Source organism: Pinus tabuliformis, chromosome 7 (genome assembly GCF_031772625.1).
Source record: "Pinus tabuliformis cultivar Carrire ecotype Pingquan chromosome 7, CPIR1, whole genome shotgun sequence".
NCBI lineage: Eukaryota > Viridiplantae > Streptophyta > Pinopsida > Pinales > Pinaceae > Pinus > Pinus tabuliformis.
In genome coordinates this window covers 1,594,187,952-1,594,260,040 of record NC_142293.1, presented here as the reverse complement: position 1 = coordinate 1,594,260,040, position 72,089 = coordinate 1,594,187,952, and positions in this window count along the sequence as shown.

The window sequence follows — 72,089 nt, the reverse complement described above, 5'->3', positions numbered from 1 at the left end:
GCATATGTTGTATTATATTCTATGTTATCTGGTTTACTCTAAATGATATATGTATTTGTTTTCTTACGCATGCATGTATGGAATTTTCTGTGTATGTATGTATGAATCTTTCTAAAACGTGTTGTTGGTTTAACCATCACTTTGGATTTCTAGCTAACTTGCCTTCCATGTTGTGATGCATCTTTGCTCGTGTGTTCCCTTCTTAACTCCATGCTATCAAAGGTTTCCAAGGGCACACTCATCTCAACCCCGTGTGTTTGAACTTCTCATGCACCTTCCTTGGCTTGCTGCAGCTGTCACACCCTTGCTACCAACAAAGACATCTTACTTGCCTCTGTGCGAAATCGCAGTCAAGGCATTTCGTACAATCCACTGTTGGGACTCCTACACCAAATGGTTTGAGGTCTAATTGGGACTTCTTACCAGGGAGATCCCCTTACATGTTGGTGGGTCCAGCGCCATCAACATTTTGGCGCTAGAAGGAGGGCCAGATGACAAGATGAGCCCTCATCATCTGTTTTGAATCTTTGCACATCTATCATGGAGTTTGTTATAGTTCGCCCTCTGAAATGTTTGTCCAACGGACATATCTTTCACGTCGAGAGGGAGTTCTGGGATCACTTGTCACAACTCATGTATGATGGTGAAGGCGAAGTGGCATGGCCTGAGCACTTAGATGACTTCCATGCACTCATGCAGGGCATGGAATATTTTAATGAAATAGAGGTCTATTCACTGCTCGCACACACACTTTACGACCACCCATCACAATGGTGTGGCACACTACCTCATAACTCTGTGCACTCATTCAAGCAGTTCAACGATCTAATCAGATCTATTTTCCACCATTTTGATCCTGAAGTGTTTGATAAAAAATTGTTAAAACAATGGAAGGCCCTGCACGAATCACCTATGGAGTTTTCGGAGCGCTTTGTCTATTCATGTTTGAAGCCCCAAAAAGTCAAATGAAATTTCAGTATCTCATGGACAGATTCAAATATTGCCTTGTCCAATCTGTCAATCCCAAGAAGAATTTCAATCTTAAACCCCACTCAGCATACTTTGGTGATGGATCTACGTAATCACAGACGAACATGGTCGCTGTCACAAGTGATTGTCCATCGTCCCCTCATCAAACAGCTCCACCATCATAGAGTGATGTGGGAGAGCATGCACACACATTTGTTCAACCATCACATCCTCCCAACATCGCTCCTTTCGATTTTTGCGCAGACTTGGTTGTGAGTCCCATACCTCGTCACATGTATTTTGTACCTCAACCTCCATCTTTGAACTGGGATAATCCTCCAGATGACATTGTCTTGTGTTCTTCCATTCTAGACTCTACACCTGTTTTGAATGAGGATCGATCTATCGACGGAGTTGGTGTTGCACAACCAACATGCACTGACATTCATGAAGAGCATGAATGGGAGCTTGAACATCCACCAGTAGCAGAGGACCATCCCTGTCTATCCGTACCTCCTCCATTTTTTTCCTGACCTCCTTGGTGATCCTACCATCCCTGATTTTTCATGTGTATCTTCGTCCACGAAAGCACCCATTGTTGATCATTCGCAGGACACACCGAATGTCAGTCCATCATCTGACAATGGAGAAGATCGATCATTCTTTGAACATCCACTTGAATTTTCATCTATCTTTTCTGGAAATGCATAGGATGAACATTCTTACTTCTCATCTACCCCTATGTGCGATTCATCAAATCATGAGGATGTCAACCAACATCCTACATTTTCTGATCTTAGTTGTCGTGATCTCTTCACCCCATCATCTGATCATGATGTTGATTCACACTTTGTTAATCTATCTAAGACACTTGTCTTTGATGATCCATTTGTCAATGAAGAAGAAACCCCCCAGATTGTCGAGGCACTTTAGCCCGAGCTGATGGTTATGTCAGGCCCTCTTTTTCCTGAGGTTGGTTTCACTTCTGATCAGGAAATTGTTGAAACATGCAAGGCTCCTCGTCACTCATTTGTATGCGTTGAAGATCAATCTAACACTTAGATTTCAGTTCCTCCACTCGAACTACACGATCCCATTGCTCATGCAATGTTGGAATCTTACTCAGAAAGCACACTTGCGCAACGTAGGTGGTCTACCTTCCTCATGTATGCTTTCACGTCACAATCAAGAGTCTGTGTATGCTTAACATCTGCACGTGGTGTCACACAACATCATGGTATGTCCATAGACTGCATGTCATGCACTTTCACTCATTTTTGTTTTGTGGACGCTTGTAAGCTTGGAGTGTGTTTGTCTTCATTGTTGTATCTTTTACAGCTGCTGGTCCACACAACCGTGTTGCTCACGGACCATGCCTTCACCAACCTAGGTCAACCAATGCATCGATGGCTACATGTGAAGTATCACTTCACGTGATCAAGCCCATGCACCATTAGATTAGGTGTAGGAGTAGCGTTTGCTTTCAGTTTGCTTGCTTGCATGCTTGTTTGATTTCTTTCTTTGCATGTTTGTTTGTATTCTTTCTTGTTTGCTTACTCACTTTGCTTTTGCATTTACTTATGCTTTTTCTTTGCTTTATTGTTTGTTTGCTTGTTTTCGTTCGTAGGTTAGTTTCGCATGAAACCATGCATGACTCTTGAAACAAGCTGGGTAAAGTACAATAGGCCTTGTGCGGCTATCACTACTTGGTTATCTCCCATCCTACCTTTGTATGAAGAAATTGTTACTTTTAGTCCATGATACGTTGACGGAAAATATGTATTGTTCGAAGTGAACCTTAGTGAAAACACAACGCTTGCGCGCTAACTAGTGGCACCTACTCTAGTGGGTTGTTTTGGGTTAACCCTTGTCAGCTCAGTCAAGTAGAGTAAGGTGAGGGGGGAAACCTTAACAAGCACATCAGAGGTATAATAAACTACTTCTCTGCAGGAAAAACCTCTTCTACTCTCAATAAGTCGGGATCCCTCTTCTGCCTCTGAAATGAATAAGTGTTATGCACAGTTATGAAAAAATGAAAATTTCAAGAAATGAAAAATGAATAAGGCGAAAGAAGAGAAAGTATTCCTACGCAGAGAGGTGATGCAAGTAACTCCGCTGGGGTATTGACCAGGATCGCTGGCAGTGGAGCCATGCTTGTGTTCCTATGTGAATCCGCTGGGGTACTGTCCAGGCCTGCTGGCAATGGAGCAACACCAGAGATGAAACTAAGACTCTGGCGACTATACTACTTATGCATCAATATACCCCTCAACCCCAATCGAAACAATTGTGTTTCCTTGGCTTGGAATGTGTGTCAATCGAATAAGTGCTTGGCAGATGCTACATCTTATAATCAAGCTAGTTTGGAAACCAAGACAAACTCAGAACTGAACAATACTTCCAAAGGTGTTAGACTTGCTTTTCATGAACAAGGTCCATTCAGAGAGTTGGAGTTCTACCAATGTGTCCCCAAGTGTTGTAGCGGCTATAACCACCCTCCAAAATTTTGCCTTAGCTTCCTTTTGGAGCCTCCCTACCAACCTTTCACAACAGCATGTCTTGCTTCGTCAAGTACACAAGCTTCAGTGTTTTTCTTGCAAAATGACAGCCTGTCAATCAAAGTTTGTTGTATTCCCCTCACGGGTTGTTCTTCCGGACTTGTTCTAGTTGCAGGCTGAGCAGCTCCCTCAAGAAATTATGCAATTCTGGAGGGAAACTAGACTTCCCTCCTGAAATTGCGCAATTCCTCCCAGTAGGGCTGCTCAGCCCAGAAATTGCGCAATTCCTCCTAGTATGGCTGCTCAGCCCAAAAATTGCGCAATTCTGGGAAGTAGTCAATTGTTCTGCCTAGAAATTGTGCAATCCCTCTAGGTAGCCAACCCAGCTTCCTCCTAGAAATGTGCATTTTTTCCTCCCAGCTGAAGAGACTGTTGCATGTGCAGTTGAGTTGACTGGTTCCCTTCAGGACCGAGAAAAACTAATTGTCATGCATGGCCTGCTCCTCCCAAGGTAGCATGCAAAGGCATCCCTTGTTTCAGGGATCTATTTTTAACAGCTGGAGGTTACATGCAAAGATCATTTCAGAAACCTCCCACCAAGTGTTGCTTTCCCTATATTTGTGGCATGTGCGTCACAACCTCGATTTTATCAAAACTCATCAACCAGACGCTACAAAGCTCATTCCTCACATCAATCTTACATCTGTGACATCCCACATTACATCTAGGAGTAGTCGGCACATTCAACTCAGTTGTTTTGGGGTAAGCCCGCTTTTCATGTTTCGCGCTGCGTTTTTGGCTTTTTTGTGTTTCGCTTTGTATGCTTGATTTTAGTGAGTGCTTGCTGATCTGAAAATGGGGCTCTTAGGCTTCTTGTCTAACTTACAAGAACCTCTCCCACTTCCAAAGCTTAAATTATTCCCAAGTCTTTATGATTAACCAATGCAGAATTAATAATGTGCTTGAAAATAAGGTGTATGTTGATCTGTTTTAAACTGTTTATGTGCTTTAAGTTAATGTGCTTCAGTTAATATATAAATACATATAACAGTAAATAATGCAGCCATAAAACAAACACATAAGACGGCAATATTAATTAGGAGTTCACCCAAAACTCTTGGGCTACGTCTCTGTGAGCTCTAGTCAACTCAACTAGGCTCTCTGGGATTATGGCAAAGTCCTTTTTACAAGCTCTACAGCTCAACTCCATTGGTTTACACAGAACATAATGTGTTTAGACACCATCTTATCCCTGGCTCTAAAGCTCTTGGCTTTCTGGCCCTCAGCTCTCGCTCTGGCTCTAAAGCTCTTGGCTCTAGCTCTCAGCTCTTGGCTCTTCTGGCTCTGGCTCTCTGCTCTGGCTCTTGGCTCTAGCTCTGGCTCTAGCTCTTCTCTTCTAGCTCTAGCTCTCACTCTTGGCTCTAGATCTTCGGCTCTGGCTCTGGCTTCGGCTCTTTGGCCCTGGCTTCTCTGAGCTCTTCAGTAGTCTGCTTGACCTCCAAGCGACTGTCTCAGCTACTCTGCACATTAGCTTTCACCCTCTCGCTTCTGCCCTGCTTCTCCTTGCTCTCAATTGAGCTCTCTGCCTCCTTTGAGGTACTTTTTGGCTTTTTGGCTACCCCAGTTGTTTCTCTACGATTCATTATCCCTCTGTGGCTTTGCGGCTTCTCTGCTCCCTATCAGTTAGGCTAGCCATCTGGCTCTACGGCTCTGTGGTTTCAAAATGCATCATTGCCTATAAAAATATTGGCTTGCAGCGTGGCATGATGATCAGAAGCGGTTACAGAGGTTTCAGGGATTTTCCTTGGGCAAAACCCGAAATTAGAGAAAAATCCATTACACAGGTGTTTTTCAGAAAATACACTATCAGGCGTGTATTTCGGACGTGAAATTACATTCAATCACCCCTAACTTCCCTATAGGGTCCGCCATTAGGCGTTATATCGCATTGCATAGGTATATTGGGCAAAATCCCAAATACACAGGAAATATGTGAAAAACTCGACAAAATCCTTTTTATCGTACTTGAAAATGTATCACATCCACCCTATAATCATTTCGGGTCTGCCTTTTGCCGCTAGTGCAAGCCCCACCGTTAATCTATGGGATCTCCGATCCAACGATCAATATGAAATTTCGGGCATCTTAATGGTAGGGAGGTTACCTGCCCAAAAAGGTGGTTTTCCTCTCTCCTCCACCAGCCATGCGTCATTCATTGTATGGGATCGAGTGAAGCCGGCCTAATACCATTTACTGCTCGAGGCCCGCCCGAAATCCCGCTTACGGAACTCAAATTTTATGAATCGTGCCTTTAATTCCCCTTCGGGTCCAACGTTATCGCTTTGGCAGCTTTTTCCTTTGTATTTCGGTTTTTATGCTGAAATGCGCCAATACATAGAAAATCCCTTTACGGCAGAACTCAAACATTATGAAGTCGGGTTTATAAAACACATCGGATCTGGCGATCGCATGTGCATGTATTATCAGCGCAATGCGATGATGCGATGCAATATATCGCAATCGCTCGTTGCATAGCCCCGAGGGTTCGTCCCTTGTCTTATGCCATCGTCGATGTCGATCCGTCGATCGACGATCGCAATGTCGCATCGGCCCGGTCCTTTCCTCATGTTATATGCACCAGCCTGCCTCCGACCTGATATGTCGGGGATCGGAAATTGGGGTCTCTTCCCCTTTCCACTTAAGTCTGCTCTTGGACCATCTCCGATGTGATTTCCCTTTATAAGGGTTTTTTGCCCATTTTAGGGGATTTTTCCTCTTTTTCTAAAGAACAGAGGGCATCTTCTTTCTGCGATAACTTCTGCATCCTAAGTCCATTTTTGCCCATTCAAGTTGCAGTAGATTCAGAATGAGACGATCTCTACAATGGGGCTATTTCCAGGAACTTCCTTGGACTTTCATTTTCCTCTGTGAGGAACACTTAGACTTAGGAGTCTATCCAAAATCCATTTTGGATCACGCCTTCCCACTAAAAGAATTTTTGGTCTCCAAAAGACTGATATACTGATCTGAACAGTACCTGAGAGTAACAACACCCTCTTCTTTCAACCTCCACACACTTGCCTTGCATAGTGCCTCTTAACCAAAGACTCTGACCACTTCCCTTCTTGGATGGGCTGGTCTTCCTGGGAAGAACTATCTTCCTCCTTGCCTTCTTGCAGAACTTCTGCTGAAATGGTCATAGAAGGTAGTTTGAACTTCTCTGCCTTAATCATTGATCCAAGGTGGCTCAAACAAATGTGAAGTACATCTGCTCCACAAAACTTTCATTTGTACCTATTTGACAAGATGTCAACAACAACTGTTAACAACAACTGGATGGCCTAACTCCTGCTTCAACAAAAGAAACAGATTTCACATCTTGTGAACACCTCCATGTCTTGCATCTGCATACAAATGATGGACTAGATAACAAATCCACAAAACATGCCTTTAAAACAAATGACCCTTCAAGTCAAGCATGTAGAAAAAGACTATTAGGACTCTTTTTCAAAAGATGAAACACTTCATCATTATCTCCATTTTGGAGACCACATCAACTTTTCTCAAGTTCATATTGCATCACATGCATGTCAAAGCAATCAACCCTACAAGTTAATTACACATACATGTTCAAATGCAAGGAAATCATCTACACCCCTGTGTTCATGCACAACACTCTCATGCATGCATTTCATCCTTCAAATTTCGCTTAAGCACACTGTACTTTTGAAGCTGAAATAAAATATAATGTTGCAGTAGCAAAGTGAGTCTCCTACTCAACCTTTTTCCATTCACCATCTTGGTAAAATCCTGCAACTTGCATTACAGTAACAAAGAAATGCAAATAGATGCATTAATAGACATGCAATCTTAATCGGATAAGAACTCTAACCGTTTCTTACCAATCCCTTTAAAAGGTACTACCTCTGTCTGCATATCAACATCAACATGTGAATCATCCTGAAACACATCATTGATGGAAACTTCCTTTTCACTTCTTCCATCTTCTCTTTCCACTTTCTTCAGCTTTGGTGGAAGTATTGTTGGATTCAGAGTCCAACACCTTTCAGCAAGATGCCCTTGCTTATAGCAGTAAGTGCACTGCATGTGCATCCTCTTGACAGCATGACTTGCCTTGTCCAATGTACCTTCGGCTTCTTCCTTATTTTCCTTAAAAATTTTCCTATATGTGGCCATTCTCTTCCAACATCTAGAAACATTATGGTCATCCAAACCACAAAAGGAACATGCAACTATTTTCCCATCTCTATGTGGAAATTTATCATGCTTTGCAAAATCAAAAGGAAGCTGATTAGAACTGGATTTATACCTTTCTCTTTCACCTTTATTGCCTTCTTGAGGAGGTGAAGCAAATGAAGAAGTGGCTCACTTTGGAACACCATCAATCTCTTCAAGGCTGTCAGAGTTTCCACAACTCTCTGGTTCAAGTGTGTGCTTCTGAACACCTACATCATGCAAATGGTGTTTCAAGCTATTGCATTCCTCCTGAATACAATCTTCACACTCTGCAATGCAACTCCTTCTTGGAGCTATTTTAATGGCCTTCATGGTAGCTTTTGAACTTTCTCCATAAGCTTGTCCATAGCCAAGACCCAAATACTTAGGCATTTCCTCAGTTATTATTGGTTCAACAATACCTTGTGCATGTCTACCCAAACCTTTTCCTTCATAGCCCATCTTGGACATTAGCTTGGAACCTATGCCTCTGGTATGTTTTTCAAAAGAACCAATATAAGAATTCTTAGAGGAAATTGAAGACACACTGGAATTATTTACCTCTTCTTCAAGTTGACACTTGACCAAGGCTTCTTGTGCAACAAAGAGCTATGCCTCCAACTCATGCATCCTTTCCAGGTTCATATTTGCAATATGAAGTTGCCTCTCCATTTCCTGAAATTTGTCAGAAAGCAATTGCTTCTCTTCCTCCATGGAATTCAACTACTCTCTAAGTATGCTGCTCTTCCTTTCATCCTCATACATTTCTCTCACCATATCCATCATGGTGGCCAAATCTTCCTTCATGTCCTCATCAAAGATTCTTGTGAAGAAAGAAGAATTTGAGGACTCACTTGTAGGAGTTGTCATTATACTAATGAACAAAAGAACTTCTAACAAGATTAATAAAGAGCTTATTCAGCAACCTTTTGCAACAAACCCCTTATGCTTCAAGGATTGCCTTGAGGTCCTTTGGGATAAGAAAAATGCCTTCAACCCTTCTTCCTTCTTGTCCTTCCTGGACTGAGCTATCAATAGCTTTCCCTTCACCTCTACAAACTTAGAAAATAGTCAATCTGCAACAAGCATACAATCAATCAGAAAATCAATTCTTGACTACCCAAACACCTTCCAGACAAGCAATCTTTGCTCTGTCAATCAAGCATTCTAATATAACCTTCTTTGAAGGTGGGGTTAATCAATCTCAAGCTTCGATACCACCTAATATGAAAATGGGGCTCTTAGGCTTCTTGTCTAACTTACAAGAACCTCTCCCACTTCCAAAGCTTAAATTATTCCCAAGTCTTTATGATTAACCAATGCAGAATTAATAATGTGCTTGAAAATAAGGTGTATGTTGGTCTGTTTTAAACTGTTTATGTGTTTTAAGTTAATGTGCTTTAGCTAATATATAAATACATATAATAGTAAATAATGCAGCCATAAAACAAACACATATGACGACGATATTAATTAGGAGTTCACCCAAAACTCTTGGGCCACGTCTCCGTGAGCTCTAGTCAACTCAACTAGGCTCTCTGGGATTATGGCAAAGTCCTTTTTACAAGCTCTACAACTCAACTCCATTGGTTTACACTTAACACAATGGGTTTAGGCACCATCTTATCCCTGGCTCTGAAGCTCTCGGCTTTTTGGCCCTCAACAGGCCAGGTTGGACTATGCATTGCGCAGTTCCAGCAGTCAATGAGCCTCCCAATAGCCCAGACTGTGCCTTGCGTAGTTTTGATAGTCAGTCTCCTGACCTCCCGTCGGAAATTGCGCAACCTTCATGATAAGTCACACAGGTATGTTGCAAGTCATTTCTCAAGTTGTTTAGTTTTCAACTAACAGATTGCTTGCCATGAGTGTTTATATGTATACAGACATCATAGGTATTCGTCTATCTCTCAGGAGCACAATCACGATGGCCTTCAGGAGAGCAGAGTCAAAGGACACCATTGAGAGCACAACGTGGGTTGCAGCCAAGCAAGTGTCTATGAGCTTGCCTACATATGAAGACTTCAAGTTGTTCGTGGATAAGGACATCAAGATAAGATGGCAGTAGCATCATAGCGAGCAACACCATCAAGAGCAGCAGAAGGCAGCACACCTGCATGCAACGAACGCAAAAGGAAGGATGTTGACAACACAGAGGTGGAACAAAGTTGCAATCTCAAGCAGATCCACTTGTGATAAAATCAACTTTGGAGATTTAGGCTATGAGGTGACACCGCGACATGAAGATCGTGCAAAGACAGAGAACGGAACATAGAAGGAGTTGCATGTGTTGAAGCAACAACTCAAGGAAGAACAGGAGCTGCATAGACGACATAATGAGTTGCAGCAGGAACAGGTACAATAGCAGGCGCAACATGCACTCACGAATGAAATTGCACCCGTACAAGTTATAGATCCATCCCGATAGCTGGCACAGAGTAGACATGATGTGTAGTGTTGTTGATCATGTGCAAGGGAATTAAGCAGCATGCATGTCATTATGCACAAGCATGCGATCCAACCCGTTTGGCACACTCACCAAGGCGAAGACAAGAAGCAAGTCCAACTGGAACTGAACATGTAGTTGACAATTGATGCGCATGACCACTAGCACACACTAGAAGATCAGCACAGAAACTATACATCTCTGTGTTTCTGGTTCGGTCACACCCAAGAAAGACCATGTGCATGCTAGCAGACGAGTTAGACGAAGGAGCCATACCAATGCACCTGGATGCAACAGAGGCAAGAGTTCTCTTCAGCAAGATGTCACCATTAATCATATTCACACCATCACGGATGACCAAGCTTGGCATCATCTCACCAACTTCACCATCACAAGCATGTCAAAGAGTTGGTCTCACCACAATGGACTGAGTGTCAATGATTTCTTGCATGACTTGCTCAAGCCATATTTCTCACATGGGCACATGTGCATTGTAATGTAACGTCTTGTCAAGTGGAAGTTCAAATGTCGATAGTTGGATGTAACAGTCATAGAGTAGATGAAGAGTCATGAGGGTAGATGAACTGTCACAAAGGGGAATGTCAAGGGTCACCCCACCCTTTGCTATAAATAGAACCTCATAACTCATTGTAAAGGCTTTTGGTTAGCCAAGGTTCCGATATGGCTATCATAGAGAGAGATTGGACAGTATTGTAATGATCCTTGGCTCCTCCACCGGTAGAGCTAGTATATCTCTTTGGAGGAGCAGGCGTTGTGGTTGTAACGTTCTGTTGTCGGAACTAGTGGTTAGACATGGATGTATTGTATAATTGGAACTTACACTTGTTAATATAACAGAGCCAACACGTTTCATGCATATGTTGTATTGTATTCTATGATATCTGGTTTACTCTAAATGATATATGTATTTGTTTGCTTACGCATGCATGTATGGACTTTTTTGTGTATGTATGTATGAATCTTTCTGAAACGTGTTGTTGGTTTAACCATCACTTTGGATTGCTAGCTAACTTGCCTTCCATGTTGTGATGCATCTTTGCTCGTGTGTTCCCTTCTTAACTTCGTGCTATCACAGGTTTCCAAGGGGCGCACTCATCTCAACCCCCGTGTGTTTGAACCTCTCATGCACCTTCCTTGGCTTGCTGTAGTTGTCACACCCTTGCTACCAACAGAGACATCTTACTTTCCTCTGTGTGAAATTGCAGTCAAGGCATTATTGTACGACCCACTACTGTGACTCCTACACCAAATGGTCTGAGGTCTAATTGGGACTTCTTACCAGGGAGATCCCCTTAAATGTTGCTGGGTCTAGCACCGTCAACACTCTCCTAGACAATTTTTCATAATACAACCAAGTTATGGTCTCCCCTACTGACCAATTGAAAATTGCCTTTAGAACTCCATGGGGACCCTTTGCCTACAAGAAAATTCCCTTTGGTTTGATCAATGTTGGGGAAACTTTATAATGGGAAATGGACATTGCTTTTATGGGTTTAATAAACTAATTTGTTGTCACATACCTATTGAGAAATCGAAAGCAACTAGATGATGGTGATTTCTCTTCCTTTGATAATTTCTTGTGATGTTATTTTACTTAACTTGATATACTTGTAGTTAACTTCATCTTATCTTGAATATTATAGTGTTCTTTAATCATTAAACAACTACCAAACAATGAAGATCAATGAGACAAGAGGACACAAAATGTAGGCTACTAGCTAGGGCCAAAACCTCTACTCTTGAGAGGAAAACCCACAAGAATGTTTTTCTTCTTATATAATCTTCAAATTACAAATTCCAAGACCTATGAACCAAGAACAAGACCCCTCCGAGACCAAGTCAAACGTCATTTTGATGATATTTTCTTCACAAAGTCAATTCCAACCAAACTTGATCAAATTCTTTAGATTTTGGCTTCTTTTCTAAATCTTAGCTTCTATTACAAGTCTGCAACTTTCAGCTTCCCTAAAATATCTACAGTTTCTCATGTGTGAGTAGTTTAGGGCAGAATTATGAGTCTTCTCTCCTTCGTTTGGCTTGACTCTCTTCCCTTGGTATAGCTTGCGAACTGATCCCTTTTTTACACTTAATTAGGCTCCTTGATATCACTTCAATTTGATCTTGCTGCAATAGTGGGATGCCCTAATATCCTTGCATGTGTGAGAAGATTCAGCCCTAAAAACAATCCCTTAACACTTCACTTTTTCTTCCTTGGTTTCCTCTTCTCACTGGCTATTTGGCTTCTTCTTCTTCTTGTCTTGATCAAACTTGATTGGTGCTCCTTAATGAGGTCGAGTACTTCTCTATATATAGGCTTCTTATGGAGGTTGAACAACCCTTTCATGAAGCTGACATGTCACTGTGTAGGCTGACTTGATGCAACTAGGATGACTTGATCTTGGAGGGTCTTTTTATGACTCAATTTGACTTACATAAATTTTCTTTACATGATACAAAGTGCACAATGGGGTATTTTATATATGACAATGACCCAATTGACTCATTGACTCTATGACACACCCTAGAAGCACTCAATGGGTGTTTGACCTATAAATAAAATGACCTTGAGCATGGAGCCCATGCTACAAAAATAATAATTTTCCTTTATTTTTACAATATACAAGAATCAAGAGTACATTTCATATTTATTAAGATCGAACCTAGTTACATACTTCAACGCTCCCTCTTAACTAGGGAGTTATTCAAAGAACATAAAAGGTACTTGGACATTCTCATACTGAAGAATTCTCATAAGAAGAGTCGGATTGGTAAGTCATCTCATAAGTTATCTTCTTAGGTTATATCAGTGCATTTCATCATATCAACCAACATTGTCACATAGCAAGGCCTTAACTAACAACTATATCTCTCCACGAGATTAGAGCACAATATTGGTGAGACAATGACTTATTAGCACCTTCATCGTTTTCTCTCAAGGCACATACCCCATCCGGATGTTGACAAGGTATGTCCTTATAGGATCATTCCTATCTTAGATTAACACATCCTCAAGGAATTTTCTCTTTGACTACTCTTACCTATTGGATGCCCTATCTCATCCTTAAAGAGTATCGAAAACCAAATGCTTACCCAATCCTCCATTCCTTCTTCATAAATAAGACAAGAATGATGTGTTTATCTCTCCCTCTTAACTAGAGAGGATCTACTCATTCCTATAAAAGCAATACCCAAGCTCCCTCTTAGCTAGGGACTTGTTACCAACAATAGTTATCTGCTCTTCGGTGGATATCATGATACTGTTTTCTGCTTGTAAGGCTTCTCCTCTCGGCATCATGTAATGGATGAACTTCAACTTCTTCATCATGGAGCCTTCTTCTTCTAGAACTTCTTAGTAGAGCATCGACCATCCTCTCCATCACTTCCATTCAACGAAACATATTGTTGAACCAATAGTCATGTCATCCTTCTCTTCATTGGGAAGTAACCTTCTAGTTCATATCTAACTATCCTTCATACAACTACCTTTTCCAAGTCATGTTTCTTTCAAGATCTTCCATCCAATCTCATGAGTACTAGTTGTAGGTGACTTCTACAACCCTCTTTTGGTAGCCTTGTTCCAAACCAACCAAATTCTTTCTCAAAAATCAAAATTAACATTAAATTAAAGTTACCTCTTTATGATGGCCTTTCATCATGACATCAGCTTCTAGCAGCATCAACATCCTACACATGTATATATCCATCTCCAAGATGCTCATTACCAGGGTTCTCTTTCTCCAACATACATAGCAAGGTATGCATACCTTCTCCATGGACATGCCATATCTAATCCTTCTTGTTATCAGATGTTGATCACTTATCTTATCTTACATGACTATAGATACATCTTTCACAAACTCTTATTTCACCTTCTTCGCATATGGCTTCCTCGGGATCTTCTATTCATATTTCCTTCATCATAGGAACCATAGTTGCCAACTTCCTCATATTCTTCATGAGGTCATATTATGTTTATTTCATCTTTGCCAATATGTAGAAGAGTTTAAGGCACATTGCCTACATGCCTTCACCTATCATTCTAATGGAAGAGTTTCTTCTTCATTCTCATGAGATAGATCATTCAATCATTCTATCTGTAATCATATGATGACATGACTTTATTTATCTATTACCAAATGTGTACATACCTCTTCCTTCAAGTGGTCATATAGACTTCATTTAGCAACTTCCTTTATTAGCATTATGGCTAATGTGTTGTCCTTGATGAAACCTGATTGATAAATATGTACTTGATATCAACATTATGATAATATGATGATTGTGGAACCCATGCAAATTGGTACAAATGCTACTAATGATTTGGACAGATAAATGGAAGTTCAGTGACAGATGGATGACTAAAGTAAATTTTGAGAAACTATGTGAGGGTCATGTAAAGAAGGATTGCATATATGCGTAGGTCCTATGGGTAAAAGTCACATACAGAATCTGAACCATGGTTATCTGGATACCAGGGTTCATTGGCCCATAGTAATTGGAGCGACAACATTTATTTGATCCCATCAAATAATACTAATGAAATTACCAAGGGATTTACCTAAGGTATTGACTAAGGCTAAAACTATATAAGGATATGGAGATCAAGGTGTTAGGTGTGTAAGTAAATGATCTATCTTTATGTGATTTGATTTGGAACAGGTGTGCACTAGGGAGCAAGGAGAAGACTCAGATCTAAAAGATCTGAAGTATGTTGACATATATGCTTGATTGATTTAATTATTGCAAATGTCTAAGTAACTAACAATGATAGATATGTGGTTATAATGATGTTATGATCTAAATGAATTATTCAGAAGTCTGTAGTTTTGACAGTAAAGGTTGCAAAGAGTGAAATGTTTGCAGCGAAAGTTTCTAGATGTGTATGCAGGTTTGTCTTTGGATAGTTGCGTACATACACGGATCCATTTCTAGGTAGTCACATGTATAATTTGAGATATGTTTTTCAATATGTTGAGACTTGTACATGGGTGTTATGCATGGTATTCGCGTACAACGTTGATATGCTTCATGGATGTAGCATATATGTTCTAGGGTTTGCAGTGCAGCTTGATGATGACATTTGATGAGTTTTGCTCTGTTTGTTGATGTATGTCAATGATGTCTCTATCTTGATGATCTATGTCTAATAGTGTTGATTAGGTTGAATGTGGAATGGAATATTGATTGGTAATGATGCTACAGTGTGGTATCAGTGATCTGTGATTGGTTCAATAATATATGTATGGTTCAATGGTTGATTCAGTGTTACGGTGATCCAATAATTTAATGTTTAGTATTATGAGATCCGTACATAGGTGTGATATAGAGGAAGCACATGTATACACGGGTACGCTTCAAAACTGTAGTGTATATATTCTAAAGTAAATATGATCAGGGTTTGTAGTGACAGTGCTTTGTTTCGGATGGTTAACAGGGTATGGCTTGATATATTTATGAGTGGGATTGCACTCATATGATCTAGTTGTGATGATATGGAATGGTTCAATAGGGTTATAATAGTTGGTTGAGGTTCATTTCAGTTATTGTTTTGCTGATTATATAATGATTCAGTTGGTTCTATGATTGTAGTTCAGTTTCAGTATTTAGTTTGGTAATTAGCATAATGTTCGGTGTGGGTCTAGTTTGAAAATATTATGCAAGGTGGCCTACAGGTTTTGATTTTTTGCGTCAGGTGGATCTCGTATGAAATATTATGAAAAGTGGTCCACGAAGGCTGTTGAGGGTTAGATCCTTCAGTGAGGGAGTTGAAGCTTCCTTCCGGTGATAGCTAGTAAATTTTTTGCGGGGTAGGAACTCCCTTCTAGTAGGAGTCGGTAAATGCGATCAGGGGTCGTAGCTCCCTTCCACTGGGTGTTGGAGAATGAGTGGAGATTGTAGCCTCCTGCAGGTGGTTGCCTACATGTTGGTAATAGTTTGCGCCAATATAATATTGTAAATAATATTTTCTTTATATAATAAGAAAGAAGACAGAGACAAAGGTAGCGGTGGTTTTCTCCCACATCGGGCTTCCACCTAAAAATCTTGGTGTTCTCGTGTGTTCTTGTGTTGCTTATGTGTGATGGTTTATTCTGCTTTTTATTACATACTATATGTCTAATGAAATTAATAATGCATCGGTTAAATATGCATTACGAAAAATTAAACTTATGAAAAATTGGTTAACTGGATATACATTGTTTGATTTACCTAAAGTCACGTACATATGTTGGCTTCATAAAGAATAGTATCATACATAATTCAGAAAAAGAAAATGAAAAGTTAAATCGAGTTAAAAATATTGATTCACCCCCCCCCCCCCCCCATGTATTTTTCCTAAAATCCTTTCCTTGCTTGAAGATGAAAATACTTCAACCAACCTATCATGTTGCACATCTTTTTCATCATACCATAATCCTTCCAAATTGTGGATCCCACACATGGTGGAATGTAGACTATCAATTGCTTTTTCTAAGTAGAGGTGAATCTTTTAACAAAGATTCCAATGGAGGATCTTGATGATCCTTATTCTACAAATGGTTCTTTCTAATGATAATGTTGTGTGACAACCTCTTATCTTCCTATCTTGCTAGATAATTTCTCCAACCATATAAATTACTTACTTCGGTTGTCCTACTATGCTTCTAATGAAGATGCCATGAGTTACTTTCCTTCTATCATGTACTATGAAGTTTCAACCATATGAACTTATACTTCAGCTATCCTTCCATGCCTTTATGATGATGTCATCTTTATCTCTTCTATAAAGCATCCTATCATGCTTGTGATGCTTTTCATCATGACTGTGAACTTCTATACACTTGAGAGTAGATTAACTGTGTGAAAGACCTTCTAATAGTGGAGGTTTATCACTTCTTCCTTCTTATTTTATTGTCCTTCCACTTCTTCGGTGATATGGGTTTAATTTCTTTCCTTTCTCTTCTTGTTGTCCTTCTTGAGTTTAGGACAATTCCTTTTGAAATTCCCATATTCATTACATTCATAGCATTGGATCTTTAACATGTCGATCTACTTTTGAAATCTTTTTCTAGACTTCCCTTTCTTCTTTACTGTAGTTGCAAATGCTTGAGTTTGTTCATTTTACCCAACATATTTCTTCGCCTTCAGTTTGGTTTCTTCAATCTTGCATAATGACCATAGATCATTGAATGGGGTAGTTTCCTTCTTTACATAAATACTAGATACAAAATTGCACCATTCATCAGGTAGTGCATTGAGCACAATGGTGGACATTTCATGATCAAACATTAATTCTCCTAGCTCATGTAGTTGATATCTTATTTGAGATACCCTCATAAGATATGAGGCCACCCCTTCTTCCTTTGATACCTTCCTCTTGTATAGTTCAATTTTGAATGATATAATCTCTCTTGTAGTGCTTGCGAAGAACAATTCTACCAGCTTTTCATAGATCTCTTTTGTTGTCTCCAACTTTGCTACATAAGGGATGAGAGAATCCTTGATTGAATCAATGAGAATCTTTTAAGCCCTTATTTCTCCTTTCATATAATTTTATAGTGCTTGAGATTTATCTTGTGATAGTTTGGAGATTGATCTCGAGACATACTCACTAACTTCATTTTCTATGAGGATCAAATTTATTCTCTTCTTCCATGCAAGGTAATTTGATGACCCAAAAAGTATTTTGTTTTCCTTGCAGAAATAAATCATTGTAGATTGAGACATTAAATATAAAATACTTACTTGTCAAGTGAAGATGCTCCTTTGATGATGATATCTTCAATCTTATGTCTTATTGAAGATGTGGACTTCCACTACTTCTTTGACAATTAAAGATGCCTCCTTGATGATGATGGCTTGATGATATTCTTCAAAGGATGTTTGAGATGTGATCATTTCTTCAATGTGAGTGAGATCACTTTGATGATGAAGTGCTCTTCCTTGCTTCCTTTGGTTGATGATTGTAGAATGAATAAGCTTCTGAAGAATACTTCAAGTGTAGAATCCTTCTTTGAATGGAGGTAGGGTCTTTGAGGTATTCTTCTTCTTTCAAGAGTTGAGATGATGTGATGGATAGTCCTCCTTAATGCTTCTTAGTTTCCTTAATACTCTTCTTGAGTTTGGACCTTTATTTAATGGAGTGATTTTCAAGTTGTCTCTTCTTCTTGTTGTCACCTTAGCTCTATTACCATGTTGAGAAATCGAGGACAGCTAGATGAGGGTGTTTTCTCTTTCTTTGATAACTTCTTGTGATGTCTTTTACTTAACTTAATATAATTATAGTTAACTTCTTCTTATCTTGATTATTATAGTGTTATTTAATTATAAAACAACTACCAAACAATCAAGATCAATGAGACAAGAGGACACAAAACGTAGGCTGCTAGCTAGGGCCAAAACCTCTCCTCTTGAGAGGAAAACCCACAAGAATTCTTCTTTTCTTATGAAATCTTCAAATGACGAATTCTAAGACTTATGACCCAAGACCAAGACCCTCCAAGACCAAGTAAAACCTCCTTTTGATGATCTTTTCTTCACAAATTCAACGCCAGTCAAACTTACTCGAATTCTTCAGATTCTAACTTCTCTTCTAAATCTCGAATTCTATTACAGGTATACAACCTTTGACCTGCCTGCAATCATTATAGTTTCGCACGTGTGAGTAGTTTAGGGAAGAATTATGATTCTTCTCTCCTTCGCTTGGCTTGATTCTCTTCCCTTGGTAACTAGACTTGAAAACTTATCCCTTTTTGACACTTAATTTGGCTCCTTGATGTGGCTTCAATTATATATTGTTGCAACAATAGGATGCCCTAATTTCCTCGTACATGTGAGAAGATTCAGCCCTAAAAACAGTCCCTTAACACTTCACTTTTTCTTCTTTGGTTTCCTCTTCTCACTAGCTATTAGGCTTATTCTTCTTGTCTTGATTGAACTTGATTGATGCTCCTTAATGAGGTTGAGTACTTCTCTATATATAAGCTTCTTATGGAGGTCGAACAACCCTTTCATGAGGTTGACTTGTCACTGTGTAGGCTAACTTGACCTTGGAGGGTCTTTTTATGACTCAATTTGACTTACATAAATTTTATTTACATGATACAAAGTGTCCAATGTGGTCTTTTATATATGAAAATGACTCAATTGTATTTTTGACTCTATGTAAAACCCTAGAATCACTCAATGGGTGCTTGACCTATAAATAAAATGACCTTAAGCATGAAACCCATGCTACAAAAAATAACAATTTTCCTTTATTTTTACAATATACAATAATCAAGAGTACATTTCATGTTTATGAAGACCGAACCTAGTTACATACTTCAACAATACCTAAATCATGTCTCTATTTACTCCAAACGGAGATCTAACAATGTTTCCCACCTTAGGAATGTATTAGAAAGGTGTAGATTTTCGTATTTAACTGAACTCTAAGAAGTATATTTTCGTAGTAACTGAAGGAAAACTACTTGGGTGTATTGTTTCCAAAAATATCATAATAATCGATTCTAAAATAAATTAAGCCCTATGTATCCTAGCACCACCTACCACTAAAAAGGCCATGCAATCCTTTCTTAGTAAAATCAACTTTTTTTTGTGGTTTATTCCTAGTTTTCCGGAAATTTTAAAACCACTTCAGGACTTTGAAGAAAAATTATATATTTAAATGCGTAGATCAATAAAAACAAGTTTTCTGCAAAATCAAATAAGTTATTTCTGAAGCCCCTTCTCTTATGAGCCAGACTTCTCTAAAGACTTTACACCCTATACTTTTTCCTTTGATACTACGTATGATGTTGTACTTACTCAGAAAAATGAGTTTGACCATGAAATCCCGATTTCTTTTCTGAGCTCTTCCTTTAAGGGAGCAAAACTGAATTACTTAATGGACAAGCAAGCATTCACTATCTTTAACGCAGTGAAACACTTTAGGTCCTATCTATTAAAATATAGCATTAAAATTATTGTTCCCTATCAAACAATTAGAAATTTGCTAGTACATGAGGAGTTAGGAGAGAAAAGGGCACATTGTATAACAACCCTTTGAGAGTATGACTTGGAAATAAAGCCTACGCAAATTTTCATGTGTCAAGGTCTCTGTAAGATTTATGTGGAATTTGTTAATCTACCTAATCAATATCCTTGTTCTAATGATGAAGTATGTTTAATGAAAAATGAAGTTTTTTATGTACCTGATAGCTTCAATTCATGGTATTCTGGCATTAGATTTTATATGTTGAAAGGTACATCTCCACCTCATCTTAAGGCATATGAAATAAGAGCATTATGGCTTAGGGAAGCTCCCTTTTAGCTAATAAACAACATTCTATTTCGTAGAAAATGATGATGATGATGATGATAGTGGTTAACGTCCACTGAGACCAAAATCGGACCTATAATTTTCTTAGTTTTAAATTGTCTGGCTCCTCGTCTTTCTTGGCGAGATTGATGTTGTAGCTTTCTTTTTTTTCTCTACGGTCTTCCAACTTCCTTCATCTTGCATCTCCTTCATCTCTTCTTTTTCTTGGGACACTGATGTCTTAGCTTCGTGATCTATTGTGTTCGTCCTTTTGAAGATAGTTGAAGAAGAAGTTTGATCTAGGAGATCTGCTTTGCTATTAAATTAAGATTTATGTTATGTGATATTCAAATCCTCATAATTATTGATGCTTGAGAGGACAGGGCTTTCTCCATGCTTGCCTTGAGAGTTGTTTCTTTCTTGCCCTATTTCTTGTGATTCAGAGTTTTCTCTAGAGAATTCTTCTTTGATGACAGTGACATAGTGTTCTTTTTGTGCTCCTTCCCACCATGTAGATCTGTGGTGGTTTTTTCTAGGAGGCTTTTGGGAAATTTTTGGCTAGATGGCCTGTCTCAAAGCAGGATCGGCATCTGAAGAGGACACTTTCATAATCGAGTTTCTAGTTCCACACATAGTCTTTACTTGTTAGGTTTATTTCAGCTGGGAATCTGACGGTGAAGTCCATTTCCACACAGATGCATGCATAGGTGGTTCTGGCATATTCCTCTGTTTCTAGGCACCTGCAGTAAAATTTCCCAATTGCACGTCCAGTGGCTTTTAGCGAGGAGAGATTCCAGAGATGCAAGGGTAGGCTTGGCAATCTCACCCAAACTGGTGTTGAGGTTATGACTGCTGTTGAGGGGTTGAATGATGGGTTCCATGGCTTCATGAATAGGCCTGAGTTTTCCCAAAACCAAGGGCTGGAATCTAGAATACATTATCTGCTTTCAGGATTTTCAAAATCTACTATAAAGAAACCCCTAGCACAGGGGTAGATATTAATTTCATCAGAAATGACAGGCTTCCATACCTCCGAGATCCAATTTTGGAGAGCTGTCAGCCATGGCCAAAAACCATGGAACCAGCAGATTAGGGCACTTTCGGAAAACTTCAAAGCCTCATCGAGTGAGGCCTGGACCACCTGGACAGTGGGAGCTGGGGCTTCACTGACGAAATGGGTAAGAGCATGCCTCCAGAAGCGGACGGAACTGAGCCAGCAGCTATTTTCACGAAGTTGGGAGCCATATTTTCCCATAGAAATAAAGAAAAAGATTAGATCCAGATCTAGCCACAGAAAATTAGATCTAGAACCCAGCCACAGAGAATAAGGCAGAAAATTAGATCTAGATCTAGATCTAGCCGCAGAAGATTAGATCTAGAACCCAGCCAAAATACTTCGTTGCTTGGAACAGGGGGATTCTCAAAAAATCTTACAATAACTCCATTTTTATAGGGATAACACTGCTCATAAAGTAATAAGAGTTGGGTACTATTGGCCCACTTTATTTAAGGATGCACATGCTCTAGTCTGAAAACGTGAAACCTGCCAAAAGGTTATTGGTAGGTTTAGAAAAGTTGTCTTTCCTCTTCGTCCCGTCACTATTGAAGCTCCTTTTCAACAATGGGGCTTAAACAAAATTGGTCCTGTGAACCTTACGTCGTATCAACAACATAAATCCATGATACAAGCTACAATTTATTTCAATAGATGGGTATAGGCAACCCCCTTACGAGTGGTAAACTCTAAATAAAATATATCCTTCCTAGATTCTAACATTATCACTCCAGAATCACCAGTTTTTGATAATGTGTTTTATTTTTCTTCTTATGATCTAAATGTTTTTTCCTTATAGAAATGAATTAAAATTAAGTACTCAACAAACTATTACCCTGAGGGTAACAATCTTGTTGAGTCTTCGAATAAAAATTAGTTAATTTTTTTTAAAAGAACAGTGTCTAATCATCATAAAAATTGGCATGTTGCTCCATTTAACACATTGTGGGTTCATAGGGTCACTCCGAAAGTTGAAATTGATAACTCTCCATTTTTCCTTGTGTACAATAGGGAAGAAATATTGCCTCCAAATATCTTTTTTCCTTCTTTACAACTATCTCAAAAGGTACAACAAGTTGAATGTTCATCTATTCAAAACAAGATTAATGCCTTACTTAAGTTAGAAGAAGAAAGATAGAAATCTAAAAATAAATTAAATCAACATCAACAAATTGTAAAATGTTTGTTCAATGGAAAAGCTTCTTCAAATTGAAACTTTGAAGTAGGTGACCTATTTCTTAAATGGGACAAAGCACACAAAGGGAAAGGGGAGCATACAAAGTTTACGAAGTTATGGCTTGGGCCTTCCATTGTTACAGAAAATATTGTCCCTAACACATTTCATGTGCAAACTCTGGAGGGATGGTCAGAGTCCCTTCCAATCAATGGGAAGCTCCTTAAAAAATATTTTTCCTGATTCCCTCCGAGGAAATTTGATTTTGTAAATATTGCTTTATTTTTTATGCATTCCTATTGAGTTTGATTTCCTGATTTTAGGTTTTACTGGTTTGTTTTGACAGGGCCACTGTTAAATCTAAATTTTTGGCTGAAAATATTTTCGAAAGAAACTTTTGAGCAGATATTCCTTTTGTCGGTGATGTTCCAACTCACTAAATTATTTGCTTCTGATTTTCACTGAATATAAAATGATTCATTATTCAAAATACCTAGAAATTTATATCCTCACTATGGAAATTGATTTTAATTTGTTTCATGTTTTATTGAAGGAATTCATTTTCTTTTATTCAACACACTTTAATAAACAGTCTAATCAGTGCAAAGTTAGTGATGGTTAACTTCTTACACCATCCGCTATTCTTAAGGAGTTTTTTGCTTAGGACTACTTCCCCACCTGTTAGAAGATCCCTTTAATGGTTACTAACCAACTATACCAAAATTTATGTTTCAGATTTGGCTAAAGGATAGGAGGTCTCATCACAAGCCAACCTATCATGATCATAGATCATTGGGTACTGACATCACCATATCTGGTCACCAAGCCAGAGTGAGGGTTTTCAATGCAAACACTGTAATACAAGAGGTTTCATCATGAGTCGATTTGTTCATTCCCTAATATTTTGTGAATGAAGGAGTTACCATCTGGCCACCAAACAGGGACATTGATCTTTATCTAAACCCTGAAAATGGAAAAGAAATTAAATAAATCTGCAAATCATCATTCCTAATAGTTGGGATAAAAGCATCTGAACTTAGCTTAAAAGGCATCCTCGTGAAGGCTATAGATGCATGTTGGCAGCAGAGGCAATGCTTATGGTATTGAAGTCATGTTTACACTACTTGCTTGGTAAAATATAATTCTTTCTAATCTGTTATTTATAAATTCCTTGAATTTCACAAATGATAATGTATTTTATTCCAATTTATGTTTAGTGATGAATGTTTCGTAAAGGTATTTATGAGTAGCACCTTTAATCGATTTCAGGTTGAATAAGGACAATCAATTATTAATCTGTTTGGCATTTTTTTTTATCCAACATTTGATTTTTATTTTCTTAATTTTATATGATCTTTCAATTAGAGACAACTAGTTCGTCCAGTAAGTCATCAATTGTTGCCCACCCGATAGACTCCCCTTACATTTTTCAAATGAAATGGGCCCCTCTTTTTATGTTCTTGTTTATTTTAGATTTGCATTCTTGTTTGAATGATCTAGAATGGTGGTTAAGATTCCAAATCAGAGATTGTATGCTAGACTTTGACATGGTTTTCTTTTCATTAGCATATGGTTTAATGAAGATCTCCAAAGAACCGAAAGCCAGATTCCAAATCCTAATGGTAATTGACTAATGTTTTTTTACTACATAGATAATGCTTCTTCATCTCTATGCAGGTATACATATCACATCCCTTGAGCAACCTCGTAACGTTGCAGACCTATTAAATCAAGTCTACATGTAAACATTGTGTTTGATTGTGTCCATACAAAGTTCCTTACCTTTGCTATAGATTGAAGTTTTACTCAAATTCATGGTGTTTTATGTAATATATAGTTCATTGATTTTGAATACTATGATTATTTTTAGATCTTGTCCATACTCCATGATGTATCAAATATTTCGGTCTCATGACTATGCAACATCACTGACATTATTAAACATTGTGACCTACATTTTGAAGGTTGTTGTTATAGTTTAGACACATCAAATTAAACATTGTGTCTTATGGTTATGTGTGTAATCAAACTATGGTAAGGAAAATATAGATACATCATGTGATGAGTTAATGCTTGACAGCAATGGGCGCATATGAGGGTATATGGTTTGATTAAATTATGTGTTTTCGTGATAACATGTCTTACTTGTCCAAGTTGGAAAAAACAGGTCTCAACACATGGTTTCACCGTTCATAATTGACATGTCTCAAACTCTATGGTTACATTACTACTCTGAAGTGTTATCGTTACCACTCGGTACATCGGTACTCCCCGCTAGTTAGTCATTTTGTAGCCTAGGATTGCATTCCTACATTCCTTCCATTCCAGTTTCGAGTCTTTGCCTTGCATTTCATTGTGTAACGGTTAGGGTTTGAAACCCATGTCTGGCTCGTTTTACCTCCCTTGCAAATGGAACCATAGCTAAATTTTATTAGATATTCATTCATGGCTCTTATGGCTCGAACAAAGCTAATTTAGGGTGAGATTGTAGAATCTTATGAGGAATACCTCTCTCTGTTTCGCGAAATTGATTAGTGGGATTCAAAGTTTCTAGGGTAACAATGATGGAGTGGTTAAAGCTTTCAGCTCCAATTTCAATGGTGGGAAAGCCAGGGTTGGTGATGTTGAGATACAGGTGGACATAGGCGTCATTGCTAAAGCGACTCAACTCTCCATGGATAGCGAGAATTGGTTGAAAATTTTTCTAGTGCATAACATTCCTTGGTGAGAGTTTCTAGCTTCAAATAACTACTCATATAATGTGAAAGGTATGCAAGTAATCTTCCTTAAAACCAAATGGCAAGACTTGTTGTATTTTGTTAGGCACTTTATCATTTGTGAAGGTAGATATGGGTTTGTATTTATGTACCATATACCCCTGTTAATGACATTTCTCGGTTTCAAGCTCAATATCCCATTTTATTTGCATAAGAGCCTTTCCAAAATGGTTAAGGCTTACCAAGGTGAGCACAAGAATCCTAAAAGGTATCTATTTCACCATTACTTAATTTGTATTCAGGTAAGACACCATTTGGTTAAATCTGGAGATGCTTGAGACTTGTTGCTTCTCCGAAATGGTTTTGAAAAACCCCATATTATCAACCAACAGGAAATCCCCCCTTGGGTTTCACCTAGTTTTCGACCAATCAATCTAGTGTTATCTAACTCTCATTATATTGACAATTTTGGCCTTGATGAGTTGTGCCACTCTGATGGATCAGAATTATCTAATGATGCTTGGGTTAAAACCCCTGATTCGACGCTTGTTCATTTAACACAAAGTATAAGAAGGAAATAAGGGTTTCACCACATTGAACTAGAACCTGAATCTAGGGATAATATCAAGTCAAATTTCTGGGACTAGAATCTCCATTCTTAAAATGCACAAGAAAAAAAATAGACAGCCAAACCCAAACCCTCAATCCTGAGTGAAGAGTAAATAATTAGCTTGAAAAATAGTTAGGGAAAGGCATAATAAGGGTAAAAATATCTCTATAAAAGAGGTTTGTGTGATCTTGAATCTCATGTCGAGCCTTTGTTGAAGAAGAATAAATCTCAGTCTAATGACAACTCTAGGATTTTGGATTACAATGTTCATACTCAGGATGGTGGTAATAATTATGATGAGAATTTCTAGTACAAGGTTGCTCCTAATAATTTTACACGGGACATGTACTGGTAGCAACAATATTTAATTATGTTTCCTCACCTCGAACAAAAAATTAATCAGTTTATAAAGAAAAATAATCAATTAAGAATGCCTAATTAGCTTAGAGAAAATTAGAATGATAAGAAGTCCTTAGGATGGGAAAATAAATCTCAATCACTTGACACTCATATAATTATTAATTTAGTTAATGTCAATGTCGTCATTTCACCATATTCACATGATCAACACTATGCTGAATAAAGATTTTGTTAATTGCCTATGTCCAGGTTTGAGAATTTTGAATGTATGTTAATATTTGATTTAGCTTGTTAATTTTAAAAGGAAACTACAAAATCTTAAATTCTACGACCACCTTATTTCAGTAATAATATTGATTATTGATTTCGTTTCCTTAATTTGTAAATAGGTATTACTTGTTCCACAATAAACAAGTGAAATGGATATGGTAGAGCTACTTTCAAATCTCTTGGTGCATCCTATCAATTATTTTCTCATTCTTCTTTTAGACAATCTTGATATGGCCAAGTAGCTCAGATAGGTTGTAATATGGATTCTTATGGAACACATTGTTATTTTAATCGTCAAGAAGATGAAACTATGCTTTGTGCAAGCAATTAACTAAATTACAAATGCAAATGAATACAGGTGAAAATACAAAGTTCTACAAACAATGCATTTATCCAACCTCCTGAAAATTTGTTGTTTGATCTAAATAGGCCCCCGATAGATGATCACTCTCCCTTTTGATCATGAATTCCCACTGCGAATTTATTTTTTTGTTAGGATAGTTTTTCAAATTGTATATTTATTGATCATTTATTACATGTCAGGAATCTGTAGTAGTAGACTTTTAGTTTGAAATTTTGGCACCACTTTCTAGTACTCTTGTGAAGAAACAAATGTATGGAAAATAAATATAATTATTTCCCAAATATCTTGTTGAGTTTAGGAATAGGCTTAATAGAATAATTACTATAGAAATCATTTTAACTAAATATTGAAAACAACATTCACCTTGCATTTAGAATACACCATAAATTGTTTTAAGTGAATCAAACATAATTTACAAATTCACATAGTGAATGACCATTTAAATGGTTTTAAGAAAATGGGAATTCAATTCAAAAGTAGCTCCATCATTGAAACTCACATATCTTAATTAATTATTTAGGTTTTTAATCATAGATTTTATCAAAGTAAATTGATATTTTTAAGCGAACTCACCCTAAGATTCATCATTGTAAGCCAATAGGATATTGTTGGTTGGTTATGGTCTTATGTGTTACAAGGGCTTATAGACCATTATGGCTTGCCGGTCCTATTTTTTCTTTGCTCCTCCGTGTACTTTAAGATTTGAATACCATGCAAGAAAATTGTCACTTATTTTTCTTCTTTACTTTAAGTTTTCAATCAATTGCATGCTTGTTTCGAAAATAGTGAAATTGGTTGTCACGTTTCTATTGTATTTTAGTCTTCTGTTCTATTTATGTTATATTATTATTACCAAAAAAGATAATTTTTTAAAGGAGAGGTTTAAAAACAAAACATCTTATTTGGTTGGATTTTTCTTAGTTTTTTAGTTTTTTATAATTTTTACAAATCATCTTAGTTTAAAGATTCGTATTAATCAACTGTTATATGTTATTTTTTATTTTTATCCCAAAAACATGTAGATCTTCATGATTATATGATCATTTTCCATGCAATTCCACAAGTATTGTGAATTTTTCGAGAGAGTCACAAATGAAATTACTTGAAACCCCTGCAAGTTTGGGTTTTCCCTGTATGCTTATACTTATTCTTTATCCACGTAGTTGCATGTTTTTATCTCATTTTCTGCACAAGTGTGTGTTTATCACATTGTGTTCGAAAAAAATACTAGGACTAAATGTGGATATTTTTAAATTCTTATGGCCCAAAATTAAAGAAAAAAGAGGAAAAGGAATTTCAATATTCCAGCACTTTTTCTTTCTTACAAATTTATTTTTTTTTTTGAAATATTTTTTTTCGCAATCACACCATCAAGCACATAAAGCATCACTTCAGTTAATATACTTACTTAAAAGGCACCCTCATATTAAAAAGGAATTAGACCAAAATTAGACCAGTCTATTTTGGATGTAGCATACTAGAGTCAAACTTAGGCTATGGCCTTAGTTTTAATTTTGGGTGGTGGTTTTAACTTCCTCAAGGTCACTAAATTTGGAAGTTTAGAAGTTGATTAATTATATTTCAACTCCTACTTATTCATCAAACTTTAATTGAGAATGTGGTGAAGAAAATTAAATCTCGTGCATTTTGTCTATAGACACCACTAAGTCATTAGGGTTCACCCTAGCCACCACTTACAATAATTCACCATTGCACAATCCATTTGTTGTAGTCAAAACCTATGATGGATACCACTAGTATCACTTGTTGGTCAGAGAACCACCAAATCAATAGATGCTCAGTGGTTTCTTGTTATGATTGTCAACCCTACACTTTTCTTGTCGTGTCTTCATCATGTGTGGAACTTCCATTCCAGAAAAATAAGCCTTTGTGTCTTTCATTAGATCTACCGAGTCACTGGTTATAAACATGTTGAGAAAATTAGGTTTGTTAGAAGGGTTGAATCCATCTGCAATTTGGACATGGGATCCTTTAGGAAAAATTGAACTTTCTTCTTCTACATGAGAGAGTTTTAGTAGGTAAGTTTATAGGCATTTGACCATTTCCTCAAATAGTTAAAGAATAAATTGCACAAAAAATGGGATGTTCTATGAAATATTAGTTCAATATATTGTGGCAAAGGCTTCTAAGTATGTATATTTGAAAGTAAAGAAGAGAGACATGTGATCTTTAGATCAAACCCATCCTTCATGGCCTCTAGGGGAATCTTCCTTTCCCACTAGACCCAAATATGGAAATTTCTTCTACTTTTCTATGGATTAGATTGTTGCATCTTCCCATTAGTTTATGGGTAAATGATTACTTTAATGCTTACATTGATCATGCTAAAATAAAAGGGAATATTTGCACCTGCAACATAATTTACATGAAAATAGATTTTGAAAATGGCTAACTGTAGGCAATTCAACTCAACTTAGAGGGATGGAGTGATATTTAAGCACTTGACAACAAGAAGACCCCTTTTAAGTGTAACACATGCCATGAATATGGTCACTTTGCTAAGCATTGTCTAAGAGCACAAGAAACTCAACCATGGTCTAATTAGACTCCTCAAAATAATATTGAGTAAGAACTATTCAAGCAAGATTCAAGATGACTCATGCAATAACAAGCCATGAGGATTGATCTTGTAAAATGGCCTTAGTCATGTCCTCCTAATCTCTCAAATAGTTTTTAAGTTTTGAAAGCTTAGGAGGATCAAGAAGGAGAACTAATGGAGGTTGGTTCTTTGAAATCCAACCCAAAACATAAATCTTGACCACTAGCAAAAGATCAACTGCAAATAGAAAACATAGCTTCACACAATAATGACGGGATCTTAATTGGTGTAATTCTAGAAAATCCAAAAGAAAATGAATCAAAATTAGAAAAGATGAATTAGAAGCAATAAAGGAGAAAAAGAGGGAGGGTGATAATGTATCCCCTTCTCCTTCCATCGTAAAAGTTTTAAAGAAAAGTTCATGTTCCTCCCATCCATTAACAAGAGCTAGGAAATCAAACTAAGATCACATAGAGAGACCTTCAAAAATATTAATTGATACTTAGCAAACTCTTAACTGCCTCAAGTTTAGTTGGGGAGGGCACTACTAAAACTTAAATATGTCTTGCTTTTGCATCATTTATTGCATGGAATTTGTATGAATCCATTAATGTACTTAGGAAGTAATAAGACTAAGTTATGGAAGCTTTAGAGTTGGATCTCTCCCTTTCATCCTTTTGATGGGAGAAGGATTGTTTTTTGTTTTGTTGATAATTATTATTGAAAATCTCTAAAGCAAACCTTTTCGGTATATCCATTGCACATGTTTGTTGCAACTTTTTAATTAATATCAATATCTACTAGATATTTGTTTAAAAAAAGAAAAATGTCTTAACTCCTTAATAACATCTATGTGTTTTTGGGAATATGGTTGTAAAGGTGTATAATCAAAGTAAAAACATTAAAAGGGGTACCATAAGCATTGGCCCACGTTCCATGCATGTGAAATCAAGAAGTGCTAAAGGAAATCTGATACTTGCACTTATTTGCCCTTACTTTTTAGGATTTCAACATCAAATGACTTAATGGGGCTTGATAACTATGTTCCCTTATTAAGGCCTCGACATCCCACAAGTCGCCCCCCTTAAATTTTGAAATCCAACCTTTTCGAAATTATGCTATATTTTCTTAGACCTTATTATTTTGAGATTGATGAATGTTTGCTAGATGATAACTATATTATTTTTTTATTGAATGTGGTATTAACCAGTTTTCCTACCTCACATTGATCTTTGACATTTGCATTATCAAGTCAGTTTGCAGCTTAGATACGTTGATTTTGCATTCATCACATTCCATGTATCATAAACTTTTAGCTCTTGCATCCCTTAGATATGAATGGATTTGCCTGTGTTGAAGAAATAGTAGCTCCATCCATGCTTATCAAATCATTTTTGCACCATTTGCTAACTTAGAACTATTTTTCTAAATCAATTGACCTTTTCACCGCGCGTTAGCTGTTAGGTGTTCCAAATCATAGTTAACAATTTTCATTGATTAAATTCTTTTAGTGGGTTAAGGATCACGCCAGTTTTAGATAACATCCTAAAATCATGTACAACAAAGACACATGATGAGCTAAAAATATCTAATTCAATTAAAACCTCTTTTTAAATGTGGCCTAGAATTTAATTTTAAAAAATATTGTTGCACATGATCTTTGGTACTAGCCAAGTTGAAGTTTAGAATCCCATAAAAGGTTATTTATAACTTTCTAGAGATTGCAATTCGAGAGCTAGAAGTTGATTTGGAGGTCCTGAAGGATGAAAACATGCAGTCAAGGTTCTCCCTACCAACAAGATAGTTAAAACATCACATGGTATAAAAGAGACAAAGTTACACCTAAACCTAAGTGTACAACCATTTATTGGAAATTGTGTCATCTCCTTTACACAACAAAAAAAATTGTTCACCAGTTAGAGATTGCATGGGAAAGTTATATGTTTGTAAGGTTTTCTAATTGAAGGTATCACACATGCTCCTTATGAACACCTTGATTTTTGGTCAACTTTTTCTCTTCATGGTAAGTGCATCTAAGGCTTTTCTTGTGGTGAAAGGGTTACAATACTCTGATTTTTTCATACTAAGCCAATTAGTTATGATTGCATGAGCTATTTGTTAATATTTTGAAAGTTTGCTTGTGTGAGGTCATCCTCTTGTAATGACTTCTCATATTCCAAACTCACTCAAGCATTCTTGAGATTAGATATTTTGAAATGATTATCTACAACCTTTGATTTTTTATGCCTTTTTCTAACTATGACGAACTCTAGTTTTTCACCTTTGTCTGTCTTAACATTTTGCATATTTCTAAGTTCACAAAGTTCCTCAAAGAATCATTTTTCTAAAACTTGTGAGCATTGCATAGGTTTCCCAAACATCGGTCTTTAAGAATTTTTTCAAAGTTGTGATAAGAAGTTTGTGTAAGTTGCAAAATGAACATTAGGAAACTTGCAATAAGAATTTTTGGCATGAAGTGACAAAATCCCTCAGAAGTTGCAAAAAGAACTTTGAAAATATTGTGACATGCAACATGCAACTTTGAAATTCTTCTCACATGTGATATGCCCAATTGAAAATCTTGTGACACGCAATATGCAACTTTGGAAAACATGCGACAAGTGATATGCAACTTTAAAAATATTATGACATGCAATATGATACTTTGAGAGTCACGTGACATGTAACAAGCATTTTTTTAACATGAAAATTTTGAACTTGCTGTGACATGCAACAAGCAAACTTTGAACTTGTTAGAAAATCAAAAAGGAAGAAAGATTTTCTTATATTGATTATTACTTGTGATATTCCTATTTTCTTATTAACTTTGTTTATGTTCTTATTTTATCTTCTTTTCATCAAGAAATCATCAAATCAAAACATGAAGATCAAGGACACCATATATAGGTGCTTAGTCATGGCTAAAACCCCTCTATAGGGGATAACACAATCAACTCTTCGGCTAGTAGATTCAAATCAAGATGAGACAATCCAAGACCTCTTCGACCTAGACAAAGACCTCACCCAACCACCAAGTTATCCCTTCCTTCCTGTAGATGATCCTTGCTAAAGTATCCAGGTACCAGCTTCACAATTGCAACTTCAATCCATAATTTCGGCCCCCAGCTTCAGAACTTCAGACTTGTAGTAGATTCAAAATTTCAGCCCCAACAACATCCCAGTAACTTCACACATCTGAGAGATAGAATGCCCAAAAACTCGATTTAGGTCTTCGCAACTAATCTTTTTCTTCTCCAAAAATTTCGCTTTATTTTTCTACTTTTGTTTCTTGTAGATCGAACTTCTTGAGTGTGTGTTCCAAATGGGTCGAATTACTTCTTATTTATAACCTTACCGTTGGGTTGAATAGCCCTAATTAAGGCTGACTTGTTGAGGATATGGCCAAGTTGGTGTGGAGGTGACAAATGATTTTTTTTACTTAAAAATAAGTCTTTTTACATGATACAAAAGCCCAAGAAGAGTCTGATAAAAATGACAATGACTTTATTGACTCATGACAAAACCTAGAAGCCTTCAATGGAGGATTTGACCTATAAATTGATGACCCAATCATGAAACCCATGCTTTAATAAGTCAAATTACTTTTATAATAATTTTTATTTATTTATTTTGACAAAACACTACATCATGACTCAATTACAATTATGAAGATTAACACTAGTTACATTTTTCAACAGAACTTTGTGCAACATGTGACATGCATCTTTTTGCAACTTGCAAAACACATATTTCAATATGCTTACACGAAATTCATTATGTGAAATCTTTATACCATCGGTAAGGTTTGCTGAGGTCTACAAATTTGTTATTATAAGCTTTATGAGATTCATAACCATTTGTTTCAAAGTGACCAACGTCATAACATGTGAATGAGACTTAACTCATGGAAGTAAACTCAAACACCTTATTAAGTTGTCAATTGACTTCTTTATGTTAGTTGCATTTTTTATTCAATTATGATTTAATTTTTTGTATATCTGCAACTTATATATATTATGGTGATGACACTATATACTGACACTGAAAAGGAGATTATATATTTTAATTTGAAGGCGTTAGTATGAAAGAGTGAAATATGGAAGCACAAATGCTAGACATGATGGTGAAGATGACCACTAATATAAAACAATGGCTTCAGAAAAGTTATCTAGAATAAGAGTGTTTAAATGGATATTTATGTAACAAGAATAAAAAGATGCAATATTTGTGCATGAACAACAATTATATGTGGATCCACAATGATAGGTGATGAAAACTTGTAGTGAAAAGCTAGAGTATGTGAGCACACGGAAGTTATACATGTCTATTAGCAAACCTAGGGAAAAGGATTTGTACTCATCATTACTCAAAAGGAAAAAAAATTGTTTTCTTATTATTCATTTGGGAATTCCCCTCAAGCACGTATCAAATGGTCAACTGGAGAAACAAGTGACACTAAAATTAATGTAAATTTAAATATAATAAAGTCCTCTTGGAGGAAAGTGACAAATATGTGGAAGGATAAATTATATAATTGAGAAAGATAAAAATATAAAAAAAAAAGAGAGAGGTGGTTTCCTGAATAAAACCAAAATTGCCACTTCACCACAAAGGAAAGAGAGGATAGTTATTTCATAAATGGCTATAAATGCTAGAAACTCAAAGTAGAAGATGATTTTAGCTCTATGTAATGCCCTCCTCCCACATTTACCCAAGTTATCGGCCTACCGAAGTAAACATGTGATGAATAGTTACTATGATATGATTCAACCTCCGATATCACATTAAGGAAGTGTAAGCAACAAACCAAAACCCTTAATGACTTCTCTATTAGGTGTTATAGGACCCCCTAGGGCTAAACCACCCTTTCGGGTGCCTAGACCCTGAATTAAACCTCTTTTTTCAGTGCCCTGATCTCCCAAATGTTGGCACAACACTACCTGATTTCGACTAAAACCCTCTGGTTGCATGCATGATGCCTACAAGGGAGCGACTGCAGTCTTTTTCACCCAGTTTTATGCCTGTGACTGCGGGATTCAAGCCACCTTTTCAGGTTAGGATCCAAACCTCTGCCCAAAACTTAATGAAACTTTTCAAAACCATGAATGACACAAGGACAAAGCCTTCCATACAAATATTAGGTAAGAACTTGACCTAACAAGGCCTAGCCATGACAGACATTTCGTCAAACACATCATGAGAATGTAATTTACAGGTCATAACAACATATCTGAGCATAGGGGTTTGATACTTATCTGAAAATCACCAATAAGGTCTAGTGCATTCTCATAATTGTTGTAATAACATCTATTAGTTCATGCATTCATCATTCATTCATTCATTAGTTAAAACATGATAAGTGTCATGACTAAGATCTGTCATAAAATCATGCTCAACCAGCATATAGCCAACATAAATAACAAGGATATAATAGACATAAAAACAACATATGAACCAATACATTTACACATGAAATACCAAAGAGAAGGAGCTCTTGTTAATGTATGCAAAATGAAACTAGGTCTAGGAATTCCATGTACTACCTGACCATAGATTGGGCTAAACCAAATATTTCTTTCAGCCAATCACGCCTGTGCCATATTCCAATCATGAATGTTGGACTCACAACAAAACCAACCAGCGCTTCCTCAGGCTTTACCGTATATCCCACCAAGGTATTCTTAGGCTCGAACCCTCATCAATATAACCAGGCTTTACTGGAATCGCCACCGGATCACTAAGCCCTAAACAAGCATGCATTCCTCTGGATCTCTCCACCTAAACCACGAGGAATTTGTTCATCTCAACCTATCGGATTTACCGTGTATCCTGCCATTACCAGTTAATGGATTCCTAGGCCTACGAGGTCACCACCCTCTGTGCTATACCATGTATCCCGCCATTACTGGTCAAGGTATTCCTAGGCCCAATCAGGGGTATTCACCTCTAAGCTTTACCATGTATCCTACCACTCACAGGTTAAGGATTCCTAGGCTCAATCGAGGTGCTCACAACCAGGCTTTACCATGTATCCCATCCCGAGATTCCTAGGCCTTGTGAATAATCCTGAGACCACCCTACTTAGCTTTGAGTCCATCCGGCAATCCAGCTCAACCAAATACAAGAGAACCCACCACACCATGGCTATCCGAAAATGGCAAGGCAAGGTTGAAGAACACTGTCACACCTAGAAAAGCCCATGCCAATGACATCAAGAGAAACAAAAACACACATGCATGTACCATGCATGCCACATCTAGCAAGGAAATCACACAAGAAAATTGATACCTGCAAGTAATTCTGTTGTAGTCGCTTTATCTGCTCTTCCTTGCTTGATATTTGCTTCCATTTTCCTTATTTTTCCTTCCTTTGCTTTTCTTGATCCAATGCTAGAATTCTCCAAGAATTCTCTAAGTGTCCAGGAGTGTGAAAGAGAGAGAGTAGAGAAAGAGAGAGCTCCAAAACTAAACTAACAAAAGGTTACCAATTGATCCTCATAAGCCTTTTTATTAATGAGGCCTCTAATTTCTTCATTTTCCATTATTTTCCTTCATTCACATGCAACTTGTGACCTTTTCACTTTCCTTTTCTCCTAATTTCCTTTATTTTCATAAATAAATTCCAATAAATGCCTCTTTCCTTTCCAAATCCTTTGCCATTGACTTTGCCAATTTCCTTTAGCCATAATAAACCAAATGAACACCCACTAGGATGTTTTTCCCACCATTCAACTTGGAATATGTGTCCCATGACCTTGGTCTTATATTTTTTTACATGAATTTTTTACCAGGGTTGTTATAGAACCCTCCCCCTTAGGGGAACACCGTCCTCGGTGTTCATTGACACCTATAACCAACAAGACTGTTGAAAACCAAAACATACTAACCATGGAGCTTTATAACATAGCTCGTTGCAATATTTACAATGACATCCTACTGAAAACATGACCATCATATTGTTTATTGCAGCTTTATAACACAACTCATTACGGTATTTACAATAGCAACCACATATACTTATGCACATTTGCTTCAACAGTAAAAAACCATATTGTTTATGGCAATTTATAATCCAGTTTGATATAGTATCTATAATACTATACATATATACACGTATGCACATTTTCTCAAACAGCAAATAAAAGGTTATGATGCTTGTATCAGCAATAAGGGAATCAAGAGGCTCACAAATCCACCCTCAAAAGTAGTACCAAGATTAGCCTTCTTCCCAAGAAATCCAGAATCCACTGCCAAAGTCAAACCTCCATACAATGTCCAGCCCTACAATCCTGCGCCACTTGTCCTCTCAGTGAAAAGTTATCGGCTCATTGTTCCAGGGCACACTCGCAATGTGGATCTGATTCCATTTAACAATGCTAATCACTACAAAAAATCCATCATTGGCCTTCCCTTCTCTACTACACAGTGCCTTGGGCAATCGAGTAACCCCCTTTCATGCAGTCACTCACCTTCAAAGTTCCCCAGCATCTCCTTTCCCAGGCGATCCATCCCTTGACAAGGTTTCCTCGCATCGGAAGGTGAAAAAGCCAAGGCATATCCCTACCTCAAAACCATCATACCGGTCATAGCATGCTCATGGAAATCAATGGAAACTATTGGGTACCAGTGTCCCACAATGGCCCTGCTCCTGAATGCTTTACCAACATATTGTTTCCTGTTCCAATTCCTTTTGTTGTTGCTGCTAATTCTTGCAATCAATTTCAACCACCCAACCTGGGCATTTTCCATGCTTTCTTGTACCAAGCACATAATTTCCATTAGACTCAAAATGAATAGAAATAAATTCAAATCATAACTCATTAGTAGCTCATCAGTAAGGTACACCTGCAACTCTATTTACTTCCTGTCACAACAAGTCAAACTAGCTCTTGACCAAATCATCATGGATAAATAAATATCATCAGGTTAGCTCAAAACACAACCATCATAGATCAAAATCATGAATCGCATGCAATCATCATAAAACAGAATCATAGATCACATGTAACCATCATAAATCAGAATCATAGATCGCATGCATAATAAAACTAAAATAAAATACTAATACGTATCCTTTAATTAGTCTTTTGTCCTTTTCATACCCACACTGAATTGGTTGCCACACCCAGTGCCTTTTCTTTTATTCGATCACGTACACATACATACAATGTACATCACACACATACACCCACACAAATCGTACAACATCACACAATAAATGCACCTACACCCGACATGCAACACAAAACATACAGCTACACCCGGTGTACAACACAATATATACACCTACATCTGGGATACGACACAACACATACACCTACATCAGGTGTACATCACAACACAATACATACACCTACACCCAATGTACAACACAACACATACAACTACACCTGGTGTACAACACAATACATACACCTACATCTAGCATACGACACAACACATACACCTACATCCAGTGTACAACATCACAATAGATATGCATACACATAGTACAACACAACGAATACACTTGTCATGATGCCACGACTACATAATGCACATGCGTAGTACCGCACGTACTCAAAACAACATGTACGACATGCACACAATACCACATGTGCACAGCACATCATGTACGACATGTACACAATACCATTTGTACACAGCACCACATATACACAACACCACCTGCACATCATGCACGCAGCACCACATGTAAACAACACCACCTGCACAACATGTACACAACACCACATGTACATAGCACCACCTGCACCACGTGTACATAGCACCACCTACACCACGTGTACACAACGCAACATGCACCACATGTACACAACGCCACCTGCGCACAACACCCCATGTACAACATGTACACAGCACCACATGCACACAACACCACATGTACAATCATACACGCAACACCACATGTACATAACACCATATGTACAACATGCACATCACGCCATATGTACACAGCACCACATATGCAGCATGCACAAAGCACCAAGTGCACACAACACCACATATCCAACATGCGCACAACATCATATGTACATAGCACCACATATCAACATGCACACAACATCATTTGTATACAACACCACATATCCAATATGCACACAACACCATTTGTACAGAACACTACATAAACAACATATACACAACACCATTTGATACCAACACTACCTAAACAGCATGTACACAACACTACATGTACACAACATCACATGTACAACATATATACAACAATAGTATTGCACATCCATAGACTGCACACTAACTCTACCAAGTGTAGAAATTCCCACTGTAGATCACCTGAAAATGCAATATACTAAAGAAAAATACAAGATCTACTTCTACAACAAACTTTGCGAAAGCTTAATCGAATATGAGCAAGATCAAATAGAACACATATAACTAAGAATGAAAAATCAATCACACATGAACACAGAAGAATACTCTAGGGAAAGCCTCAGCTAAAAACCCCGCTATCTGTATTATCATACAAGTGGAAATATGTTCATATTACAAAATGAATCAACTCACAAGCTATCCTGCTCTCTCTGCAATCCCTCTGCTGCTCATAGACAGTCAAAGGCCTCTCACAAACCTTCTCCTCTGCCCTCCAAGCCTCCTATTTCCTTGCGCAGTTTCTCTTGGGGTCCAATGCTGCCACTTGTTGAATTCACCTCTCACACAACTCACCAAACTCAGAAGTAACTTCTCAATCCTGAAGGAGATAATTCCTTCTGCATGGATGAGTTTCCTATATAGGAAAATTCCTCCAACTGGTAGTACATTGTCCCTTCCTTTAATCTCAACTGGGTCTTTCTCTGAACTGGCATGCATGAGTTATTTATGAGAGAATATTCAGTTATCTAGAGAACACTTGTTGCATGCATGCATGCATTAACTAACTAAACTCGCAATTAGTTCCTCCAACTGTTTGGAACTAATTTAACTGGAATTAACTTAGTTAACTGAGCTAACTACTTACAACTCAAATTACAACTCATCCTTATCTCTTTAACTAAGGGATAAATTCCTCAATCAATGGGATAACTGTTGCATGTCTTCACATAGACTTCATGTTTGATTTTCTCCAACTAATTAACTCAAGATGAATTAATTAATTATTTTTCAAATAGCTGGTGAGACTAAATTCGAATTTTAATTCAGGGACTAATTAAAATTGGATTCTATCCTGAAATGTTATTTATAGCAATGCTATTTTTAGCATTTCTATTTTTTGCTATTTCCAACAGAGTTGGAGTATATCCTGAAATTCTATTTATAGCAATGCTATTTTTAGCATTTTTTGTTGCCATTTTCAACATTCCCTCTCAACAAGAAAGGCATTCAACTTGAACCTGATCCTAAACCTTATGCAACACTTCTCTCAAGTGTTGTTGCTCTAGCAACTCCATAAAAAAATATCCAACCTGAATCAGAATGATGCCTCTGTCATCAAAGTCTCTTACTGTTATTGCCTCTGTCGACTGAAAACTTTGCACCTCTATGCTCTTCAGTATCTGACTGCTCTAGCCTCTGTCACTTTGATCTTTGACTGCATCAATCACACTAATTCCTCTTGCTGCATCTGTGTTGTTGTTGTTCCTATCTCCCATCACTGCATCCGCACTACATCTCCTCTCATCATGTTGCATCGTGCTACCCCCTGTTGCGCTGCAACTCAATTACTAAGAAGTAACTGATATCCCAACTAACCTCCCTGTTGGGCTAGAAACATCCTCTGATGTTGAAGCTCCCTCTGCCGCTGATAAGTGCTTCCTCTCTGACCTCTGCGTTGCTGCAACAACTCCCTGCATCTCGTACTGTTGCACACTTCTCTGTGCCATCCTACACTGGTGCAACACTCGTGTGCCTCTCACATTGTTGTAGCCTGTTAGCTCTCCGCTGTCTTGGGACTCCTACATTGTAGCTCTCTTTGCTGCTCCATCCGCATCCGTCTCTACCCACTCAGCCAGTCCTGCTACTCCTCATCGGGGCTCCCGTAGCAATGCCTAATCAAAGAGGTTGGGTACCTCAAGGATCCTGCCCCTATTTCAGCCTTCTTGAGACTATCACTTCACATCGCCCCACCTCACACCTAGAGGTATGGCTGCATGTGATCCCTCTACCCACTTGGCTCGAAATTTCCCCCTACTGGAGGTCTCTACATGAGTGGATGCCTCCACTCGGTCTCCTCTCGGCTTCTCTAATTGTGGTTGCTCCACAATTTCCTGAAGCTGCTTCTGAGGCTTCTTCTAGGGCTGCATGTTGAGAGGTAATTTACTCTCCCTCTCAACCACCAAGTATCTAACATTTGCCTTGCTCCTCAAGGCTTTGCATGCATCTTGAACCTCAAGTGCATACAGGTTCTTGGCTAGCACACCAATCTCTTTCATCTTTCCTGCCGTCACGAAATTTTTTGGAAAAAGAGCTGATTTTAAATCAGCGATATCTCCCTCATCCAAACTCCGATTCAGCCGATTTTTATTTTTTAATTTGGATATTTTTTCGCAAGGAATCCAGATCTGCTATTTGTTTCTGAAAATTTTGCACAAAAATTTTCAGATCTGCTCTGCAAACTCGCGGCCCAATTTTTTTTTTACTTTGAATTCTCTTCTTCGTATACTGTTCACTGCTCCAATAAACTTGGCTATGATACCATGTAGAAATTCCCACTGTAGATCACCTGATAATGATATACTAAAGCAAAATACAAGATCTACTTCTACAACAAACTTTGCGGAAGCTTAATCAAATATGAGCAAGATCAAATAGAACACATATAACTGAGAATGAGAAATCAATCACACATGAACACAGAAGAATACTCTAGGGAAAGCCTCAGCTAAAAATCTCGCTATCTGTATTATCATACAAGTGGAAATATGTTTAGATTACAAAAAGAATTAGCTCACAAGCTATCCTGCTCTCTCTGCAATCCCTCTGCTGCTCATAGACAGTCAAAGGCCTCTCACAAACCTTCTCCTCTGCCCTCCAAGCCTCCTATTTCCTTACACAGTTTCCCCTAGGGTCCAATGTTGCCACCTATGTGAATTCACCTCTCACACAACTCACCAAACTCAGAAGTAACTGCGCAATCCTGAAGGAGATAATTCCTTCTGCATGGATGAATTTCCTATACAGGAAAATTCCTCCCACTGATAGTACACTCTCCCTTCTTTTAATCTCAACTGGGTCTTTCTCTGAACTGACATGCATGAGTTATTTATGAGAGAATATTCAGTTATCTGGAGAACACTAGTTGCATGCGTGCATGCATTAACTAACTGAACTCGCAATTAGTTCCTCCAATTGTTTGGAACTAATTTAACTGGACTTAACTCAATTAACTGAGCTAACTAATTACAACTCATCCTTATCTCTTTAACTAAGGGATAAATTCCTTAATCAAAGGGATAACTGTTGCATGTCTTCACATAGACTTCATGTTTGATTTTCTCCAACCAATTAACTCAAGATGAATTAATTAATTATTTTTCAAAGAGCTGGTGAGACTAAATTCGAATTTTAATTCAGGGACTAACTAAAATTGGAATATATCCCGAAATGCTATTTATAGCAATACTATTTTTAGCATTTCTATTTTTTGCTATTTCCAACAGAGTTGGAGTATATCTTGAAATGTTATTTATAGCAATACTATTTTTAGCATTTATATTTTTAGCATTTCTTATTTCCATTTTCAACACCAAGAAACCATGCTTGTAGTGCCTTTCCACTAATCATGCATGTTCTAGCATGTTTTCGATCACACTACTTCCATTTCGATGATGTATCCCTCAGCATTACCCATCATAACATAAACATAGACATAGTATATTCGCATAATATCAACTCATATCCACATGATACTGACCTCATAGATTTTTCAGGGCTATTCTTCCCACTTGATTCCTCATAAACTAGGAACCTCTTCATGCCATTCACCTGCATAAGCAATCATTCCTCCACAAGCATGATCCCTGACAACCCTGTCAGACAATGACATACATACATACATATAAACATTAGCATAAAACAATCATGATACCTTATGACCCTGTCAAACAATGACATACATACATACATGTATACATATATAGGCATCAACATAATCATGATCACAACATAATTACCAGATATCATAAGGTCTAGGTTAAAATAACTCCCTTTATCCGTGCACAACACGCACAACATTGAGAACAACAATGCCCAACATAGCCAAGGTATCTGAAGCCTCAAATCCATTTACTCTACCTTTCCCCTTACCTTTCTCATGATTGTCCTGCCATAGTCCATTTACCCCATTGAACCCCACCAGTGCAACCGGCTATTATACTCTTGCCTTAGACTACCCTTATTCATGCACCGAGCTTCATTTGGGTCTTGCATTTCCTGCTAGGTATCATTCATCTCTCCCCGAGCCCCATTAACTTTCCTCTTTCCCCAACCAAATCTCAAGACCCTCAAAACATAGCAGGCAAGAACAAGAAAGCCAACAAGAAGAAAACCATTTAAACCAATAACAATACGACACCACAAACAAAACGGCATGATCATGCCCTAGACGTAACAAAACTACAAATCCAACGCAAACAAATCCCAAAACACTGAAAGCACAAAAATCCCAAAAAATACCATGACTAAATCACCATGGGTTCCCAATGCTTACAAGGGAAAGCTCAACCTGAGCCTTCTCCAAGATTCCATGGTAGCCTCTTTTTCCATGCAATCCCCTGCATCATACTACCATAAACACATAATTATAAGTGCATAAATAAACACAAAAATACATTGGTTACCATATCTTGTTGAGCCAAATATGTTGCCTTGCAATTGGACACATCCAAACCATCTCTTAAGGGACTCCAATCCTTTGACGAATCCAAATACAACTAGAAACTAGCTAATTTAAATTTCAAATACATGTTCATGAATGTAGCACATATCCACATAATGTCAAACAAAATCAAGGTTAAGAAGACTTCCTGTATGCAAAGCACTTACTCATTTGGAATTGTGGTTTCCAAACATAGCCAAAGGAATTCTCACCCAATTCCTTTATTTTACCTTTTAACTTGTTGCAATTGAGTCTTATTATGTATTGTCACATCAACCAAAGAATAGTTATATAAACAAATCAACTATTACCTTGTCATGCTAATACCAAGCATGTTGCCCTGCAACTGTTTACACATGTCAGCCATATGTTCCAAGGATCAAACATCATGTCTATTAATTGAAATCAACCTTTTCCAAGGCTAACAACCATGTCATAATCAACTAACAATCATTGTTGAAAATGCAACAAGATGATGGAGCTTAGTGAAAAGAAGTCGCCTTCACTAAGTGGGCCCGCAGGCTATTTTTGGCGCAAAGTCTATTTTTAGACTATGTCTATTTTTAGACATATGGATCATGATCTATGAGTTTCAGGATGTTATTTATGTATGATTGGTCATGTTGGTAAAAATAGATGGACCTCTATTTTTAGACATATGGGCGGAGTCTATTTTTAGACTGCCAGTCTAAAAATAGAACAGTCGAATATTATTAGCTCTTAATAATGTTTGGACTATAAACATTATCTTATCCTCTTGCAGCGCTTCAGTTCGAGCTATGGATGTGGCACATGCAACTGCCAAAAGGAAATACGCTTTTCCTATGGGTTAGTTGAGCTATTGCATGATGGACTTCAGTTAGAACTCAAGTGATTGAGTTTGGTGGAGTTGATTGAGGAGTTGATGGAGTTGTGTTCAGTTTGACTTAGTTGAACTAGTTGTATTTACTCTAACTGCCAAATACACTAGTGATGAGTGATGTGAATTAATTATTAATTAATTCACTAATTATTAACTCATAAATCAACTAAAGAATACATCAGTTAACTCAGTGCATGGACAGTTCAGTGGAGACAAGTGTTAGAGGTGGGTGAAAGGGTGAGACTACTATCAGTTGTGACTATAGATGTGCATGAGATTTGCACAATCACTGATTGAGATTTCCAATGAGGATTACGTAGTACAATCCAAGGGAATTCGAACTTGGATCTAATCTATTCTCAACTTGGATTGCGCAGTAGAGGCAGGCAAACAGTGGAGGAGATTTGAACCCGTGACTTGTTCAGATCTGAGCTAGTTTGTGTGTAGCAGGTGGAGATAGTATTGAGTACTTGTGAGGAGTATTGTACCATGTATTGTTACATTTTCTCTATCATTATAATATACAAATAGTTGGGGGTTTTCAGCTGTATGTTTTCCCCATTACATACTGTGTTGATATGTGTGATTGATGTTTCATTGTGCGCATGCGATTATTTCTTAATTTCGTGAATTGATGATCAATGGTAGAGGAGGTTATGTATTATGCATGCATTCTGCAAATAGTGTATAATCAGGATAATCTATGTGAATAAGTGTTATATTATTCAAAATTTCTACATGGTATCAGAGCGAAGTTGATCATCAGATCGATTATTCAGAAAGTGATTACATTTTATTTCTTCAGGCAGAGTCTATAATCGGGCCAGGTAGCCTCTGGATTCATCCTTCTTTTGGAAGGTGAGATATCCGGTAAATGCCCATACAGTCAATCTCTATACGAGAAATAATTTGTTCTCACAAATTTTAGATCAGAAGCAGTTGAGTTTTGAGCTGGTGGAATTCGAATTTGCAGCAGTGTTTTCTTGGTGTCTAAGTTGAAATGTCTTTCAATGGATTGCGATTGGAGTATGCCCTTAAAGGTAGCTCGAATTATATTGCATGGAAAGACAGGATGGAGGCAATGTTAGATGACAATGGGTTGAAGGAGTTCATAGATGCTGAGGTCCCAAAGCCTACTGATGTTGTTCACGTTGAGGCTTTGCAAATGAAGACAACAAAGTGTCAAAGGCTTCTGTTGGAGGGCTTGAAGGATCACATTGTATCCAGCCTGCATGGAAAGGCTTCTCCATACTTGATGTGGAAAGCGTTGACAGATTTATTCCAAAGCAAGAGCGACCAGAGGAAGTTGGTGCTCAAGGATAAACTCAGAAACATTAAGTGTGAGAAAGGAGACAGTATGCCCAAGTATCTCACGAAGTTCACCCAATGTCGGGATGAGCTGGGAAGTGTGGGGGTGACTGTCGATGATGAGGACTTGGTAAGCTTGGCTCTCCTTGGTCTTCCAAAGAGTTTGAATTCCTATCAGGACTCTGTCAATGGTCGGGAGAAATTGCGAGGATGGGAGAGACTTTGGTCTGATCTTGTGCAAGAGGAGATCAGGCGGAATACCAGGGACGAATCTTCATCAAAGGCATCTAATGAAGAAAATTGTGCTTTGGCTGCCAAAGCAAAGAAGGGGAAGAACAAGAAAGCTTCTCATTCCGGTGCAAAAGGCAAGAAGCAGGACATGTCCAAGGTGAAGTGCTTTCACTGTCACCAGCACGGACATTATGCCACAAATTGTCCGTAGAAGAAGAAAAATAAGCAAGCTGCTGGATCTGCAGCAGGAGAGGCCTTAGCCTCGCAGTTTGAGCTGGATTTTTCACTGATCGCATGCTTGGTATCAATTGTGATGGGATCGGTATGGTTCTTGGATAGTGGTGCGTCTTTTCACATGACAGGAGATCGAGATTTGTTTTTTGATCTGGATGAGAAATATCTTGGAGTGCACATCGAGATGGGCGATGATGGTAGATACAGTGCCATTGGTATAGGTACCATTTCCTTTGAGAGGGAGTCTGGTAAACCCTTCGTATTGAAGGAAGTGATGCATGTTCCAGGATTGAAGAAGAATCTTATCTCTGTGGCGATGTTAGAAGACAAGGGATATGATGTTGTCTTCAGCGAGGGAAAGGCTTTCCTGCGCAGTAAGACAACTGGAGAAACCCGGAAGATAGGGGTTCGAGTCAAGAACCTTTATCAATTGCATGTAGATGGCTGCGCAGCAATGGCATGCAAGGTAGAAGGATTGGTGAGCTGGGATGATGGCAAGCTATGGCACCGGAGATTGGGCCACCTTCACCATGGAGCCTTGAAGATACTGCAACAGATTTCTACTGGGCTTCCTAAAGGCACTCTTGCGCATTCAAATCAGTGCAAGGGGTGTACTTCGGGAAAATTTGTGAAATCCACCTTTCATGAGAAGGATAGTCGTGCCACGACGATCCTTGAGAGAATTCACACAGACGTGTGTGGACCTTTCTCAGTAGCTTCGACAGCAAAGCACAAGTACTATGTGATCTTTGTTGATGATTTCTCTAAAAAGTGTTGGATCTTCTTCATGCAGAAGAAGAGCGAGACATACTCAAAGTTCTATGAGTTCAAAGCACTGGTCGAGAAGGAATCGGAGAAGAAGGTGAAGGCTCTTAGGAGCGACAATGGTGGTGAATTCATCTCTGGCGAGTTCAAGGACTTCTGCAGCGCAGAAGGGATTCGAAGAGAGCTCATAGCTCCCCATAACCCACAGTAGAATGGGGTTGTTGAGTGGAAGAACAGAACGATCATGGGTGTTGCACGGGCGATGTTGCATGATCAAGGCCTACCCCTTCACTTGTGGGCGGAGGCATGCAATACTGCAGTATATGTGCAAAACCATTTTCCTCACAAGATACTTGGCATGAGTACACCCAAGGAGGCTTATTCTGGTAAGAGGCCTGATATTTCCCATTTGAGGATTTTTGGTTCTCATGTTTACATGCATGTGACGAAGGATGCCAGGAAGAAGCTGGAGCCGACCGCAGAGGTTGGGATATTTGTGGGGTACACTGATATGCCCCACAACTATCATGCGTATTTGCCAGATAGTCGCAAGACTGTTGTGCGACGGGATATCAAATTTCAGAAGGAGAAAGCCATGAAGTGTTCGCTTGAGAGGGAGCCACACTTGCATGCAGATGAGGAGCTATTAGTTCCTAAGGATGAGCTTCAGGATGTGGATCAGCCATAAGATGAAGTTCATGGAGTGGAAGAGACCACTCATGCAGTGCCAACCATCAGAGGGCGAAAGCGCACTACAGAAGCTGAGCGACTAGCTCAAGATGCAGAGAAGGTTGTAGGACCACCTACAGCACAACGTAGACAGAGACAGTCACCTGATCGGTACACTGGATACATGGCTCTTGTGAGCAAATGTGTCGTGACTGAGCCATCCTCTTTTGAGGAAGCTGTGGAGGATCTCGCATGGGTAGATGCCATGGTGGAAGAGTGTGATTCGATTGTCAGAAACAATGCATGGGAGATTGTCCCAAGACCGGAGGGGAAATCAGTGGTGGGTTCGAGATGGATCTATAAAGTGAAGCAGGCAGCTGACGGGAGTGTGGAGAAGTACAAGGCAAGATTTGTTGCCCGAGGCTTCTCACAGATAGAGGGGATCGATTATGAGGAGACCTTTGCACCTGTTGCAAGGTATTCTTCCATACGGACAATTCTTGCTCTCTCAGCGTAAATGGGGTGGCACATCCATCAGATGGATGTGAAGACTACGTTCCTCAACAGAGTCATTGAGGAGGAGGTGTAGATAGAGCAGCCCGAAGGTTTCGAGATCTTTAGCAGCGAGTCGCATGTGTGCATGCTCAAGAGAGCGTTGTATGGGTTGAAACAAGCACCTCGTGCTTGGTACACACGGATAGACAGTTATTTCACCGGACTTGAATTCTCCAAGAGTGAGGTGGATCCTAACCTATACCAGATTGTGGTGGAGGGTAAGTTGCTAATCATTGTACTTTATGTAGATGATTCGATTTTGACGGGAGATGAGCGTTGATACTTTCATGCAAGGAGGATATTGCTAGAGAGTTTGAGATGAAGGACTTGGGCCTCCTTCATTATTTCCTGGGATTGGAAATTTGGCAGCGCAGTGATGGACTATTTGTTTCTCAGGGTAAGTATGCCCGGGAGATACTGGAGAAGTTCAACATGCATGGCTGCAAGCCTGTTGATACTCCTCTTCCTGGAGGTTGGAGGAAGAAGGATGCTACTTCAGCGGAGGTAGTGGATGCCACTGTTTACCGACAGTTGGTGGGGTCGCTTATGTATCTGGTCAATACACGACCCGATATATGCTATGCTGTTAACCAGCTTTCACAAGCTATGGTTAAGCCAACCAAGCTCTTCTGGAATCAAGCAAGCATGTATTGCGTTATCTCAGAGGCACATCGGGATATGGATTGTGGTACAGATAGGAGGATGAGGTGAAGCTATGTGGCTTCACGGATGCAGATTGGGCAGGGAGCCCAACGGACAGAAAGAGCACATATAGAGGGATCTTCAGTATCGGGTCGACAGCAGTTTCTTGGTAGAGCAGGAAGCAGAGATCCGTGGCACTCAGTTCAGCAGAGGCCAAGTATATGGCAGCAAGTTTGGCTGCATGCGAGGCTATATGGATGAGGAAGATCCTGGTCGGGTTGTTCGGGTCACACTTGGAGCCTACTGTGATTTATTGTGATAACCAGAGTTGCATTAAACTCTCAGCTAATCCAGTATTTCATGATAGATCCAAGCACATCGACATCAGGTACCATCATATCAGAGATTGTGTGCAGCGGAGAATCATGTTACTTTCATACATTCCCACGGAGGATCAGGATGTTGATATCTTAACAAAGGCGCTCACGAGGAGCAAATTTGAATACCGCAGAGGCAAGATAGGGGTTGCAGATAATCCATATCTTGTTGAGAGGGAGTGTTGAAAATGCAACAAGATGATGGAGCTTAGTGAAAAGAAGTCGCCTTCACTAAGTGGGCCCGTAGGCTATTTTTGGCGCAAAGTCTATTTTTAGACTATGTCTATTTTTAGACATATGGATCATGGTCTATGAGTTGCAAGATGCTATTTATGGATGATTGGTCATGTTGGCAAAAATAGATGGACCTCTATTTTTAGACATATGGGCGGAGTCTATTTTTAGACTGCCAGTCTAAAAACAGAACAGTCGAATATTATTAGCTCTTAATAATATTTGGACTATAAACATTATCTTATCCTCTTGCAGCACTTCAGTTCGAGCTACGGATGTGGTACATGCAACTGCCAGAAGGAAATACACTTTTCCTATGGGTTAGTTGAGCTATTGCATGATGGACTTCAGTTAGAACTCAAGTGATTGAGTTTGGTGGAGTTGATTGAGTAGTTGATGGAGTTGTGTTCAGTTTGACTTAGTTCAACTAGTTGTATTTAGTCTAACTGCCAAATACACTAGTGATGAGTGATGTGAATTAATTATTAATTAATTCACTAATTATTAACTCATAAATCAACTAAAGAATACATCAGTTAACTCAGTGCATGGACAGTTCAGTGGAAACAAGTGTTAGAGGTGGGTGAAAGGGTGAGACTACTATCAATTGTGACTATAGTTGTGCATGAGATTTGCACAATCATTGATTGATATTTCCAATGAGGATTGCGCAGTACAAGCCAAGGGAATTCAAACTTGGATCTGATCTATTCTCAACTTTGATTGCGCAGTAGAGGCAGGCAAACAGTGGAGGAGATTTGAACCCGTGACTTGTTCAGATCTGAGCTAGTTTGTGTGTAGTAGGTGGAGATAGTACTGAGTACTTGTGAGGAGTATTGTACTATGTATTGCTACATGTTCTCTATCATTATAATATACAGATAATTGGGGGTTTTCAGCTGTATGCTTTCCCCATTACATACTGTGTTGATATGTGTGATTGATGTTTCAATGTGCGCATGCGATTGTTTCTTAATTCCGCAAATTGATGATCAATGGTAGAGGAGGTTACGTATTATGCATGCATTCCACAAATAGTGTATAATCAGGATAATCTCTATGAATAAGTGATATATTATTCAAAATTTCTATAATCATTACTCATACTAATACAACTGGAACCTACTTACACTCAAGCATATATCAGTTGTCTCAGTACATATGTGTTAGTACAACTTTCTTAAAACAAGATCATTCATTCATGCAATCTTATAGACACATAATCATATCATGCAATTAATCAAACATTCAAATAGCAGATAGACGACATAATAGACACCAAACATTCAAACACTAGATATATGACATAATCAAACATTCAAGCACCAATTCGACAACATAATCAGACTCATACCTCAATGTATATCAAGGGAGGCTATCTTGTTTACACAATCAATCTAGATTAGCACGATATAAATTCACAATGTATCAACTCAAACATAAATAAGGTCATGATGTCCATAATAGTAACTAGCTAACATGTTAACATCATAAACTCGTAAACAGTTGTCATCCATGCATAACAATCACATATGCACAATCAGTCTAGATTAGTACAACATAATATCACAAATAGGTCTACTCATACCTGAATGTTGGGTCCCTATAATACTAGTGATTACCCCATTACTATTGTAGTTATACCCCTTATTTATATTGTTGTGCCCCTATTACCCCCATATTGTTATTTCTGTGCCCCATAGAATCCCTCTATTGTTATTTTTGTGGCTTTATATTATTATTGTTAGGTCGGCTGGATTATATTGTGACTCCTTAGACTCCTATATATAGAAAGGAGGTTTTGTCATTTGTATCATCCAAGAATTGTTCATTTATGTAATGTAAAGGAGGTTTCCCCCTCGAAGAGGCTGAATTCTAAGGCGTGGATTTATCTTTTCTATCTTTTCTTGAGCTGGTTTCATAACATTTGGTAGCAGAGATTTGGATTCTAGGGTTTCGCTGCTCCAAACAGGTCATCGTCGAATTTTCGCTATAACTTTTTTTCTGTGACGTTTCAGAAGACGCAAAAAAAACCCATTTGAGAAGAAATCGCGCTGAATCTTGGGTCTGAATTTCAGATCTTTTTGCGTGATATTTGCGGAGATATTCTCTGAGGAAATTGGTCTTTTTGCAGACTCCTGAATTACATTCAAAACAGGTGATCTAGGGAAAATCGTCATAACTTTCTCTCTAGGGATCGGATTGAAATTTTGTAAGAAGGTACAGAAAGAGGACGGACTTTAGTTTCTTTTATATCTGTTTCAGAACCAAAGGTCGAAAATTGTACACGTGGAACTTCATACAAGTTCACTCTTCTAGAAAGGTCTATAAATCAGGTCATCTTGGGAGATTGTGCATAACTCTTTCTTGGAGAATCCAATTTGGATCAAACTGGTGGCATTGGAAAGAGGACACAGAGGGCTACTACAGGTCACAATTTCAGAACTAGATGATTGGAAAGTACAGAGATACATCAGAGGCAATATCAAGCTCCTACAAAGTTAAAAAAGGTGTGTAGATTTTTTTAAATTTTTTCTTAAGCTTGGTTTGAAAATTTATTTTGAAGGAATTCAAAGGGCATAGTAGAGCATTATTATCGGTAACTGATGTCCCGAGGAAAGAAAATGAAAACACCTAGTAAGGAACCTGAAAGCTCTAGCATGACTCATGAAGAAGAGGAAGAAATACAACATGATATATCAAAATTACAAGACCAAGTGCAACAACTGTCCCTTGCACAAAAAGGAACAGAATCTAAGATGGATGGTTTAAAGAAAGATGTAGAAGCTAAGATGGATGGTTTAAAGAAAGGTGTAGAAGCTAAGATGGACTTTTTAAAGAAATGCGTAGAAGCTAAGATGGATGGCATGGAAGCTAAGGTGAATGGCATGGACGCTAAAATTGATGGCATGGATGATAAGATGGAAGAATTGAAGATAAATATGAATAAGTTGCTACAAGAAATGGTCACTAAGGGTGAAAGAGTACTAAAGGAAACTCATGATGAGAACAAAAGAAATGTTAATCATGATTCCATAGACTCTAATGTTGGTTCGAAGACTCACCATGTTCCAAAAATCGATATGAGGAAGTTTGATGGCAAGGATCCCGCCACATGGATATTACAGATGGAGCAATTCTTCGATCTCAATAATGTGCAAAACACACAAAAGGTACGTATGGCAACTTTATATTTGGAAGCAAATCAATTTGTATGGTATCAATGGCTTTGTTCTCGTAAACAATTTATCACTAGGGCAATTTTTACGGAAGAATTGATAGCACATTATGAGGATACAAAAAGCAACACTTTTTTAGCCAATTGATAAGTCTCAAACAAAAGGGTTCAATAATGGAGCACATTGAGGAGTTCCAAAAATTGAACATAAGGGTAAAAGATATTCCAGAGGAGCATAGGATTGATGTGTTCATAGGGTCTTTAAAGGATAATATCCAACATGATGTGCGCCTTTGGGAACCTGATTCATTAGAGAAGGCATTCAGGTTAGAAAGAAAAATGGAAAGCAAAATTATGGCAACTAGGAAGCATACCATTCACAACTATAAAGACGGAAGTGTTGTTGCCCATAGTCTTCCACAACCTACAAGGTTGACACCACAACAATTGGAAGAGAAAAGATCAAAAGGGCTTTGTTACAATTGTGATAGCAAATACACAAAAGGTCATAAGTGTGCTGAGAAGAAATTATTCTACATAGATTGTGAAGAGGAAGAAGAAAAGGAGCAAGAAAGGTCAAAAGAAGAGGATATATTCCAGGAACAAAGCCTAGATGAAGAACAAATAAATCCGACCATATCTTGTAATGCATTGGCAGGAATTACCACTCCTCAAACCATCAAGATAGAAGGACAAATCAAGAAGAAAAAGGTAATAGTGTTGATTGATTCAGGAAGCACCCACAATTTTATTCATTGTAGGGTAGCAAAAGAATTGAATTGCTTCCTATATCCAGCACCAGAGTGTCAAGTGATGATTGCAAATGGAGGAACAATAAATTGTTCTGGAAAGTGCCATAATATCAAGCTATCCATGGGAGAATATGTATTGACTAGCCTAATGCTTTCCATTCCAATGGGAGGTGCTGATGTTGTACTAGGAGTCCAATGGCTACAATCCTTGGGTACAATAGCTTTTAATTTTCAAGAACTTTTCATGAAATTTTCTGTGGAAGGGAAGGAAGTTGAATTAAGGGGTATTACAGGGAAACCAGGAAAGATAATCATATCTAATGGCATGACAAAGCTTCTAAAAAAGGAGCAAAGAGGTGTAATTGCACAATTATGTTCGCTAGATGTTTCACATTGGAATCATCTATTTCTCCAGATCTCCAAAAAGTCCTAGACAATCATTCCAAGGTATTTGAGACTCCCAAAGGTCTCCCACCTATGTGTGATCATGATCATGCTATTCATCTGATTCCAGGAAGTGTTCCTCCAAACATCAGGCCGTACAGATATCCCTATGTCCAAAAAAGTGAAATTGAACGTATGGTTGCAGAAATGCTAGAGGCTGGTATAATTCAACCGAGTCAAAGTTCTTTCTCAGCTCCAGTAGTATTGGTGCACAAGAAGGATGGATCATGGCGCATGTGTCCAGATTATAGGGAGCTCAACAAGCTCACTATTAAAGATAAGTTCCCCATTCCTGTCATTGATGAATTACTGGATGAATTGCATGGATCAATTTACTTCACCAAGTTGGATCTTCGTTCGGGATATCATCAAATCAGAATGAAGATTGAAGACATTCTGAAAACAGTATTTAGAACTCATGAGGGTCATTATGAATTTTTGGTCATGCCTTTTGGCCTTATTAATGCACCTTCAACATTTCAAGGTTTGATGAACTCAATTTTCAAACCATTCCTTAGAAAATTTGTGTTAGTATTTTTTGATGATATACTAATCTACAGCAAGTCTTGGAAGGATCATGTTGAACATGTTGACAGGGTGCTACAACTATTGGAGGAGAAACAATTATATGCAAAAAGATCCAAATGTTTCTTTGGAGTCCAGGAGGTGGAATATTTGGGTCATATTGTATCTCATGAAGGAGTTAAGGTAGACCCTAACAAAATTAAAGCCATTAAGGAATGGAAAATCTCCACATCCATAAATCATCTGCGAGGATTTCTTGGGTTGACAGGGTATTATCGCAAGTTCGTTAAGAATTATGGGAGAATAGCAGCACCTCTAACAACATTATTGAAGAAAGATTCATTTTCATGGACTCCGGAAGCAACAAAGGCCTTTAAACATCTTAAAGAGGCAATGTGCCAAGCACCGGTCTTAGCTACACCGGACTTCACAAAAACCTTTATTGTGGAATGTGATGCTTCAGGAAATGGAATTGGTGCTGTTCTAATGCAAGATGAAAGACCCATTGCTTTTGAAAGTCGTCCAATCAAGGGAAAGTTTTTAAGCAAAGCTATTTATGAGAAGGAAATGTTGGCAATACTCCATGCACTTAAGAAATGGCGACCCTACCTAATGGGAAGACACTTCAAGGTAAAAACAGATCATGATAGCCTTAAATACTTTTTAGAACAAAGATTATCCTCTGAAGAGCAACAAAAGTGGGTCACAAAGATGTTGGGTTATGACTTTGAAATCATCTACAAAAAAGGGAAGCAAAATGTGGTGGCAGATGCACTCTCAAGAAAGGATGAGGATATGGAAGCATTGTTGTGTGCCATTTCTATTATCCAACCAAATTGGATAAACGAAGCAAAGGAGGAATGGAAGAATGACGAAGAAGTGTGGGCACTTATTCGAAAGCTACAACAAGATTCCAGTACTTCTTATACATTTAGCTGGAAAAATGATTCTTTTTGGTACAAAGATCGCTTATACCTCTGTAAGAATTCCCAGCTAAAACAAAAGATTCTTATGGAATTGCACACTTCTCCCTTAGGAGGGCACTCAGGATTTTTAAAAAATTACCACAGGGTTAAGAAGGAATTTTTTTGGGATGGTCTTAAATCAGATATTCAAAAGTTTGTGGCGGAATGTTTGGTTTGCCAACAAAATAAAGTTGAAACAATTAAGACACCGGGTCTATTACAACCTTTATCCATTCCAAGCCAACGTTGGGAGGAGGTTTCAATGGATTTTATCACAGGTTTACCCAAGTCTGAGGGAAAGAGTGTCACCATGGTGGTAGTTGACAGACTTACCAAGTATGCACACTTTTGTGCATTATCACATCCATTTAAAGCCAGTACAGTTTCTACTGCATTTATGGAAACAGTTCAAAAGCTACATGGAAACCCAAAGATTATTGTAAGTGACAGAGATCCCATTTTCACTGGAAAGTTTTGGACAAAATTATTTTCTTGTCTTGGTACTCAGTTAGCTCATAGCTCATCTTATCATCCTCAATCTGATGGGCAAACTGAGATAGTAAACAAATGTTTGGAAGGATATCTTCGTTGCTTTGTATCTGATAAACAGACACAATGGGTCAAATGGTTGCCTCTGGCTGAATGGTGGTATAACACTTCCTTCCATACAACAACAAAAATGACCCCATTTATGGCACTTTATGGGTACCAACCACCATCCATCACACCATATTTAAGAGAAAATTCTAAGGTTCAGGCAGTGGAACATCACATCGAACATCAACAACAAGTCCTCCAACTCTTAAAGGATAACCTCGTGTTGGCACAAAACAGAATGAAGCAACAGGCAGATCAACATCGCAGTGAAAGAAGTTTTGATGTAGGTGATTGGGTATTCCTACGGCTACAACCATATAAGCAAATGTCCCTAAAGCAAGCTAAGAAGGATAATAAATTATCACCAAAGTATTATGGTCCGTACAAGGTGTTGCAAAAGATTGGTACTATGGCATACAAATTGGAGCTTCTTGCAGCTTCTCGATTGCACCCAGTTTTCCATGTTTCATGTTTAAAGAAGGTTATAGGCGACAAGATCCCAGTTCAAACAATATTGCCAGAACTTGACGAGGAAGGAAAAATTATATTGGAACCGGAAGCAGTCACAGAAACAAGAACTCGACAGCTACGAAATCGATCAATTTCAGAGTATCTTATCAAGTGGAAGAACTTATCTGCTGAAGATTCCACATGGGAGGATGAAAATTTTATGCAGAAGTATCCAGAACTACTCAAGCGTTGAGGACAACACTTTTTTGAAGGAGAGGGGCATGTTGGGTCCCTATAATACTAGTGATTACCCCATTGCTATTGTAGTTATACCCCTTATTTATATTGTTGTGCCCCTATTACCCCCATATTGTTATTTCTGTGCCCCATAGAATCCCTCTATTGTTATTTTTGTGGCTTTATATTATTATTGTTAGGTCGGCTGGATTATATTGTGACTCCTTAGACTCCTATATATAGAAAGGAGCCTTTGTCATTTGTATCATCCAAGAATTGTTCATTTATGTAATGTAAAGGAGGTTGCCCCCTCGAAGAGGCTGAATTCTAAGGCGTGGATTTATCTTTTCTATCTTTTCTTGAGCTGGTTTCATAACACTGAATGTCATAACCCTAACCATCTGCATAGGCCAATCCAAGTTAGCATGATACCTATAACATCAAGATCTTATTTGCAATGGCCATAACCATCATGCATAGGCCAATCTAAATTAGCACGATACATATAACATCAGGATCTTAGCTTCAATGACCATAATCATCAGGCATATGACCACAATGCATACAACAACATGTTACTATCATTCATGACTATTTGACATATGTGCATATGACTACATTGATTAACTAGCATTTATCATACATGTAACTGCCACAACCATAGACTAACAAACATGTACATGACCCTAATGCTTATAAAAAACATTAACCAGCATACTTGCATACCCACCATACAAACATGTATAACGATCTGCTCTTACCCCAAGGTCCAGTGTCGCAACCTTGCTTTGATGATCTGCATCTCTTGCTCTATCTCAGCCAACACATTAGCATCATAACAACCAACAACATCATGATGACACAAAATACATACAATGACCTCACAATGCATGTTTGACCTATTATACATGCATAACTATAACCATGACAATGCATGCATAAAAACATATAGACACTGACATGCATAACAAATGCATATACAATTGGCACGCATTCATGAAAAACGCATCCCAACAACAACAACATCATGACAACACAACTATAACAATGACCATCACCATGCATACACATCAAGCATATATACAACCTACATGTATGCATGAAAAACACATTATGCCCATCCAGTCCAAGTGTTGAACCATGCTCTAATACCACTTTGTAACGTCCTCCTCCCACATTTACCCAAGTTACTAGCCTAGTGGGGTAAACATGTGACGAAGAGTTACTATGATATGATTCAACCTCCTAGATCACAATAAGGCAGTGGAATCGACAAACTAAAAGCCTTAATGACTTCCTTATTAGGTGTTATAGGACCCCCAACGGCTAAACCACCCTTCCGGATGCCTAGACCCTGAATTAAACCTCTTTTTTCAGTGCCTTGATCTCCTATATGTTGGCACAACACTGCCTAATGTTGACTGAAACCATCCAATCGCATGCATGATGCCTACAAGGGAGAGACTGCAGTGTTTTTCACCCAGTTCTATGCCTGTGACCTCGAGATTTAAGCTACTTTTTCAGGCTAGGATCTAGAACTCTGCCCATAACTTAATGAGACCTTCTAGAACCATGAATGACACAAGTAAAAATCCTTCCATACAAATCTTAGACAAGAACTTGACCTAACAAGGCCTAGCCATGACAGACATTTCGTCAAACACATCATGAGAATGTAATCTACAGGTCATAACAACATATCTGAGCATAGGGGTCTGATTTTTATCTGAAAATCACCAAGAAGGTCTATTTCCTTCTCATAATAGTTGAAATAACATCTATTAGGCCATACATTCATCATTCATGCATTCATTAATCAAAACATGATAAGAGCCATGGCAAAGATTTGTCATAAAACCATGCTCATAACCAACATATAGCCAACATAAATAACAAGGATATAACAACCATAAAAACCACATATGAACCAGTACATTTACACATGAAATACCAAGGAGAAGGATCTCTTATTGCATATGCAAAATGCAACCAGGTCTAGGACTTCCACTTACCACCAGACCATAGATTGGGTTGAACCAATTCTTTATTTCAGCCAATCACCCTCATGCCATATATTTCAAGCATGAATTTTGGACTCACAACAAAACCAACCAGAGCTTCCTCCGGATTTACCGTATATCCCACCAAGGGATTCCTAGGCCTGAACCCTCATCAATACAACCAAGCTTTACCACAATCCCCACCGGATCACTAGGCCCTAAACAAGCATGGATGACTCTAGATTTGTCCACCTAAACTGTGAGGAATTTGTCCGCCTCAACCTCTCGGCTTTACCGTGTATCCAATCATTACTAGTCAAGGGATTTCTAAGCCTACGAGGTCACCACCCTCTGGGATTTACTGTCTATCCAACCATTACCAGTTAATGGATTCCTAGGCCCAATCAAGGTTATTCACCTCTAATATTTACCGTGTATCTTTCCATTCAACAATCAAGGATTCCTAGCCTCAATCGAGGTGCTCACAACCAAGATTTACCGTGTATTCCATCCCAAGATTCCTAGGCCTTGTGAATAATCCTGAGACCACCCTACTCAGGTTCGAATCCTTCTAGAAATCTAGCTCAACCAAATACAAGAGAATCCACCACACCATAGCTATCTAGAAATGGCAAGGCAAGGCTAAAGAACATTGTCACACCTGGAAAAACCCATGCCGATGACAACAAGAGAACCAAAAACACACATGCATGTACCATGCATGCCACATCTAGAAAGGAAATCACACATGCAAATCGATACCCACAAGTAATCCCGATATAGATGCTTGATCTTGCTCTTCCTTGCTTGATCTTTACTTCCCTTTGCCTTCTTTGTCCTGCCTTTGCTTTTCTTGATCCAATGCTAGAATGCTCTAAGTGTCCAAGAGTGAGAGTGATAGAGAGTAGAGAAAGAAAGAGCTCCAAAACTTAATTGAAAAAAGTTTACCAACTGACCCTCATAAGCCTTTTTATTAATGAGGCCTCTAATTTCTTCATTTTCCTTCATTTTCCTCCTCACGTGCAACCTGTGACTTTTCACCTTCCTTTTCTCCTAATTTCTTTTATTTTCATAAATATAAGCCAAGAAATGTCTCTTGCCTTTCCAAAGCCTTTGCCATTGCCTTTGCCAATTTCCTTTAACCATAATAAAACAAATGAACACCCACTAGGATGTTTTTTCCACATTTCAGTTTGGAATACGTGTCCCATGACCTTGGTCTTATATTTTTTTACATGAATTTTTGACCAGGGTTGATACACTCTAGTTGCTTTCATGTACCTATGATATACATTTTAAAGATGATAAGCCACCCTTGGCCAAGAATTTTCTGAATAATTTCAATTCCTATGTTGCATATGTTGTGAATATTTCCTATGTATATGTTTGAGCCTATTAGGGTTATTGTAAGCACACCATTTACACCATAGACAATATCATGTTTAAACTTTGCATTCGTATTTTTGTTTCTAGAAATAATTTTCTAAACCTATGGGCACAAAGTGATAATTAGTTGCTTAATATCGTGTTATTCTAGGTTTTGAAGTTATTTACTCATATTCATGCTTTACTTTTCATAGTCAACTTTTCTTGGGTACCTTCTAACAATGTAAACTTTGAAACAGGAATTATAAACTCAAAACGGGAACTCTAGCTGAAAAACCCCAAAAAAACATGAAAAACAGTGCTAAAAACTAAAAGCGTGTATATTGGAACGATGTTTTTTTTAGAGTTAATTTTCAACATATTTAAAAAATGCCAGTAAAACCAATTTTTGTTGTGCAAAAAACAATTGTTTTTTAGGAAAAAAACACACTAATGTTTTTGGTAGAATAACATTTTTCTTTCCAAGGTATAATTTCAACATTTTTTAGTAATGAAAATAAAGATAAGATAATGGGATCCGAAATACAATAAAATTCCATCAATTTTCATCCATGTTGTTAAACATATAATAACTTAACACTAAAGGTCGCTAAAAAAAAAAAATTGGAAAATTTTCAACCATAAAATTAAAAAACTCTAAGTTTTCAACACATTTAAACAATGACATTATGAACAAATTACATGACTAATGTCAATACTTGTAGATTGAATGAAACATAAATTATATCTCCAAGTTATTGTTGCATTGTAGATATTCTAAACAATAAAAATCATCATAATTAAAACATATAAACCAACAAACATAAAAATAACTCATAACTTCATTTAACACCATATGGAAATAAAAAAAATTAGTTCAAGATACGATGCAAACATCATTTATATAAACTTTCTTAGACAATTATTCAAAATCACTCATATTTTCTTGCACACCATCAGAATTCACATCTTCAGATGAATGACTAGATGCAGATGAAGATGTTCCATATTCTTCTCTTTCATCAACTAGTGCCCCATTTGAGTCCACATGCATGCCCACCATTTTAGGTTTCAAAATACCTCTGTATCTACGACTGGTTTCAGCAGACTCTCATCTCAACATTGTTTCTCTTGGTAACAACCTCTTCAGAATCTCTATCATCTTGAAGCGAAGAGTTCCTCTCTTTGTTAAATTGAAGTCATAAACAAGTATGTCAACATCCTCCAATTTTAAGAGGTTTGTGCGGCGACGATTTATATTTGTACCCTTTATTTTTCTCTTTCCACCAAATTTTTTATCAACTACTTATGGGTGTGTATTTGTGGCATACCAATGTACTTCAACACCTGCAACATCTTCATTTTTTGTAATGACCTTTATAACCTTAGCAACCCAGAATGGATAGCCATTGGGATCTCCATCTGTTAGCATTGTGATCATGCAACCCTCCTTAATATCCTATACTGAACCCCTGTAAAGGTCTTCCATGGCTTCATGTTGTGCATGAGATCTTCTGGAACCAATATACATTTCTGTTTTCTCTACCTGTGAAGAATTAATAATACCTTGAGATTGTTGTTGTTCAACAATGTTTCTTTCCTCATGTTCATTTGACACATTTTGTGGCCAAATAAATGAATTTTTCAAAGGTATATCTTCATTTGTTGTTCTTGACATGATATCACTTTCATTATTGAAAAAATAATCCCACCAAACTGAATTAGCAATATCAAAGTACTCATATGTATATCTAATACATTTTTTAATTTCTTCCAGGCAATCAGAATAATTTATATCTCTATTCTGCCTGCGTGCATTATGAACTTCAGCAACTTATTGTAATAACAATATATTTGATGCAAATATTGGATGATCTGGAATGAACTTCAAAAATACCAAACCTGATGATGGCGCCCATTCTGCAGTAGTTGAATACTTCTTGCCCCATATTAGTGTTTTCCCATGAATTTTTTTGATACGAAATTGATGTTGGAAGCTAATGTCATTAAATTGTTCAATGCATTTCTCCTCACCATGCGATCCCAGAATAAACCTTTGCATGTCAATAGTTTCTTCCAACACATCAAAAATAGGCTTTGTCATGTATGATTTCTTAATACATTCAATTAATCATGGCAAGGTCACAACTTCCTTCCTCCTCAATGTGACCGGAAAATGATTGAACATCTGATTAATATGGTCATGAGTGTGCCCAACAAGAAGGAAACCAACCTTTACCTTCTGAAAAATTCTCAATTCAACAAGCATGTTTAGATATCCAAAAATAATCTAATTTTTGTTTTCACGACAAGTGTTGTCCAATTGTAGATGCAAAACTTCAGGAAGATTACCAGACCAATGAGAAAGCACATCATGAATTATGGTTATTGTCATATTTGCATCATTATGAATATTTAGAGTTGTGAAGTATACCCTTGGCAACATTTTCCCATTGAAGACCATACAACCAACCAAGTGATACTGAATAAAATTTTCCTCCTGTAAATTTTTGGGTGTGCGAACAAAATGTGGTAGAAGTGTTTTCTTTTGGTCCATACCATCAATTATCAAACCCAAATATTTATTTGGATTATCATAACACTTCTTTCGATGCTTGTACAACTTTTTTCTTTCACTTGTTTGTTGTTCGCGATGCTCTTGAAGCACTTTGACAATGGAATCTACACAACATAAAAGAAAGTCATTAATAAATATGTTTTCATAGTTGATGACTTTACAATTTTAAAAATTAATCTTATGAATGCTCACCTCTTTCTGGCCCTTCACATTTATCCCTTTTTTACTTAATAGAAGCACAGGTACTGCAAATCCCTGTCCTTTTCTTCTTAGGAATATAGACATTGTTGATTTCTTTCTTCCATATCTTCACAAAACATTGATATGCAATAAATCGACCATTTCCTTAGGCACCTTTGGCATATTCTTTGTATGATTTCTCGTCTTGATAAATTATCTAGAATATGTATTGTCTCTCTATTTGGCATACACTCTCCATGCTTTGAAAAGAATTCTTTCATCCATGACATTGTAGTATTTGGTAATGGCCCAAACTGTCGTTTATGACGTATTTCTAAATAAAATGTGGGATCTTTTTCCAGATTTTCTTGGATTCTTAACAGACGAAAATTACCCATTGAATGAAACATTTTGAAATCCATTCTACAGATAAATAAAGATCCAATATGATAATCATAACCTGACAATGTAGATTGCATGCACCCCACTAAATATGAATTTTGCATGCTTTCATTCATTGAAAAATATCTCTTCCTTTTCTCCAATGAAAACTTGGAATCCATATGTTTCAAGCAACCTTTTTGACAACATTCACTTGAAATGAGAGCACTGATGGAACTTCTTCTTGTTAGATATTCTGCTCTACTAGAACATCTTGGATTGATACGAAAAGGTCTGCTCTTACTCCTCGATACAATATTTGTTGGCAACATCTCCATCATTGGATCATCATCTGTATAAGCATTTTCATCATCATTATGAGGAATATTATCCTCACTTTGATCATCTACGATTTTGAAATACTGACTTGGAGGATATTCTTCATATTTCCCTTCTTCGATGCTACCCTCATAGTCCTTAGAATTAGGACTAAATGGAAAATTTGACTTGATGTTTATTGGATATTATTCATCATGTGCATTGTCGGTGTTGCTCTCATAGTCCATAGGATTAGGACTACGTGGAAAATGTGACTCTTTACTTACTGGAAATTCTTCATCCTACCCTTCCTCATTGCTGCTCTCATAGTCCTTAGGATTAGGACTAAGTGTTTCATCCTACCCTTCCTCACTGCTGCTTTCATAGTACTTAGGATTAGGACTAAGTGCTTCATCCTACCCTTCCTCACTGCTTCTCTCATAGTCCTTAGGATTAGGACGAAGTGCTTCATCCTTCACTTTGTCACTACTACTCTCATAGTCCTTAGGATTAGAGCTAGGTGGAAAATGTGACTCTTGATTTATTGGAAATTCTACATCCCGGCCTTCATCACTGCTGCTTTCATAGTCCATAGGATTAGGACTAAGTGGAAACTGTGACTCTCTATTCATTTGAAATTCTTCATCATTGTTGATCTCATAGTCCATAGGATTAGGACTAAGTGGAAACCGCGACTCTTTTTTTATTTGAAATTCTTCATCATTCTCTTCATCACTGCTACTCTCATAGTCCATAGGATTAGGACTAAGTGGACAATGTGACTCTCTATTCATTTGAGATTCTTCATCATGCTCTTCATCACTTTTGTTCTCATAGTCCATAGGATTAGGACTAATTGGACGTCGTGACTCTCTATTCATTTGAAATTCTTCATCATGCTCTTCATTACTGCTACTCTCATAGTCCATAGGATTAAGACTAAGTGGAAACTACGACTCTTTATTTATTTGAAAATCTTCATCATGCTCTTCATCACTGCTGCTCTCATAGTCCATAGGATTAGGACTAAGTGGAAACCGTGACTTTATTTATTTGAAATTCTTCATCCTGCTCTTCATTGGTGCTGCTGTCGTAGTCCTTAGGATTATGACTAAGTGGAAGATTTGACTCTCTATTCATAGTGGAATAATTTCCGTTGTATTCATCAATATGAATAGAGTTGTTACGCGACGAAGATGTTGATTCACAAAGCGAAACTTGACTATCAGAAGAATCCATGCCTTTCAAACAAAAGAGGTTGAATGATACAAATGCACTCTCTCATAATGATAATATATAACTTAAAGAATGAAAATTTCCCTCCAAAGTTTCCCTCTAAAAAATTTCGCCGAAATGTTTCCCTCTAAAAATTTTGTTTCATGTATTTTCCTCCATATTTTTCTTCTTATTGAAAAATTTTAACTAAAATTTACAAATAAACTTAATCTTTTAAACTAAATCTTTAAATTAAAATTGTAAGCTAAATATTTTACCTAAATTATTTTTTTACTTAAACTATATAGTATTTACTAGACAATTGAATGTTTCTTTTAATTTTTATTATATCTTTTATCACACATTTAAAATAAATTGCTATATCGCCATAACACGATTTATATGTCAAGTTTTTATAAAAAAAAAAAAAAAATAATACCACATTCACCATGCGGTAAAACAATTCTGTAATGTTCGCTTTATCGTAATTTACTATATCGCCATAACAAGATTTATATGTTAAAGTTTTTATAAAAACAAATTAATCTCATATTCATCGTGCGGTAAAATAATTTCGTAATTTCCGCTATATCATAAATTTCATTATCACTATTCCTCATATCACATCAAGGCTTTTCGAGGTTCATTAAAAGACTTGGAGCGATTTTGTGGAGCAACTACATTGTTATCGACAACATATTCAACGGAATATTATCGCATTTGAAAGGTTAGTTTCCCTTTTGTTGTGTGCAAGTTTTAAAATTCAATAGGTTTACTAGTAGTTATGTGTCAGTTGGATTGTTATTTTCATTTAAAATACCATACCAAAAACATATTCCAGTAAAATAATATTTAATTTTTTATTGATGAAAATTAGATTTTTATAGAAATTAAAAATTTAGATGATCCAGGCTTATCTAACAACCCCATGGCAGGCAGAAGGCCACTATGTCCGCAGTGGGCGTGGTGGGCCAAGTCATGCCCGTCGATGGCACCCAGCCCCGCAACCTAGCCCACCAAGGGTGAGGGTCGATTCTTAGAATCTGGCCTCCACCCCCACGGGCCCGTTAGGTCGCGCGGGTGGGGCGGGATGGGTTGCATATGGCCCGTGGGGGTGGGGCGGAAGGGGGTTGTGATAGCCCCTCCTGGCCCACACCCACAGGCCCGTTGGGCCATGAGAGTGGGGCAAGATGAGGCTGCATTTTTTTAATTTTTAATATTTTCTTTGTGATTGTGTTTTCCGGATTCATCGCATCTGTTGATTTTGTATATCGACTAAATAAAATTCAAATAAAGACTAAATAAAAATTAATATAATAAAAATTCTAAATTAAAATAAAAATAAATAAACCTTTTCTTAAACCTGAACCAGTCGGCTTTTCACTCTTCCCATCTCAACATGTATTTATTCATCCTCACCCTCCTCTGACTTCTTCACAAATTCTAATCCTGATGATGAGCCACAGGGGTTGGTTCGAAACGTCGATATACAAAATCAACAGATGCGATGAATCTGGAAAACACAATCACACAGAATACAAATCGCAGAAGTCTCAAATCCATGAATATTTTCTTTTAAAAAAAAAAATTAAAAGCTTATGTTTTAGAATATTATTTATGATTTATGATTATTTATCGTTTTTAGATTTTGTTTGTTTATTTAAGCTATTATTTTTTTTGTAATTTACTTATTTATATATATGTATATATTTTTGCAGGAAAATGGCATCAAAGAAGATTTATGTGAATCTTTCTGGACCAAAGACTACTAAAATTAAAGGTGGATCCTCAAAAACATTGTTGAATGAACCAAACCTGAGCTAATAACTACAAATCTATAAAGTGCCTCAAACGATAAGAAGACGATTTCATACTGGAAGAAATCAAAAGAAGTGAAGCTTACAGAAAATGTATGGTATGTGAAAGATAGAGAAGGCGAACAACAACTGCAAATATATCTATATGTTGATATCCCTAACGATAGTGGACTTTATGAGGTGCTGGGAAAAGTCATAGACATATGTTTGATACCGGACACTGAAGTTGTTTATGTACTTACAAAACTGCCCAAGTCACATGACAAGATTAAATATCAGTTATCATTGTCAATGTATGACACGACAAAGGAATCTACAAAGATGTGTAAACAAATTATAAATGACATTGCACAAGATATGGTAAGTATTGTTATTTATATTTATGTGTTTTGCATTATTGTAACTATATCATTATATTTTTATAACTTAGTTTTTATTGACATATGATATTTTGTTTGACATAATTTTATTGAAAATCTTTCAATTATGTTGGGAGGCATTCATTTCATAGAGCAAGATATTATGAATGTTGTCAATAGTTTCTACTCAGGGTTAGAAGAAGATATGGCAAACAAGCAAAAAATAGTAATTCATGATGCTACAAAACTACATCCAAGGGATCAACAAAGAATGTCTATAGTGGATAAATCTAGCAAAGGTAGACAGGTTACTTTTGAATATGAGGAAGTTGAAACTGACGCTGAAGAATATGTTGTCATTACTGAGGATGACATTAGAATTGATATTAGAAAGGAGAAGAAAATCAAAGTTGACCATTCTCAAATACTCAAGGCCAACAGTGAAGATCCTAGTGAAAATTCAAAAGAAAGTAGGGAAATCATTACACCAGGAGAAGATTTAGAGGATGGAATTATCAAAACAAAACAAAATTTCATTCGACATAACTTGACAAAGACAAACTTAATTGAGGGTAGTCGTACATTTCAGCTTAATGTGAGACAAATCTATAAGCCAAGTGAAGGACAATTTAAATATCAAATCAAAAAGACACACCACCTGCATGTTCACAACTTGAAGACATTGATGAAGTACAATCCATATGCTCATGTGGTTAGTTATGTGCTTCTTGTTGATCTAGTTCAAGTTCCCACAAAGAAGCATTTGATAACTCAAAATGTTTTTTATACAATTATTATGTGCTTGGGGGAAACCATTCTGAAGAAGCTCAAAGGAAATTGATGGAGCAATATCCCAATAACCAACATTATAATGAAATGTATCATTTATGTTGGTTTATCATATACAAAAGCAAAGTTATTGGCATGGGATCATAATACAGATAATGAATAGAGGATGTCTATGACTTTCATCAAAAAGGTTAGATTTATTCATAATGAATTTGAAGAAAAATGTGGTGGGATAAGATAAATGTTACTCTAGAATTTCAAAAGGAATGTTGTATGGAAATAGGTTATCAAATTAAGGAGAAAATTAATTCAAAAGGCGACAAAGTAAATTCTAATATATTCAGAAGTATTGATAACATTTTCCAGTTGGCATTTAGAACTGAAGAGATATGGGAATTGATTACTAATATTTTTAGCATGCGGGAGAACATTGGCATTAAAAACCAGAAGGTCAAAAAGTCTAAACCATTGATATGTAGCAGCAGTAAATCAAGTCCTAAAATGAAGTAAATTCCAGAAGATATGACTATCACACCTTGGAGAGCATTGCAAGGAGTGAAGGATGAAAAACTTATCAAAGCAATATTATCTCGTGTGAAGTCAGGGGAATTATCATTGGACGAAATGTCTGAGGAATTTCAAAAGTAAGTTTGTTGAATTATTTTTACTTATTTCTATATTATAATTTTCTTTTAACTATAACATATTGTTCTTGGTAGTATTTGTTATACATATCATTATATTAAATTTTTTTACTTTATCTATTCAGACACAAAGTTTACATGAAAATACAGGAACAAATGGTTAAATTTTTGAATGAAGATAGTTGGGATGATGTTGTACGCAACTACCCAGATTCAAGTTCTACATCAACACTAAAATATTTTTATCTTGCATTTAAAAAGGTATGTTGATTTATACATTCATTTTTATTCATATGTATAATATTTTTATTTTATAACTTATACATATATTTGTTTATTTTATTAAAGATGAGGAAGGATGCAAATGGAGCACTAGATAGTTTCAAAAGCTTTATTGAAAAAATTAAGACCGAAAGACTAAGAAGCAGCGTCTTAGGAATGTTGAATTTGATTTAATTCTTACTCATTCCATTTGGAATGGGCTTGAGACTATTCAATATCAAGTAATACAAGGTGACTGTGAAGACATTGCTAAACTCATACCTAAAAGGGATTATTCCCTAGTTATTGCATATATTCCCCATGGTTTCAATATCCCAAACATTGACTATGATAGTGACCCTTATACTTATCAAGCTCTTAGTAAAGTGGTTGCGAGATTTGTAGAAGTCACATCATCACCATTATGGATATTTGTGACATTTCATTCAGACACACAATTGGCAATGTTATTGACAAGCTTCAAGGGGAAAACAAACTCAAGGATGCAGCTTACATGGTAAGACGTTGAAATTGTATGTTTGATTAATGTTAAAAAATTCATTTATGTACAAGTTAATTGAACTTTTACTATTTCATGTTACAGGCAAAAGTCAAATCTTCTTAACTGTGAAGATCAACCAATTATAAATGATTGTGAGTTCATCCATATTGATAGTTGGACAAAAGATGATAGCTATAAGTCTATGCTTCTTAATCAGGTAGATGGAAAGAGTCATAGCCAAGTACTGGTTTATGATGTTGTTGTGAAAAAACTAACATATGAAGATAAAGAAGCAAAAGGAGAGATAGTTAACATTTATCAAAAACCACAATCATTGATTAACTATCTTATAGACTTATGTTCAAATGAAGGAGATTGGGTTCTGGATTTATTTTCAAGCTCAGGTAAGTTTTATTATATAGAATTGAATTTCAATATCTTCTTTCTTAATTTATATGTCATTATACTAATTTACTTCATTATTTCTTTTGTGCTTGATAATTAGGTACAACACTAACATGTCGTCTACAAAAAAGAACAAATTGCATTGCCATTGAAAAAGATCCAGTACAATGCAAATTTATTCAGCAAAGAATTAATGCTCTTCAATTTCTTCCAGATGCAATGAAAGAAATTGGGTTGAGGAAAGGAGATTTTAATGAATCATGTGTGGCAAAAAACGCAAAGGAACCTCAACCACCATTAGATGGAATGATTGAAAAGGCATACATTAAGAGATTCGCAGAGATCAAAGATCCATCAGAAAAGGAAAATGAGCAAAATGAAGCAGAAAATAGTGTGGAAGAAGACAATGATGAAACTCTAGAGGATGAAGAGTTTGGATTACGTGATATTGTTGATTAAATTTAAGTTATGTTTGGAAATCAAACTCATTTTTTGTAACTATTAATTAGTTATACTCGTAATTTTTTTACTTTGACATTTTATGAGAAGAATAAGTATTCAATTAATGTTTTTATATGTTCAATTTCTGTATTATGTGATTTTTGCTTTAATTTTTATGTGAATCATTATTTTTTTGAAAAACAAAACAAAACAAAAACAAAAACAAAAAAAACAAAAACTCTGATTATTATTATTATTATTATTTGACATGAATTCATCAAAATATATATATATATATATATATATATATATATATATATATATATATTATTTAACTATTTTTTGGTAAATTTTTCCTATAAAAATTGTGATTTTGACATGTCATTTCTAGCAAAAAATTATCAAAATGTGTAATTTTTAGTTATATTTATGTTCAAAATGTTTTTATGTCAATTGTTAAAAATTATTATTTTTTAGAGACAGTTATTTGATGTGTATTGAAAAATTAATTAACGATATATAAATATTTAGAATATCGAAACTTTAAAATATCGACTTTCTTCTTTAACTATGCAAAAAAATAAAGACCTCAATACAACAACAACAACAACAAAAATTAAAAGAAAAACAAGAAAATATGAAGAATAAGACCACTTCAAAAATTGTTAAATTTAGAAAATAATTATTCACATTTAATACATTAGAAAATTTAAAGTCAAAATATAAGTCTTTTAAAAAAAGGGCCTGATGCAGAATCAACACTTTTTAAAATTAGCATGCAAATCACTAACATTCTAAAACTAATGTACATAAAAAAAAAAATTTGAAATGTCAAAAACTATGCTAAAAAAATATATGTATTCTACATCACCACTTTTCAAAATCGGTTGATTTTTTTGGTACCTCAATGAAATGGGTAATTGTATCAGTTCAGGTTTCAAAGTTTACATTGTTTTCTAGTAGTTGTTGGTGAGGTTCATCTTTTTGTAAGGGTTTTACTCGAGTTTGAATTTGTGGGATGGTTGTCCTCAACTACCCCACTTTATATCTCCTTATGTATTTTTCTTCTTGGGTCAGTAAGGTACTTCAATTTGTTGCATCTATTTTTAGGGAAAGTCTAGGTTACTCCTATAGATTTGCTCCCTTGGGTACTTCTTAATCTTCTCCTAAGTGGGCAAAAAAGAGAGTTTCTAAATATGGAATATAGGGAAGTTTGAGAGTTACACAATGTGTTTCATAGGCACAAGGAGTTCATAAATAATAATAGACCATCAATTTTCCCAATGACCACCAAGATCCATTAGAATGAACATCGTTGCATATCCCAAAATTATTTGGTTCTGGACATTCTTGTTCAACAAAAGAAGCAAATTTAAGTTATGGGAAGTGAATGTTTCATGCTAAGGAACATGGTTTGCAATTTCAATAAAGGTTCACACACAATTGCCTTCAATTTCAAAGTGTTAGTAAATTCAACCCTAGAAGATCTCAAGGAAGAATAAAGTGTACATCAAATGATCGAGAATATGGATTTGGGCATCCAAGAATCTCATCCCACCAACATTGGACAAAACAAAGGAATTACTAAACATGTTTTCCATTTTCTATTATGTTATGTAAAACATTTTTATCTTATGTTTTTTAGAGTATATACCAGCAACAACTTTTTGCAATCCCCAACAAAGCATGACTTGAAATTCTCTATTTATGACATATAATGTCCCCTTATGTTGTTGTTTTTCTTACAATGTCTCTCTCTTTTTGCATTCTTTCTATTCAACTTAGCCACAACTTTTTATAATACAAATTTTATTAGTTTCCTGTTAAAAATATGTACTTCTTGACAATAATAGGTAACGTTTTTCAAACATTGATTTCATATAGGTTTAATGTTGTGCAAAGACCAACAATGAGTGAATAGAAGGCCATCTTAAGTAGATAAAAATTATGACGGATGTAAATGATGTTGAATAGGTCCTCTCATTTGAAGTGGTGTTGGAAATTAATGAGAGAGGAGGTATTTTTTTATAAAATTATGAGGGGCATAGTTGAAAAAATGTAGAGACATTCTTTTCATTTATAGTACAAAAATTAATCTAGTGAATCTAAGAAACATATTATATTTTTTAACTACAACAAATATTTATGATGCAATGGTAACAGAGTCGTGTAAGATTTGCAATAACAAAAACTTATGATAACAAAAATAAAATAAAATAATATGTATATATTAGTTCAAAAAATACCAAATTAATATTTCTATTATGTTTACTTTCACATATGATTGTAGTTGTCATTTTTCAAGAATATTAAGGAAACTCTACATGATGAATGATGTGATCTTTGAAATATGCTAATAAATATGTCCAAAAAAGTGTACAAAGGGGATGGTTAATGAAATGAAATAATTAAATTGTGGAA